Genomic DNA, 72,089 nt, shown 5'->3' on the forward strand with positions numbered 1-72,089 from the left:
TGTCTGTAGGAAACACAGAAATTGCAGGCGCCCGTGTTCTGTTTCAGTATCTTCTGTTGCTCCTATAGGACAGGGAGAAAGGGCTGGTTACAGCAAACAGCTGCAGAATAAAAGGACCAAGTGTGGCATCTACCATTTGTTTCATGGCATATGACATTTATTTCATTATTCCACTCTTTGGCTCAAGAAGTCTGTTGTAAAAACAAACATTAGGGCTTTGAGAAAGCTTACCCCCAGCTGCAACAGGGTGCTTGGTGGCACCCTCTTGACACACTGCACTGGATCCAGGAAAGAAATGACCACTGTGGGAAGTCTTATCTCAGGGTATCGTTTCTTAGCACGACTATAAAGAGGAACTTGTGCTCACCGGAAGTCTCGGGCTCTCTCTCCATCACTCTGCTACTTGCTGCAGAGGCTCTGTGAAAGTAATCTTTATCTGCAACCTGGCAACTCTGTGTAGGCCTTTGTAAAACCCCACAGCCTGCTGGCTTCTCAATATCATCGGAGTCCTTTACTCCGAGTAAGAAATTTACCAGTCCTGGAAGAGTGGTTTCCCTAATGCATCTTTGAATCAATTTTATTGCTGGGCAACATTAAGGAGAAACTAATATGTTTGCCTAAAGACATACATTTTTCGAGAATGGAACAATATTTCAGAAAGATTGTCCATTAGCAGTGCTCTTTCTTTCTGGTCCATACTCTGTCTTAATACTGTCCTTAAAACTGGTAAGAAATTATGAGGGGAGAGGTCACTGGTGGACAAGTAATACCAAAGCCTGCTCTTGGCTAGCTTACCTACCCTGAAATGTATCCTGTAGCTACAGAAAAATATTATACAATAAATAAGTTTTTAGTAACCAAAACAGACCCCTCCGTGTCAAATTTCTCTGGAAGAAAAGCAGAAATAGTTGCAAGCTACTCCACCAAAAAGCTAATCACTCCCTAGAGAATCATGCAGTTATGCACAAACACGTATCTATTTACATCTTCTGCATAATGCATATAACTTAACTAATGAATTTTTTTCTTGCACAGGAGATCTGTATATCTGAATTAATGTTATTTTAGCTGCACTTCCAGAAGTTGCAGAAGAAAGAAACAAATGAATGTTCATTACATGGATGCACAGAATTCAATCATCGATTCAGACATACAAAAAATTTTCATCCCTTCTCTATATGGCAGTCACATATATTTTTCTGTCTTTTAATAACTTTGAGGTTCTCGTGGGACTGTAATGTAAGTCCAACATGGGCTCACTACTAACTCAGAAAACAGGCAGAATGGATGATGAAGTGAAGAGATGCTCATCTTTCACTCCTCGCTAAAGGTAATTTGAGGGAATGGGAGTTTCTGTGTAGGAGAATATGTGATGCAAGAACAATCTAAAAATATTCCTTTTTGCTTCCATAGCAACTCCCATGCCAGCATCTCTTTGAATTCATTAATACATTCTTTCAGCCCCCTTTGTGGTGTTTGTCCAGTTTTCAGAGGTGTAAAGTGATATTTATCATTTCTGTTTACGGATGTGCAAGCCCACAGGCTATTTGGATAGCAGAGTACTTCCTCTTCTCTGCTGGCCACAGCACTTTCCAGGGGAAAGGACAGAGGCTTCATCCCCACATAGCTGGAGCCAAAGGACAGCAATTACCCTCTGGAAGCTGCTCTTTCCCTGCAGTCTGGCTTAATGATCTGGTTGACCCAGAAGTATCAGAAAGCAGGCCCTGGCAGCCTTCAGCTCACACTATAGTGTTTTAAAGGCGGGCTCTCTCTTCGTTTCTTCAGTGACATAATGGTGCAATGTTGAAATTTATACTTGCAAACATTCATTTCAGTAAAATGCCATCTCTTGGCTTCATGAGGGAAGGAGACAGGAAAGGGGTGCAAGGCTGTCTGAACTGATCTTTTTTCAATCCTAAAGAGAAATTGTTCGAGCTGTTCACACTGCTTTGTTGGTCACTACCAGGTAGGCTGCATTTGATGGAGAGATGGAAATGAAATGCATACCACTGCAGAAATCTGCCTTCTGCCTTGTGGCTCTAAAGAATACAGTTTGGAGTGTGATCTGCAATGCGATGACTGAGGAGTAAGGTCCAGTGGGTAGGGCAGGGATCTAGGAGACTCTGTACTTAGTCATGTCGCTCTTTCCTTGTGGTTGTGTATGATTTAATGTTTTTCTGCCTTATGTGTGATGACACCAAGGATACCATACATCTCCGTCTTTGTAAGTCATTTAGAGAGCCTTGAATGAAGAGTGATGTATCAAGAAAAGTTTCATTGCTTTTCAAAATACGTTTATTTTCCTGAAAAATGGTATTATTTTAGAACATGGGTTCCCGTAAAATTCTGTGAGGGTTAATATTGATCTCATCCCTATGCAGCTCCCTGTAAGACCTCTACATTTACAGGCGAGCAGACAGAACTTTAAGCAATGCTATATACAGAATTAGTCATGTTAGCAAATATCCTGCTTCTCTGGGATATGAAGAGTTGAAAATGGACACAGCTGCCCATCCTAAAAGCAGTACAGCACTTATCTCAAGGCAAGCAAACCTCTCTTGCTTCTCCTTGCAGCCCCTCTCTAGCAGGTCACAGTGGAAGAATGCCTCCGGCTCGACACGGTGCTGTTGGAGGAGCAATTGTTTTGCAGGACGATAACTCTTAGCCGAAAACCAGCCTGTTGGCAGTGACAACGGCAAGAGGGTGCTGTCAGCAAAAGCTCCACAGATGTTGACGCAAGTAGCTCAGAGATGACACACTGCCAGCCTTGCTGAGTTGCCATCGCTGGCACAGCTGCCGCACCTTCCCCGGCTGGCACCCGTGCGCGGCACACAGCCCTGTCCCAGCTCTGGGAAAAGAGGGAACCTCTCTCCCTCTGGCCTGAAGTCAAAACCCAGCACAGTTCTTCATTTTTCTAATCCTGAACTTCTTACATACTTCTGTAGTGCTTTGAACTTTCTTTCAGAGTCGTGTTCAAAATCTTCCATTTCCCCAGTTCAACATCTTCTCTTAGACCTAAGCCTTTTGTCAAAGGAAGAGGGATTGAACTGATATGGCCAAATGGCTGCTGGACAGTCTTTTCAGTTCCCCTTTTTTAATCTTCTGTCACCTTTGGACTAGATTAAGAAATTCAGCTTGATCCTCTTACACTTTTGACTGCAGTCTTTTTAAAAGAGCCAAGAAATTCATTAAAATCAAAGGCCGGCATAGAAGTGTTGGTCCATACCATTTCAAACTGTAATATCATAAAATAAAAGAACTGCAAACCACTGCAGATGATGCCATTTTAACTAATTCAAAACAGCTGCTCTGCCATCTAGTGTCATTGAATAATGTATGCTGAAACATAACAGTAACTGCTGAAACACACTTACAACATATTTTTCTTTCTATCGGGTCTTTGAGATCTAGTGTGTATACGTCAGTGGGCGACAGACGGAGGGATATAAGTCAGGGGTAGATTCCTTTCGGAAGTGCTTCTGAGCTCTCCGATGGCACTAAAGTGAATATAAGCTGCCTCTTACATAAAAGGACTGTTCCTTATCTGTAAATGTGAGCTGCAAAGCCAGGCACATCTGAAGAACCACAAAGCTTCTCCCAGTGATTCATTAGCTCTATGGAAGCCATATAACAAATTCTTTATTTTACACAGGAATGCAATAATCCTGTGAGACAAGCTCAATCTTTTAAAACCTACCAGATGCTTATTTTGCCCTAGGTATTTTCTACTTCAGAATATGAGGTCAGCTACAGAGAAGAAAGATTGCCCGTGGTGAATGAATGAATGAATCTGATCCACCAGACGAAGGCAACAGACTGGATTATTTTTTTAAAAAACTCTTCCTTTGTATATTTGATATTCCCCCAAAATGAACTTACAGGCATCAGGCTCAGGGAACTGTTTCTTTAAGAGTCACAAAGAATATTAAATATCTTTGACAATTTTAATGCCACATGTAAGTACTTAGAAAGAATTTGGATATTTTGGGGGGGTAAAACACCATTTCTTTCTAGGGGTGTCCCCTTTTGAAATAGGGATGATACATGCTTGAATCAAATACATGGAAATAAGGAGTTATCCACATATTCCACCTATATATTTCCAAAACAAATTTCCTTAGTTAAAAGTTGTCCTGATAAACCTTTAGAAATTGCCTTATTTTCCAGAATACCTCCAAATTTGGATTAGTGCTCACAACTTCAATTGCTAAAAGATGTTGGCTCCTACTAAAGGATTTAAATCTTACTATTCTTTTGCACATCTCCTTCTGAAATGTCACAGCTCTTTGTTCTCATATCTAGAAGTGATGCCGGAGCAAACCAGTACTGGCAGTAACAGAGCTGAAAGAAAGCACACAAGGCACAAAACGCTTCATGCCAGAAATAGTACAAAAGCGGTTTGGAAAAGCTCAAACTTGAGGCTACTAACACCATAATATAAATACTGCAGTGCACCAATTGTTGGTTTAATTTAGGAGCTGATGAAAAATACTGCCTTAAAGCTTCTCCTCTTTCAAGCAAACCGCTTTATGGAGATTTAAGTGCAATGAGGCAGAGCTCAGCTGCTCTTGCTGAAAGTTCTCCTTGAGTTTTTGAATTGAACTCCTTGCCCAAATAGACATTCATCCTCAGATAAGGAGAAAGGCAAATGTCCTGACTTAATTGTTTAAGACTTACTATAGACACTGATTTTATGTCACCATAACATCTTTAAGAGGGGCATTCTTTCTTATGGCCTGTCTTGGTCGGCAGGCCCTCTAAATCCACTGTGCTTTAGTTCCCAAATTACCCTAGTCTGAAGCGCTGCAGAGGACACTGGAGTCTCCTGAGGTGGCTCTCCCGGGCATGCAGAGCCTTGTTATGCTGTAGGTGACTTGAAGAGCTCAGGATTTTCCCTTGGCCATCAACTGACCCAAAGACAACTGGGTCCTCAGGCATCAAATATCTGCCAATGACCAGCAAGCTCGGTGCAAGGGTGTAGCTCACTCTCACGTGCTCTAGTTCTCAAAATAAACAAATGATCCCCCCCCCCACACACACACACACCAAAACTGAGTTAAGTTTTGTTTTTATCACAACAGTCTCAGCTGTTACAAAGAACTGGCACTAGTAATCTGTGGTTTAGACTGATTAGCATCCTATATCCCTTCATTTCTAAAATGGAATTTTAATCAGATTGTAATTCCTTGAAACCTCCACGTCAGTGAATACTTCCCTGGCCATTAATCAATTTAATTTTGCCCTCTATTAAGCTGCTTAAATCCACTTCACATTACTGATTGATAACTTCCATTGCCTCCAGCACGTCGCTGACATACTGTTTTTTTTAACATCAGGGCCATGACACTATTATAAGAGTCAGAAAAAAAGCAGACATTTGCATTGCTGCTGTTGTGGCTTTTCAGCTTTCCCATTTTAAATCTCTGTTTTCTTCAGGGATTTGAAAGTGGGTCATAAATTCCTTCCAAAGTGAAATCACTTTCATTGGCCTAATCATGCAAGTACTCAGTGTCTCTTCTGGGAGTCCAGATTCTTAGCGCAGAGGTAGCTGAGCCCCTTTTTCTCAAAACCACGTGCTTCCATTTTCTCTGGCCACTATGCTCTTTTCGGTCATTTTATTCAGTTGGTTGATTGGGTGCTACTGTGTTGAAGCACAAATTGTAATAAGGAAGCTTGTAAGTTGTGGATCTCCAGTGCAGGAGGATAATAACAGTTGTTTTGGCTAAGAAGAAAAATGAAGTTATTTGACTTGAGATCAAATGATGACTGTATGAATATATTATGAACTGTTTTATTGCAAATGCGAAGAAGCTGCATTAGCACCTCTGGTCATAAACAACTATTATGATTTTTCAGGTCAAAAAAATGCAACCTGAGGGAACAATTCTGCAATCCGTGCCCAAGCCAAGAGAATTCAAGTCTCTGGAACTGGGCCATATATCAACTGGCAATAAATAAAGAAACACAGAACATGCTTCTCAGGGCAGAGTTTCTTTGGATTAATTAAGATTTCATAATTGTGGGCCTGATTCAGGCATGTCCTGTTTCTTACATATTCATTTTCCTTGAAGCAAAGTGGGTGCTTTGCATGCTAATTTACTGCACTGCATGCACAATTTTAACCTGGTAACATTTTACAGCTATGATGTACTCGTGCATTTAAGCAATTGGCAGAGCCAATTTAAGTAAAAGGCAGAGCCATGGACAGTAACACCTGCAGTCCTGAATTTTACCACCAGGAGTGACCAAAGGAGGATAAATCCTCAAAGCCCCAAGCTAGGACTGAGGGAAATCACCTTGAAAAAGTAAACTGAGTTCTCCTCAGGTCTTGCTACTGAGGTTAAAAAAAAAAACAAAAAAACACACCACCAACCAAGCATTTCCATTATGATTACTGCTGCTAAACCTAATTAACTCTCAGTATGTGCCAGACATAGCAGACCTGATTAAAGTCTCCTATTCTGGTGTTAAAAGATAATCCAAGGCCTTTAAGCTTTTATTCAGATGTTTATGATTTCACTAGAGTACCTGCTGTACAGCATATGCTAATTAGAATTTTTGAATTAAAATGGTCTACATCGCCTGTGTATGGAAGGAAGGAAGGAAGGAAGGACATTTTACCACTAGCTGGCTGCCAATGGCAGTTCCTGAAGGAGTGGAATTAGTCTGCTGTTTGTATAGAGCTAAGCTATTTCTTTCTTAATCATGACTATTGAAGATTAACTGCTATCAAATAGATGTTTTTCACCTTTTTTCACTTCTACGTTATTGAAATTATGTTCATTACCTTGTTATGTGTTAGGGTTCTGGAAGACTGCTCTTTGTGGCTAAAGTTCCAATACTTTGGTTCCAATTTAGAGCAGGTTTTGTTGACACAAGCGAGTTCTTCCAAGTTCAAAGCAAATTTTCTTTAAGTCATTCATGTTTTGTGAAACATTCCACTTTGTACCAGAGCCAGCTCAGAGCAACTGTGATGACCTTGCTGGTACCACAGATTGTGGTTTTGACAGGAGAACTAGTGGTGCAAAGTGTTGTGTGCTAGGAAGTGACTGTATCTTGAATTCATCAAAGTATGTCATGTACCACATAAACTAGATTTGATTTTAGTTCATTATCTCAGAAGCTTTGACTTTGGGAAGTAGATGGGGAGCTTGCTTGCTTTTATTTTGAGACATTACTATAATTTATATATAATATATATAATTTATACAATTGTTGGAGGTTCCTAGCTTATTTCTTAGAAAAAGGTACATAGTACTTTGGGTACTTTTTTGTCTGGTAAAACTGATGAAATCTCCCAGTTTTTGTCTATAAAAAATTACCTACTATAGTACTTTAATAACTAGAATGTATCCTCATTTGTTTCAGAGGAAGTCATTTCCACTTCTATGGACATTGCAGCCTTCTGTGAACCACTGAGTGAGGAGGTGGAGAATCAAGGGTACCATTTACAGCCTTCTAAGTCAATAGAAATAATCCCAGGGGAATTTTGAAAGAGATCCTTAACTAACTACTTAACACTGACCCTAGAAAATAATCTCATGTCAAAGCTAGCTGTTCAGTGGGGCAGCTAGTCACCCGATGGTTTGTTATGTTTTTCAAAGGAGCAACAAAACAAATAGATGCATTTGCTATTGTCAATAATATTTTTTTCAGACACTGGTTTAGGCTCTGACTTCCAAGTTTGCTGGGACAATTCAGGTGGCCAATTTCAATAACGGAAAATACCTTCATCTCTGGGTGGGAGTACCTTAAGAAGAAGAAACATAATTTTTCTTTAGGCACTGTTAATATTTCAGTTTGACACCGTGTTAGAAAAAAACCCAAACTCATTTTTCTTGTTTGTTGGGTTATACTGTCTGAAATGTATTCCAATGGCTACTAGAAGTGTTGGTGCAAGCTTCAAAATCATGTTGTACTAAATCTTGACCATAACCCAGTCTTCTTGAGCTGAGAGAATACTTCAAAAGAGTGAGAGTTTTCCTACTTCTTTTACTTCAAATCAATTAGCTAGTAATGTATAAGCATCTGGATCTGTGAAAAGCTGATACAGACCATAAAAAGCAAGGTTATAGTATTCTCACTGTTGCCAAGCTCCAAGGTTCATAAATAATGTTACATTAAAAAAATTATAAGATTCAATTAAAAAATTATACCTTATATTATCCTGTTTTTTCACTTGCGTCATAGGTTTTGACCTTTTGTCATTCTAATCTTCACATTTTTTCTGCAACTCTGAAAGAAAACTATGCAAAAAGAGAAGTCTATGATTTACGCTTACAAATTTTGTATAGCTATTCACTAAAAGCAGTAGGTTTTAATTTCCATTTTGGCTTGATGTGGTAAAATCATTGCTATAACTGAATCCCTTCTTCAGAGGTTCCAAAAAAACTCCAGAAAGATTTATGGGATAACCTTTCTTTTAATCACTACTTTTTGTATATGTATTTACCTTTTGCTCTGTCCATTACTTGTTCTGTGCATATTTGCCTTTATCTCTGCTGCTTCCTTTTCTGTGTTTGCCATTCTCTGTCCTTCCTATTTTCTCAGTGTTTGCATTTCTCATGCATACTTTTAATGTACCTTTGCTTTTCGTAAAGCTTTCCATGTGTTCATATTCTCTGAAGGTGCAGGGTTATGTTTGGCAATCAGTAACTCAGTGACTGAGTCACTGATCACACTGAATTAATGCTACATCTCTGGTATCCTCCCATCACCTTTTGCAGTCTGCTTCCTTCTGACACTCCAAGGATTTGTTGTACTCCCGTGTTGGAGCTGGAAAATAGCATAAGCTTGCCCTGAGATAGTTTCTTTTCCTACTGTGATCTAGTTTGCTCTCTCTTGGCCTTGCATAGCTCATTGCCTTGCCAGAAGCTTTAATATACTCCCTGCTTTATCTGCAAATGAGCCCATACATATTTGTTGAAGCACTGTCCTTTTACTTTGCTATAATGGACCGAAGTGAATGCACTGACCATGACTGTGCTTCAGGATGTTGCTACTGGGCTAATGCCATAGGACTGGCACAGACTATTCCTTTAATTTTGAAAGGCTACGATGTACTTTTACTCTGACACAGCATCTCAGCCTTATTATTATTATTTTCCTCACCATTCTATAAAGCTCAGTACTTCATGCAGGACCAGGAGTGTATTTAGATGAGTCTTATTAACAAGCTAAGCTTTTTCCCCACTCATTTATTGATTCTGTATGAATTCTTCTCAGGATAAAACTTTAGCTGAGATTAGTAGGGAAGGTATGAAGTTGTGATATCACATCTTGTAGGCTAAGTGGCATATGGTAAAATGAGCTGAACACCCTAGTCCAATTCCCATTGGTATGTCGCTCGCAGATACTGCCACTATCACCTGCAGGAAGTGAATGGACCTGTTACTGAGCTGTCGGCTTGAATTGGGGAATAAAAATAGAAGTGTTATAAGTGTACACCTTCACACTTTGAATAAATACGTTGTGTGATCTCCCCTTGAAAAGTGTGTTAATTTCTGCTTACCCCACTTCCAAAGCAAAACTTCAAGTCTAAAGAGGAACAACACAAAATATTTATGGCTCTGGAAATCCTTTCATGTAAGGAAGATTCCATATAAGGTTTCTCCATATACAAAACAGAATCATTTTAGCAAGGTAATGGATATATGGTGATGGAATAAAAATTGAAGGTCATTGACTGAATTGAGTCAGTTAGCATTCCTGTCCACAAGACTACAAGAACAGTAACATTAAAAGATAACAAATTTAACACTGGTATAAAGATACAGCAAAAAAATAAAATAAAAAATTAATCTATGAAACCTCTCTCCACTGGAGATTTTAAACAACAATATGCTAAAAATGGCCAGTATAATCCTAGCTAACCTAGTTTAGAAAAAAACAAACCCTCCAGGGAACACAGTCAATTAAATTTATAGATAAATGAAAACCATGCTCCTTATGTTAGAAATATTACAGACATGCCTAAATGCTTGTTATTGTATATTTGTTGATTTTGTACTCACCTCCGAGACATTCAGTACTGACTGCTCTTGGATAGGCTACCAGACTTCACGTGCGGCTATCTAATGTAATCAGGTAATTGCTGTGCTGGTGGGAGAGTGTGTACAAGCTTGGGCTTAGCTGGGCCACATCAGATGCAGCTGCAATGTGGGACGGGGGTGGAGTAGGGGAAATGCAGAGCGAGACAACCATTAGAGACTTTTGCTAAAGAACACTTGAAGCACCAAACAGTGCTTAGAGGGCAGGAGAAGGGTGGGATGTAGTGTCCCATTAGGCCCTTATTCCCAGTAGATCTGCATCTGTCTGTGGATGAATATGGGGTTCACTGGGGAACTGCCAGGTTGACTTCTTTCACAAATGTTAATTCCATCCCACATCATTAACTTCTTTCTTTTAAAATCCTGTTCTTTGTGCTGACATTAAAACTCTCATCAGTTGGTGGAACATAAAAGGCTCTTTTTGAAAGTAGCTCATTTGAAAATATTCTCTAATAAAGAAGAACGTGTCTAGACTTAGTGCTGTAGATAATTTTGATAGGATAAAAGTCATTTCTATGTTAAACGAAAAAAACCTATTTTTAATATAACTGCCTTTTAAAAAAGGAACATTTTCTTCAGTCATGTTTCATGATGGTTGAGCTTTGCTCGCTTCTTCTTGCATCCCCAGATAAAAAATGTCACTCTCATCTAGATTCCTATTAATCTGCTGTACTGACAAGAATCCTTATTGTTACTACCACATATTTTTCTAAATAAATGCCAAGGGGAGAAGAGTACATAGACTATGACAAGTCAGCACAAGCTCCATTCTGTAAGAGCTGAGGTCTTTTACATGCAAACAGACAATAACAGGATTTGAAAGGATGTTGAGTGTGAGACTTTGGCACTAGGATGCAATGCATCATCATTTCCAATCTTGCAAATCTTACTGGTTGTGAAAATTAAGAACGGCTGTTAGCAGCTAATTGTTCCCACACATGAAGTTCCTGCTTTTGTTTCAGGCCTGAAGAGGGTCCTGTGAGCTTGGAAGGTTATTCATTTTTCTCAGTTCTGTCAGTTGCTCTAATAAAAGACATCATTACCTCTCCCTGCAAACCTTTCCTCTTTAGTGGTGGCCAAGGAAGCCTTACTGTAGGCAGCGCTGCTGGTGCAGACGCCTGCCTAGAGTGACTCATTAGGCGCTGGTTCAGTGTAGGAGCACCCATGAGCCCACCCTTGGTGCCGCACATGTCCCTTTTCAAATTGCCTCTCAGTCTCTTTCAGAAAATATTCCTGGGCACTGCCAGGATCTAGGAGATCCCAGGGATCCAGGATAACAGCAGGGAGGGAACTCCTTGGAAACCTGTTGGACTCACAAAGCTGCTGAACTGACTTTGTCTCCTGTCACCGCAGAACTGATGATACCAAAAAACCCCAGCCTTACTCATTTTTGCTAGTTAATCTTTAACAGAGTGGCAAAGCGATTTCAGGTTCCAGCTCCTCCTCCCATATTGAAGACATGAGTAAATGCTTCCAAAGGGGATTAGTAGGCAAATTAGACTGCTTTTTGCTGCAAGCAATTTATCAAAAAGCCAGGACTGATTTTTTTCTCTGTAGCAATTGGTTCTATACTACTCTAGTCACTCTTTCAACAGTACATCTTAATTCCTCCCTCTCTAGCCAGTCCTCCAGGTTCCTGGAAGTCTTGGACAACCAGCCAGTGTTTGCACTGGAAATCCAGTATTCCAGGTTTCTGGTGCTTGGCCAGGTCATTTGTGAAGTTCACATGCAATGGATCCTGCAAATTTCCAATATATCAGGTACTACGCAGTTCATAATCAGTTCATAATCATACAACACCAAGAACTGAGGTACTGGGAAGGATTCTTAAGAGAGAATATGAGAATATGATGGCCTTCCACACAGTCCAGCAAGCAGTGGATTGTGTTGTAGAAGCTTGCATTAGCTGAGATATTGCTACCCAGGAACTACCTGAGATGCATAGGCAAGCAAGAGAGTGGGAAATGCAGAGTCTGGCACAGTGGAGAAGAAAAAAAGACCCTGCGTTTGAATGAGGCAGGTCTGCTGTGAAAGACAGGAAACACAAAAGTCCTGTAAAGGAAAAAGAGAATAAGTTTCTCTTCAGGGAAGGGTGGTTAGTGAAGGTTTTCACCTAGCATATGAAAAATTTTAATGCATATTTAATTGAAAAATCTGTCTACTTCAAATTCTGATAATCCCCATTTAAGACTTAGAATGTATAAGCAATTAAGAAGGAAGTAGCTTCCAGGTATGAAATAATTTTATTTGTATTTACAAATACATGCTCACACTCTCACCCACATATTTCTGTACACACAAACCCACATGTATATTTATATTTATATTACTGTGCTTTACAGGGTGGAAATCGGGATTGCCTGGCTGAGTACCATCGCCCTGACCTGCCAACGCTGGATGGAGAACGTTTAAATCAGGCCAGGAGGTTGGAGACTTTCCATCTGCAGGCTGGAGTGTATGGCTGGCTACACACCAGAAGGCTGGGATGGGAGCAAAGCGGTGGGCACTTGTAGGGGTGGGGTAATAACTTTTAAACCCATCCATGTTGTCACATGCAATACTTTAAGACCGTTCCTCCAATACCTTGTTACCTCCAAAATATCACCAAGGACAGTTTCCGCCTAATGAGACAGACAGTTGCAGTAAGTCTCTCTGCTCACAGAAGGGGCTCGGTGATTCAGACAGACTGCAATGATCAATGAGCAAAGCAGCGTCTAACATGTCACGAACAGAACAAAAAGGTTAGGGCCAGCTGAATGAGGCAGCTCAGCCATCACAGTCATTCTTGCCTCCAGCTCTGATTCTGAAAATCATAGGGAAGCTCTAGTCTTCTTCCCTTGAGATTTACGTAGGACACTCACTGCATAAAGAATTCCTTTTGACATTTCTATTGGAAACAGGGAGAAGAAAGAAAGAAATCAGATAGCAGAGTGTCTCTGTGAGCTGTGCTGTTACCAAGCAGATTATGTGCTGTAATCTGTAAACTCTGAACTGTGTTTGAATTATGAGGAACCTCTCTCTTGCTTTTGTTTTAGCCCTCCGGGAGATACAATGTTTCCGGACTGCTAATGTCACAGCATGACCTGTTAATAACCTGCGAGAGACCTCCTCCAGTCCGCGGCCTCCCTCTTCCCCGAGGACCGAGCAGCTGCAGTCACATGGATCGAACGCCTTCCTAGTATGCGGTTCATTGAGAAAAATTCAAGCATGTGGCCTGAGGTTCCCCTGATGACTGTCTGGGGATGATGATTTCTACCATCTGTTCTGGCTGCCTGCAGCTCCCGGAAACACTGAGGTGTAGGTTGCTTCTGGCCATACATGGGATTCTTAATGAAACCTCAGCTGCTGCCCAACTGTCTGTGAATATCAGATGTGTTTGAATTATCTTTCCGCCAAGAGGGGAGGGAGAAACACTTTGTTTAACTCTTTAATCTGAACCACTACACAGCACGTGCATAATCACAGGGTACGAAGCCACAGAATTATTAGCATCTGCATCACGATGGCAGCTGTAGCATTTGCATGTGTGTCTGTTCTGTCCTGTTTGAAATGCCCGAGCTGGTTGTTTCCAGGCTAAATATACAGCCTTGAGTCAAATTCATCTTATTGAAACTCACTTGGAAGCACTGTAATTATACCAGAGATTTATTTGATCCCTTCACTTCTGATTTGTGTTAGGACAAATTTCAGCCATATAAATTGTGTACTGGAATTTGACAAAAGGCTGCATATCAAACGCAGTCAAGGAATTGCAGCAGTTTCAAAGCTATTTATTGAGACAGAGGAAGTCACATCAAATTGATATAAATCTTTGTATATGAAAGAGACTTCCATGCAAAGAAAAACTTTATATCAAATGGATAGAAATCACTTGTCTTTCAAGATTTGACTTCTTGTCTGCTAATTTCCCTGTAATTTATCATTTAGAACCTTTTCTTATGATTTTCTGAATATCAGATTTCAATGGAAGTTGAGGGGCACCAACTAACTTAAAGGACCAGGTCTCAGTAGAAGGATTGTTAGAATTACCTACACTTTACCCATTGAGATTCACACTATTTTCTCTCTTGATATTCATACTACTTTCTTTGAATGAGTAGATGCTCTCACTAACAAATCCACAGAGTTGTGTGTGGTTGGAAAAATTATTTACAGTGCTGAGGCAGAGAAGTCATTTCAGAGTTGCTGAAAGTATCAAGAGCAACTGCTCAGCTTTCTTGCAGCCATTGTGCAGTCAGGGCATTGCAGAATATAAGATTCTTAAGTGGCTTCAAAGCAAAAAAGAAAAGAAAGTGGAAGTAGCTACCCAATAGCAGCCAACTGGGATAGCCTTGGATTGTTAAATGGTAAGGGAATCATATCAGCACACGGTACTAGATGTTTCACATTTGCAGATTGAAGTTAAACATCGCTCTAGCGTGACCTCATCCACCTATTTTTAGAGACTGTTTTTCTACTGATATTGTTGATGCTAATCAAAAAAAGCAAAAACATTTCTTAGCAGAGGCTTGCTGAGGGGTGTTTGGTTGTTTTTGGTTTTTGAGCATATCTTGTTATGCTACGAGACTTAACAGCAATCTGCAAATACATTCACCAGTTAGTGCCTAGGAACGGGGGTGGGAGGCCGGGTTCCCACAGTTTCTAGCATTCCTTTCTCTTTGTCAGCCAGCTCATGCAGAAATGAGCACATACCTCTCACATGTACACACTGTCAGAAATCAGTATCAGGGTAGAAGGTTGGAAAGCTGGTATTACAAGAAAATTCAATAATGCTGGGAAAAATATTTTCATTTCTGAATTTCTATTTTATTGATTTTTTTTTTTAATAGACCCTCAAAGGCACATGAACTATTAACATTTCACACATTTATCTTCTCCAGCCTGGAATGACCCAGTAATCACCTCTGCCTTCATCTTTAAAGCAGTTTTTCTTTTAGCAACAACCCAAGACTACTGGCTGTTAACTCACATGAGCTAGTTAGGCAGGGAATGCAAATACAGAAGAAGTGGTTTGGTGATAATATAAAGCTCCTTTAGGACCATTTCTCTTTTTTGCGGTCTGGATGGAGGAAAATTTAATTGTATTATCCGTGACTGGCAAAAAAACCCAACAAACCCCACAAAAAAACCCCTTCATTTTTAAAATAGTCAGTTTTCTGCCTATAGCTTTGTAAGGAAAATATGGTGTTTGTTTCTTCTCTCTGCATAGATCTCTGCATCACTTAAGAAAGACCATAACTGATTTGACAGATGGAGACAGCTTGTAACAATGTACTTGAAGCTCTGAAAGACTAAAATGAGTAATCAAAACCATTCCAAAAATGGCTTTTTCATGAATCTGTCTAAAAATATATGTCACAGAGAATCTCATTCCCCTCCCTTTCACTCCTTTTTTTTTGTTCAAAGTAAGGTGGGTATTTATACTTAGTTAGTTGTATCTCATTATGCGTGATTTCCCTTTTCTGTTAGTCACATCATATCTTGGCTTGCAGTCACAAGTGAGGTAAGATGCTGCAAAATGTCACTAACAAATATGTTAAGTGACTGTGAACTAGAAATAAGATATAGAGAACCCAAAGTGAACTTCATTGTCAAATTTTTCTGCCATAGTCCACTTTTAATGAAATTTAGACCAGGAGGGAATACCTGAAATAATTATTCTGAAATGGAAGAATATACCCCACAATTTTCAGGACACAAAGGATGATCATAATCATCCTCCAATGCACAGAAAATGCATGCTTCCCTCCTTCTATCACTGGAAATATTTGCTCTAAGCTTACAGAGCTATTAGAGGGATTTCCACATACCTGTGGGAATATTTGGCCTAACAGGATTATTTCTTGGTTGCTATTGAGAGTTTACTCTTGCACTGAATTCCCAGTCATCTATTCCACAAAACCCTTGTGAGACTGGAGGGAATGCTGAGGAGAACATCACGAGTGATGGAGGAAGAAATGATTGTAGAGCAATTTTGTTGCTAGTACAACAGAAGAAAGTCTCCATTTCCAAAAATACCCATACATACACACATATTTGCTGCTTTGTTTAAGACCATCCAGCCTGAAGTGCTACAAGGGTCTGGCTTGCAGAAGTGCTGAGCATTTACCTTTTAAGTGGTAGTTTTGATAGTTTGCAGTTCTCAAAATGAAATCTATAACTTCCCAGCACAGATGTCCATTTATAGTCCCATTAAAAATCACTGGATGCCTAGGTTTCAGTATATCTGACCTGGACTGTATGCAAAGGAATGATAGCTATCTATAAATGAAGGAAATTTCAATGCTAAGGGGCTCTTTTGATAGAAGCCCCAGAAATCCTAAACTTCTGGAGACCTCCTAGGCAATCTTGTTAGGCACAGAGGAGATTAAATTGCACAAAGAGAAAATGAGCAAAGGTAGGTTCTTTAATAAAGATAGCATATCAGATGGCAGAATACTTTCCTACAGAAACTAGTGCTAGTCCATTACTCAAGGTGTTTATAACTACTGACTGAAACACTGGAAATACACAGTCAGGATTAATTCTGCACTGAAAGAAATTGCTGATATGATTCTCCACCTCTAACATCTACTGTGTCATTCCTTTGCAGTGGCAAACTCTGAGTGAGCAAAGAACAGTAAGCACTCAGTAAGAGAGTCATTTGCCAAATAAGTGTCCCGTCATCAATTACAGCAACCTTCTGACTGCTCTAACTTGTCCTGCTTGTCTGTTGTTTCAAGGAATTGATACAGCAGCTGGCAGCCAGCAAGGTTTCTTATAAAAGGCATAATAGCAACTGCATACACAAATAGCAAAAATCAGAAGCTGCTGGACTTCCTAGAAGCAAATTTTAAATAACCTTACAGGATCTTAGTTAAATCATTCTAACTGGCCAGAAAACAGATAAAGCCCAGGCATTTGCAAGTGCAAATATTATCAGCCTTACAGAGATAAAATTACTATATAAAATGGTATTCTTTGAAGAGGCCATTGTTACAGTGATAGAGAACTTGAAATTACAAATGCTAAAGAAAATCTCCAATACTTGCTTATGTCAGAAGAAGAGCTTTTTTGCATTTTGCTCTGGGCAGGCCATTGAATTTCAGCTACTGAAGATAAAAATATTTAAGTGTAATAGCTGCTATGAATGTATGTACACAAAATAATTGCCTAAACTGCTTAATACTCAAGCTAAATTTGGATTTAATTTTGCAGTAGTTACAATGAACTGAAAAAAAATGCATTTTGCTAATAGATTAGTAAGTACTTATTTGTTTTTTGACTGAGTTTTTACACAACACATCATTAAATAGAATGTACAAGTAACTGTTAACTATGTTTTGCTCTCCGAAGCAAGGAAGTAGCTGCCTAAAGGGCTAGTAGATAATGATGCACAGCTATCATTTCGTTAGTTCCTTAAAGTTAATTCACATCACTGATCATTATGACACGCTGTTTTGTAACACCTAAAACTTCTGTAAAAGACAGCAAAGACATGGTTCTGAAAAAAAAAAAAAGATTCCTTGGTAACCTTGATCTCTGATAGGCAACTGGGATTAGTCAATACATACCATTCTTTCACCATCTTATTTTAATCGAGAGATCAATTTAGGCCAAATGCTGATATGCTTAAGTCTTCAAATACCTACAAGGCCAATGGGACTACTGTAGGAATAAGAGACTTTTCATTAAGGTGACCAAGTGTGTGAGGCTCTGGCCCTTTGCTTGTATGCTGTTTTTCTTTTTTCATCCTCTTACTGCCCTTAGACTGTATGCTCTCAGGGACAGGTATTGTCTTCCTATGTGTTCATACATTGTGTTTTGCAGTGAAACTGCTTCACTAAGAAAATACTGTCAATGACAAGAAGGCTAATAATGATACATTATCAGAATTGACTTCAGGAATACACGTGGTATGAAAATCTTTGTGATGGAGACCTTGTCTGCCAGCAGCTAAGAACAAAGTGCGTTGCTTTCCATCTTACGTGCCTCTCTTTCTAGGAAGGCAGAAAATTTATTTCAGAAGGTGGTGCAGCTGAGGAGAAAAGAATGACATCCCCAGAAGCTGGCTCACTTTCTCCTACCAGGCTCTCCTCAGAGACATTTGCCCATTAAGGGAAAGCACACAGTTTCAATTTCAATGGATGCAGTTCTTATTTATTCTGGGTACAGTTGATAGGGTGACTCACTGCTCTGCTAATGAAAGCCTGGTGTTTTTCCTTTTTAAAAAATACATTTTGAATTCATTCAAGCAAAGAAGATTTTACTTACTGCCTTTGTTGTGCTATTTTAAGGGAAGGATTAGAGGACAATGCTAATAGGTAGAATTAAAGAGACATGTTTGTCCCTGCATACGCATAAAATGAAAAGCACACAATTAAAAACCCAGTGAACTAGAAAGAAGGGAGTACAGTGAGTAACAGCAGGTGTACAGGTCTGCTTGTCTTGAACAGGGCGTAATGTGATCACAATCTCAGCCTTCACGTGGACTGTGAATAAGAGCACTAAACAAGGTAAGAAAATGGGGCCACATCCTCCCTTAGTGTAAAATGTCATAGCTCTGGTGAAGTAAATGGGACTCTGCTTAATCACCTTAGGTAAGGGTTTCATCTTCTCAGAGCCGTCCTCAGCTGGATCCTTGCCAGGTTGCCATGTAGGTGGCACTCCACTGGACCTATGTGATCTTAAGCTTTCCCTCCCTTAAGGAGAGAGCAGCATTGTTCCTTCCTGTTACCTGGATCTGGATGATACTCCTTAATGGAAGGAAAGACCCACTGCTTTGTAGCCCCACAGGCAGTGACATTTCCGCTGGGGCTTAGGTGTACCTTGCCCAGAGCTACTACTCTGTGGGTGCTCAGCATCTGGGGTCTCACTTTTCAAGGGCAGGCACATATGCACAGACGCAAACACGCATATTTTACATGAGACTAAAAAATATGTTGGTTTTTATTTTACTAACATGGAAATTATGCAGATCAAGCAGGGGAAAAAAACAAACAAACATGCTAAATCCCAGATGAATTTTTACCTGTTTTCTGTTTTTATCACAGAATTTTGCATGGGTTTTGGGTCTCTGTGTCCAAGTTCCTTATCTTTCCACCAAGTCATGGAGCATCTCTCCCTCTGTGCCTTGCTGGCCTGTTTGTCCATTTCTGATAGCCAAATTGAACACAATCCTCCAGCTGCTATAAAAGTATGCTCCTTTCTTCTCTCCAGCTGCTTATTGACTAATTGACTTTTCTTGATCTGCCCAACCTCTGTGGTTTTAAATAACTTAATTACCTAGGATTTTCTATTTTCACTTCCAGCAGAAAAGAGAGGACTGTTCTTTCCAGCTGCAGCTAACCCAGTACTCAGTGCATTTTCACCTGAAAAGACAATCTTTTAGGTTTGACTACAGATTGCAATTCTTGGTCTGTCAGAGATGATTCAGCTTTTGTCAGTAAATGGGCCTATGTAAATTATATTCTATAATACTGTTACTTCCATATTAATAATTTCATAATTTCTGTATTTTCATAAGTTTTATGTAGATGGACACCCCAAACAATCACAGGCTGACTGTCTTTAAGTCCTGAGGGTGTTTTTACTGTTTAATGTGTTTAAAGATAATAGTTAAAGATAGGTGCAGATTATATTTTTCTGAAAATTATAAAGTAAAGGCCAACCTGAAGTTACAGCCAGAACTTGAAGTCCAATAACGGGAGAATTTCACAAATACTTTGGAGGACTTCTTTTCTCAAGTACTTTACATCTTCAGACTACAAGCAAAATGAAGCAGACAGTTCTTCTTATAATTTGTGCAAGCAGCAGGAATTAATGGACATCTTATTTTTAACTTCAGTACAATAAAATGAAGATGATAAGATAAATGCCTAAGCCAAACCCGTTAAAGAGAAATCCTGGCCAATTAATGGACAAATTCCTGATGCTCTGAATGCTGCTAACATATCACTCCATCAGTTCAACGGGCTAAGTGATGTAAAATAGTCCCTTTTTCATATACACCGGTTTGCTGGGTCAAGTGGCAAAATATAAAAGATTGGAACAGATGGCTTCAACATGTGATACAAAGCTTAGAAGGGCATTATCATTCGAGGTAGGGAAAGCATATCATGTGTCTGCGAGACCAGTGAGAGGAAAGTGAAAAGATAATCTGAAGTGCAGACTTAAGCCTGATGCAACTGGAATAGTACCTGAGAGTAATGATCTACCATGCTATAGTGACATTTTGCAAGTTGTAAAATAAAATATGGGCTGCAATGAAATAAAACAGTGTTCGAATATTAACTCCAGAAAGGTTAGAATTTAATTTTCTTGAGTATTCTAAGAGCATTTTTCTTGTCTGCATTAGCTGAAGGAGGGGGAAGAAAGTTTGTCTTGTTCTAAATGTTCAATACACTCTGCTGTCAGAGTGCACCGTAACATGTCTGGAGTGATCCCTCCACTTTCACCTGAGCTCTGGTTCTTATATATGAACATAAAAGAGCATTCTTCAGATTCTGAAACATGTGCTCTTATTGTTTCCAATATAAAATACAAAACAAAATCTACAGCAAAGTTTGCTGTTAGCTGGTTAGTCCCTATGGGCAAATATGCTTCTTGTATCCACAGACAGTTCACTTGAGATGGAAGTAGAGACCAGACTTGCTTGCTCCACACAAAAGCTCCTACTCAGTTCTGCAACTGCACTTTACAAAGTCATTTCCTGTGAGTCAGAAAAAGCTCTCAAAAGAAGGAATATTTTTGCTAAACAAGTAATACCTGCTTTTAAGATTTCCAGTCTTAGGAGAGGCATTTTTCTCTATTCAGATTTCCATGTATCCTAAAAAACAGACAGTGGAGATTCTGCTCCTATTCTTTCTACCTTTCTACAGCCCTTCTTATTAAACAGAGTTTTTAAGGAAATTTTTGTATGCCTCTTTCCCTGCCTACACCATTCCAGTGTCAGGCAGGTAAACTTCAGGTTCAGCTCCATCCCCTTGTTCACACTGCCTGCTAGTGTGCAAGTGTAACACAGAGAAGCAGGCACTGGAGAAAAAGCACAAAAAGAGCAACAATATATTAAAAAATGCAACTACGAAAAAATAATGTTGATGGGTTTTCAGTTAAATTTCATTAAAATGTTCATCAGTAATTGTGTACTCTTTCAAGGGTCCAGTTTACAGCCCTGGAGTTTGAAATCACCTACTTAATGTGTGAGGATGTACCACGCAAGAAATACCTGTTCAAGCTGCCCAACAGCACCAGCCAATGCGCTACACTCAGATCCATTTTCAGGGATGAGGAAGCAGGTTGTTTGCTCTATTCATTCTGTGCCAGGGTTGCCAGGATGTTGAACAAGGCTGTATTTACCCAAGGAGTTCTTTACTGATACGAGAATACTGGTATACTGTACCGGCAAAAGACTTCTCGTGCAAACACAGGCTACAATAGCAGAACTGTGGAAAGCCACCTCTCTCAAGTGAAACAGCAGTAGCAGTAAAAGAACAGCTTTTTTTCTTTCTGGCATAACCCTGTTTGAATTAGAGAATTCTGACGGTGCAGCTATGTTGGGGCAGAGGTATAAGGTTGACTGAAACATTAACATAAGCACAAAACCAAATGGGTATAAATTGGACATGCATACATTTAGTCTGGAAACTAAAAGAAAGTTCCAAAACATCTGAGGAATAACATTCTGTAATGGCTTCCCAGTAGAGGAATAGTAGGGGCAAGAAATGCAACTAGTTTAGAGACTGACAGTAGGAGACTGGTCACCAATGCATTTGATGACCCAGGAGGTCCCTTTCAGCCTTATGTTCCAAATAAATATTTAAGAAGTTGTAACAGAGGATAGTATAAATTTAGGGAGACAACAGTGTCTTTTCGCAGATGCCAAATTGGGAAGGAGCTGCCACTCAAAAAATGTCTGGGTGGACAATGCCATTCCACATCATTATGCCTGGCTATAGCTGTTGAGACCTTGAAGAGCTCGATACCAATGCAGGAGAAGATCAGCTTGAAATAAAGTTGACGAGGAGTTAATTTTTAAGGGGAAGCCTGTGGTAGTTTGCAGAAGGCTGAAGAGCTCTGTCCACATCAGGCCCGGTTGTGCAGTACATCCAGTGACAGACTTTGCAGGCAGAAGAAAGGTATGATACTTTAGGTACATAGATATAGAGATTCTTCCTTGTCCCCACTGCTGAGCTGTAGCTCTTGTCCATGCATCCCAAGGGACAGTTCTTCCTGGGCTGCATGTAAACTCCAATTACAAATGAAGAAAATGTGAGATTAGGGACATGACCCAGATGTCATCTGGTAACCCAGAAGAAATAACACTCCTCTCTGTCGCCCATTCCAAGTTCTCAGAGCCAGTTGTCTCTAATTCCCAACTGCTGCCTTTCTGGTATTGCTAGCTAGAAAGTGAGTGAATAGTTTGAGCCTGTCCTGAAAACCTGTTGCCTTTTTTTTTATATTTATAGAGCTTTTTAAAACACCACTGCGTTTTAGAGAGAAAATTACACACATATTACCAGTGGCGTGAATCATGTTAATTACATGCCAACTCAGAATGAGGTAATAGTACCTTATCTAGTGGAAATGCCACCATCTGCTGGTTGCATCATTGCTGAAAGCAATACTAGCGGGGGTGGTATTTCAGATTGAGCTGGGTTGCTCAGTGAGGAAATCCTAGTTTAGATTTAGAGATTAAAGCTCCCTGGAAATCATTTCTCCTGGACAGTGTTCCACATTACAGGCGTACCCAATCGACTCAGTAATGCACAATAGTAGCCTCTGGAATGAATGTCATTTTTTATGATGTGATATTGTTACTGGGAAGCTTGTGATGTTCAGATATGTCTAATGCAAGCTTTGTTTTCTGTTGCCTTTTTTTTTGGTTTTATAGAACAGAATCGCAAGAAATGCATACAGAAAACTTCTGCTCATTTCTTGAACATGCCGACTCTCCCTTCTCCCATTTTATATGCTTTTTATGGACTTGCAGAAGAGAAGGTCTGACACAGGCAGAAGCTTATTTTCTCTCTACTAGACATTCTCTAGAATGCTTACAGTCTCTCTTTTTTTTTTCTTGCTGTCAATGTTGCTTTGCTCCAGAAAGCTTTTTCTTAGTGTGCAATCGTATATACACCCTTCTGAGGTTGCTCACTGAGTTTTGTTATAAGTCACCATGTTCTAGGCTGACTGAAAATATTCTTAATAAAAAACCCCCAGACAATTCTGCTTCTGCATATGAGGAGGGCAGCAAAGCAGCAGCGATGATCTCAGTGAAGTCACTTTAGATTTGCCCTAGGAGCAAGGGAGAAGGGAGCACAATGGGTGTTTATGTATAGCTGGAGAAGGAAATCAATGAAATAACTGGAGTAGGCCAGAGGCTCTGGTGCCTATTGACTCAGGAATTTTGAATGTATCTTATTTGGGAAAAACGGGTTTCGGATTAGGCTGCTAAAATGTTTTGAGCTGTATTTAGGGCCCTAAGTTTACTGCAAAATGGATTCATGCTCTAGAGCAAAGCCCAGCTCTGTGTAGCACAGCAAAACTGCAGAGCAGGATATTCTCAAGTATTTAAATTTAAAATGAATTTAAATTTTAAATTTAAAATGAAGTTTTGATGCAATAGAGCAGTATGTTATGAGGAGCACCCTGTCTAAGCCTTGTTCTGTCACCTTCAAAAAGTCAGGCTCAACCTTGATTATAATTTTTTGCATCCTCCAAAATATTTCTTTATTATTTTTAATTAGATGTATAACTCTTGAATGTAGGGGCTGCTGCTCTTCACAGACTTGTATGGTGCCTAGTCCAAGAAGGCCTCAGTCTCTGATGGGACCCCTTGGCAGTATAATCATATAAAACAGGCGCTTTTACCATACACAAATTGCTTTAACAGCAACAGTGGCCTGTTCTGGGCTCTCATCTTTCCTGAGTACTTCTCTGATGCAGACAGGGAGCAGAACATGAGTAGGAAATACACCCATGTGCATTAAATCCAGCACTTCTGTTATGCAAAACACCAAACGGACATGGATGGCAGGCTCTGGTTCTCTGGGGGAGCACTGGAACCACCACGGGGCACCACAGGAAGTGCAGCCTTGTTGTATGATAAAACAGCACCCTTCCCTCCCTCTCGAAGCAGTTTGTCTATATACCCAGCTAAAACAGCTGGATAGGTCAGGTGTAAATAAGCATTAAAAATAGTGCAAATAAAAAGGGAGAGCAATTTGTATGTGTTACAGAACTCTCCCTGACTTTACACTGCCTATGTGAAACACACTAATGCAGGTCAGATTTTTCAGCTGACCACTCTCAGCTGCTTTCTGTACTTCAGATCTCTCTGTTCCCCAGTCAGCTGTATATGCTATAGCCAGTGAGAAAGGATAGGGGTATGTGACTGAAATATTGCAAACAACTTTGCAATTCATTTTTCCTCTCCATTGTTAGGAAACATCAGATTGCTTAAAAGATCACACTGAGAGTTGTAACCGTCTCTCCCACTGGGTCTTTGTAAATCGCTGATTAAATTACTTTTGCAACAGCTTAAAACAAGGAGTGACATGAAAATATTTTGTCAAAGGATAACTTTCTCATTCCAGGCATTTTTAACCTCATACCGGAATTGATTTCAGCTGCAACAGGTTCTCTGAGTCACTGAACTTCCTGTTCGCTGTATTCATTACCCACGGATGCAAATGGCAAGCCTGCACTCTGCCCCACGGTGTCTGGTTCCTTACAGCAAAGCCAGTATGCTGTGACAGCTAGCAAACAAATGGAGAATAAACCCCCAGTGACTACAGAAGACAAGTATCTTCCCTTGCTACATGTAATGCCATCAGTCACCTACCTGGCAGTTAAATGTTTATTGACTAGCAGGTGTGCCTTGTTTAAGACTAAATTATCTATGATTATTATTAGTTACTAGTTACTGAGTGCCAACAATCTGTTCACTGCCATACAGTAGGAAATACAGCTTTCACCTCCTCAAGCAGCTCACATGAAACCATGATGAGAGAAGAAAAGTCATAAACAATCATAAACTACTTGCTTAGGCTTAATTCTTTCAGAAGCAGATTCGTTCCCCTGCTTTTGCAGTAGGGTTTTGCCTTTTTTAAAAATGCACCAAAAAAACATGAAAAATGGGTTTATGCAAGTGTTTATGATGTGCCATCCTGTTTAATTTGCTTCTAAGCAGTGACTGGGATTACTGTATTGTCTAAATATGCACAAGGAGGGATTTCAAGCCACGGGTGTTTCAAGCACTTATTCTCTCTGGGTACCTAATCCTCCTCTCAGACAGCTACATCATCCAATTAATGCTGGTTCTGACAAGACTTTCGGACTCCTTTGAGAACGAAATATTGCTCAGGGGCCACGGGGACATACTCAGGAGCAAGGCAATCTACATGCTCTAAACAGAGCAGGTAAACTCCCCTGCTTCCTCCTCATACCTGAAGCTTTTAGGAAAAAAACAACCAAAATAAAGAATTTCTGAAGCAATTTTAAATGCATGACATGCTTGATGTTACTTTTAAGTGTCAGGTTAGTCTTAATATAACATGCTATTAAATATTCAATAATCACATGACTTTCAGATTCTGTTTGACTGAAGACTATATGAAAGAGAATATACAGAGTATATACAGCTAGGAAAAACACTTTTCTAAAGATTAGCTAATTTAATAACTTCTTCTGCAAAGTAAGTTTGTGCCTGAGACCACTTAACTACAGCAGTCAACAAACAGTAAATTCAAAAACTAGATACTGGAAATCTTTGCTCACCTGCTAGCTGAATCTCTAGGGTCTGTATGCTTATAACAATTAAGTTCATACCTGAGTGAGATGATAAAAATAGGTAAGCTGAATGTGAAAAGTGATACTTAGGCCCTTCAAGCAATCTTGAAAATGACAATCCGTTTTGAATAGTCTGAGGGTTAGTGGCATGAAGTGAAACATTAAACGAATACTGCTGTCAGGTCTCTCCAACAGCTACTGTTTCAGTCTTTAATTTCCCTTCACGCTGAACCTGAACACCTCACTGATATGGAGTACAGTGCATCACACAGGGTACTCCCTGCTTTGCTTGGTGGTGCCAGACAACCTGTGCGTGTACCTGCCATTGTGCTCTTGCACAAAGAACCAGGGGAAGAGGCAACAGTACAGCAATAGTTGGCATGTGTCTTTGTAGTACCTAGCACCAACTTCATAAAATAGTGGTGCAGGAAATGAAAACAAGTGATATTTTATGCTCTTTGTGCAAAAATCATATTAAATAATCAAAATTCAGATGAAGCAGATCAGATAATTTCACTAGCAATTCATCTTCAGAGATGCTTATGTATACTTGTCCATATCATTGTCTCTTCAGAAGTTTCAAAATCTCTGATAAGTGTCTGTCTGCTCAAGAATTGCTTTGCATAAAAATAAATGGTAGAAATGATTATAGTACTTGTTCTTACAGACTTCTTTGCTCTAATTTCTGTAAGGGAACTTCCTGTCAATTTAGTTCAATTGTATAGATTTTACCCAAGCCGTATATGTTCATCACATCTTTGATTTTCAAAAGGATATGCTCTTACTGAACAGCATACTTTTTAATCTCTCACATTCCACTCACATATGTAATGCACGTTGTAAAAGAAAATTTGACAATATATCTATGTATATAAAATATATGGGCCACATTTCTTCAAATCCTCCTTGGGGCCAGAAGAAACAGACATAGCCTGAACCACTGTTTTGGAGATTTAACTCATGCAGAAATTCAGGAAATACGGTTGTTGTGCCTAATTCCTACACCATCTTCTCACACCATGGAGGAAGTCGTATGAACAGCATGGCAAAAGAGAGCTCAGATGGCAGGCAGCCCTAGGGTCCTATTTGCAGGTTATAATGAGAACTAGAGAAAGAAAAAGTCCATGGACCTAGACAATGTCCTAGGTTTTGAGCATGAGCATTGGGCAAACAAGACCTCTACATCCTTTCCCCATGACTGTGCACAGCCCTGGATCACATTACCTCCTTTGCTGTGCAAACTGTGGTTGAAAAATGGGGCAGTACTGAAGTTCAGCAATTGCTGTCTTCATCGACTTGGAGAATATACAGAACAACAGATGTCTCCGTCCCAAGACTGTTTGTCAGCTTGACATGAGTTTGCAGAATAGCTCTTACTGTGGAAAACCATTCTAGAAGATTCACAAAACAGCTGGAGAAGAGAGGGCTTCAAGGGGATCAAACAGCAACCTTCCAAAATGTATGAGCAAGTTATCGAGCAGATGTAGCCAGGCTCTTCACAGTGCTGCATGGCAGGGACTGAAAATGCCCTAACCATTAAACTGTCAAGGTTATGATCCAAGCTATCCAACAGCCAGCGTTAGAGGCCGAATGGGTAGACAAAATCCATGAGATTGAGGCATGTAATATATTTTATCAGTTTTCTGGATGCAGGGACTGAGTTAAGCTGTTCAACTGGGCATGTGACATTCTATGCAAAAAAGTGCTCACCTCTCTTAAGTGTCATAAACACTGGGCTGTGAAGTACTTTTCACTCACATCTTTTCTGAGTCAATGAAAATTTAAGCATTCCAGACAAAGTGGAACACCTGTGATGAGAAATATTTAGAATATCAGCCATCAAATGTATATAGCCAGGTGACTATAGCTCTTTCCAGAGATGCTATGAGGGAGTTGAGTTCCCCTCGGTCAGAAGAGGGAAATGAATTTGGATTTACTACCTTCTGGCGACTACCCAGCAGTATAGCAAGTGAAGAGGAATCGCCACCAGCTCTCTGTAGCTTCTTGGAAACTTACTCTGTTTCTCTCACTACCCTGACCCCAGGTGTCTTGCTGTTTTCTTGGCCCTTTTCTGAAATGAAATTGCCTTCCTTTCAGCTGTTGCCATGCAGACCTAGTCCTCAGTATGTCACATCTTTGTGTTGCCTTTCCTCTCTTGTACCTCCAACAGGTACTGCGTGCTTACCTAGAAAGTATTCCTATCAGTATTCCTATCAATAAGCCTGGGACCATGGCATTGCTGTTCTATTGCATAAGATAGAGAGCAACCTGAGCTTGTTTTGTCATGTTTTTCCTTCATCCCAGAACCTATGTATTATTTCTCTCACTGCTTCTCACCTATCCACCAGAGATCGTAAAATTGAACTAGTGACTAAATCTATGGATGAATCTAACCAATATAGCTGGCCAGCAAACTATTTCCTCCTCAGTTTTGCATTTCTGGCATGCTTATGGCTGCCTACCCCATCAGTGTACTACCAGGTCAACCAGTCAAGCTCCCTCACTGCCCTGGAAACTTTCAAAGATTAACTGCACCTCAGCAAACTTGAGGAATCACCTGGTGGGAAGCTTGGATGTTCTCATTCTTGCCTTTCCCAGCTAGTTCACACTTCCTGAATCTCAGTTTGGAGATCCAACTAAATGGTACCAATGGGAAATACAAACTGGTCTGCTTCAGAGTTGAGCTGATAAAAAGATTAAATCATGAAAAATATCAACATTGTTTCCAGTTAGCAGAATTCACACCAGACCAACTTGCTTTTTGAAATTTGTTGCTGAACTTTTAAAATGCTGGTCATAGACTTTTATTATTCATAACAAAATGTTAAGCGCTCTTTTATTGAAAACGTTCTTGACACTATTACCAGGAAACAAAAAGTGACTCCAGTAAAGAGTCATTTTTATTATTTTATTATTTTATTTATTTATTAGTATTTGGAGATGGGTTTAATACCCAGTTTCAGTTTTTAAAACAACTGAAACCAAATCATGAGCATTAGGCTAGTACTTTGAACTGATCACGCTATGGTCACAATTTAATCTGTGAATCTGTCTAATCATGATGAGTCTTAAAATCTGAAAGTGAAAGGACATGCAACCTGTTTTTTTTTTCTTTTTAAAAAACAATTGTTTCCATTAATTTATCCCAAGTTATTTATTTGCTTTTTTGCAGATATGAAGAGGCATTTCATTAGGTAATTAACTGAAGAATTGCTTGTCTAAGTGAAATGAAAACAGCATTATTAAATTAGGCAGAAGTGGCAAGGTAAACATTTTATTGCTTTATTTTGTCATAAAATGTTAAAATCTTTATTTGACCATTTTTAAGTTCTACTCATGGCTTATCTAGACTGTCGCTGTCACTTTGGACATCAATACATAGCACAGAACAAACATACTGGAAGCATTATCACTGCATTAATGCAATGTTGCACCAGATTAATGTATGCTTTGCATAGGAATAATTAACTCAGTTAATGAATTACACTACTGCTTCAAACAGTGCTGTGTAGATATACCACTATGCTTAGGAGGAGCAATTAGTAGTGCCTTAGTTCATTTAATAGAAAATGCTAATTATAGGTATGACCATAATTTTATCTGAAAATCAGTGCTTGTGAATGTATGACTTATTGCTGTGTCCCAGCAAGACATTCTGCAGTTTTGTATTGGTTTTGCAAGCTTTTCTCCAGTACCGGTTATGACCTTTTCTCTGAAGACCCATTTTCTTAGGATACTTATTAATGGACTTCAGATTTTGCCTGTTTGTTCTCTGAAGTTACATGAAGTTATTTACAAGATGTTTTCACATACAGCTGCTAGTTCCAGTTAGGGCAGTGTAAATTCATAAAATCAAGATTTACCTGTGAGTCTCTCAGTTCATATAAGCTAGTTTGTGTGTTTCTGTTTCCTATGTGCAAAGCGGAGACACCACCTCCTGAACTTACAGACACCTTATGAAAATATACTAAATAATGATTTGGAAGGCTTCAGATGGATATGATAGGCACAAGTGAGGACCTATTTTCTGATGTGAGGAAATTAGTAACTCTATACTCAAAGTGAGGGTTTGGATAGCATTCAAAAAATGAGGCCTGGAGTGAGGACTTGAATTTCAGTCTGATTTTATAAACTACTGTCATATTTTGAAGGAATTTTAGCTGTATAGTGCCATGTTCAATTGCATTTTCTCCTCTGATATCAAATGAGGGGTACCTGGCTGCAACAAATTCCTCCTGAGGTGGGAGGGCCGCTATTCATGCTAAGCAATTCATTAACTTTGCCCAAGCAGGACAAGGGAGACTAACAACCAAAGACCCTTCATTTGCTAGTGAATCTTAGAAGTGCAGAGCACTCTATGCCACATAGGATTGGAAAATGGAAGAATTCCCAGTAGCAGAACAGCAAGAAATGAGCTGTTAAAATCAACGGATACAAACACTTACTATAAAAAGGAATAGGGCTTTTGTGTGATTTTGGAATCTCAGAATGATCCTAGTTGAATCCCAGAGAGCTTCCAGGAAGAGGGAGGAAACTGTGACAAAGTCTTGTGATGGTGCTTGTTATTCTTCCATAGCTCTGCATAACTTTTATACCTTGACTGTGAATCAGATTTGTATGGTTTAGAAACGCTTTTGCAAAGTGTCCCTTGCTGTAAGTGTCACAAAGTCCTTGGAATGCTAAAAGTAAACTGCGACCCCTTGACTGGTGGAAGTGGAGTGGTGGAATTAGGCATCTGGGATGTTTTGGAAGAGACACCGTGATTGCAGCAAGTTCTGAGCCTAGGGCAGTTGTAATTTGGGATCTCAAGCCCTAAGAACTGTCAGAATGCATGTCTGTACCTGAAAGAATTTCTGAAAGACAAGGCTTACTGAATATCATCTACACAACATCATGCAGAGATACCTAAGCTAATTTAGATGTCAGACAAAGATTAGGTTAGCATAGTGCCCAAGCTAACAGTAAATTAATCATCTCAGTACAACGGTGAATATCATAAATGAGGATACATAGATCCTTCCATGTTTTCTTGTAAAACAACTTCACAAGTTCTATTTATACTACACACAATAAACTATGTCAAAATAAAAATAAGATCCTAAAATTAGGACATGACAAGTTAATGGTTGCCTGTGTACCTTAATTCTTTCTCATTCTGCATTTTCATCATGTTACTGTCTTTAATCACAGGTTCAGATGTAATTATTATACAGCACTGATAGAGCTCAATGAAAGAAACTGCTCATGCAGCTGTTCAACGTTTGAATCCAGTTGTCAGAGCACTGGCTAAGTTCTCCCTCTTGGTTAGATGAAAGGATTATGAATTGGGTCTGGTGTGATTCTGAGATACAGAATCGTAAAATGTCTAAAATCATCATAATCATAAACATGTCCAAATATTAACTCAAAGGGTATGTTTGCTTGACACAGTTCAGCACCAAGCAAAGACATGTTGAACAAGCCACTCCAGGTACCAGTATCAGCACAGCCACATTTAATGCAATGCTTTGCCCAGACCAATTAACATTGCTAAGGAGCAAGGTTGCCTGTGTAACTGTGGATAAGTGATCCAGTTTGCTATAATTTATTTTGTATAAACTCCACTGGAAGACGGTAACAGTTACTGGAATTACATCACAGGGCAACAAATCTGTGTTTCTGGTTCTGTAGAATTCTTTCTGGAAGCATTCAGAGAGAGCTTGTATGTGCAAGTTCCTTAAAATACCTTAGAGTTATGTGGCTGCACTCAATGCCTTTGTAATGCATGGACTTAGTACTTTTAGGCCCTGGCCCTTACTGTAATAGCCAGCTGCTATAACATGACAGACAGTTGCCAGGGCATAGTGTTTCTGAGCATGAACAGCAAACCCAGCCTATCAAACTTGCTGTGCATGCATGTGAAGTATAATTTTCAACAGATATGTACTTGTGCTCATGGTCTGTGAAAACTGGTGCTTCCAGAAGCATAATTGCAGCCTCGGTTAGTGTTATATTTGTGCAATATAACAAAAAGCATTTAGGGTATAGCATTTGGATTTCTGCCTAGAGAAACATCCATGTTTCTCCTTGTGCAGCTCACTACAAAACTTTTGCAAAGAATTTACATTTCTTCTTATAAGGTCTGTGTTTCCCTATGTTTTCTTTGGGGAAGGGAGGGTGGAAGAGGAGTGGATTATTTCTTTTCAGTACTCAGAGACAGTGGGAATGGCAGAGATAATTGGTTCCTTTCCTAAGGGTGATATTGTTCTATTCATAGTTCTTTTACCAGAAATTATCTATCTTAAGACTCTAATAGATACACCAGTGGATTAAAACTGAATGATGAATTGGGTACTGTCTCCATCTCTGTGATCAAGGTTGTTTTCCTTGAAGAAGGGAAGACTTAACTGCTTCTGAAGCAGCTTCTGAACTGTTGAAATATTTCACCCCATAATAAAAAGATAAACTAATGCCAATTTCAGTTGACTGTAATATGCAGGCTGAAAACTACAGTAATTCAGGAGCAGCTAAGGAAGGACTTTCAGAGGGATGTTGAGGAGGAGACTAAATGGCAATACCTCCTTCAGTTGGACATATTTAATTTACTATCATATGTGAATCAGAGCCCTTAGATGCCTAACTTTATCCATTGAAATTTGTAATCCTATTATTTCTCTCCCTTTCTAATGGGTCATTTTTTCCTTGTTATATATCATTTAGTTTTGTTTTCCAGCTACCTGTAAAATGACTTTTTTCCCCCCCTTCTTGACTCGTGATTTTCTGTCCTGAATGTAACTTTGTATACTTTGTGATACCCTGAGGGAAATACTATAACCAGGAGAAACGGGTGATTAGGTGATGCTGCAGCTTGATTGTTATCAGCTTTTCTTTGACTTTGCTTAGGAATGCTATTGCTGTGCTGGAAGATGTTAATGGCTGCCATAAAGTTTGTCTTTGATCTTCAGAAAATACCAGGCCTCATTAATCCCCTGGTTATGGTGGGCACCCTCCATTCAGTCTAAACAAGAAGAAGCAACTAAGCTCCTGTATGAAGTAAAATTGCTAAAGCAGTAGAAGCCACCACCCAGGCAGCTATCCTGCAAAGGAAAGCTGAAGCAAGAACTAATTTGTGGAGCATAAAGAGCTTTCCTGGGAAATTATTATATATTCATTGGCTGAGACATCAACTGATAGAAGCTATGTGTGTAAAAGTAATCAGAAAGCTGGGAAAAAACAAATAGGCAATGTGGGTGGTCCAGGAAGAAAGCCAAGAGAAAAAGCTTCTGTTGAGCGGATACCAACTGAAAAAGCAGAATTGGATTTCTGAGCATGGAAATAACCTTCTGTTGTTTGTTCCAGCCATGTTCAGGGAAACAGGACTTTGTGTACATTTTTTGCAAATACACAGGAGTTCAGTAGAGAAACATCCGGCCAAAATCAACAGTTTCTTCTACTAAGAGAAGCAACGTGTCAAGATATGAAATGGTGGCTAGACATTTGGGATAAATGGGACAACAGCTGATTAAAATGGGAGGTACTTAATAAAGCTGTTTGCTGAGATTGTAGACTTTTTCAAACTTGAGGAGGTCAGTTCATAGATGTGACTAGACTAGTGAGGCTCAGGGAGTGGAGGCAGTCATGGTGCCAGCTAATGTGGAACTCAGATCGTTTTTCATTTTTCACCATAACCCACTGCAGCATAAATCTGGCAGCTGACCAAATGATCCTCTTGATTGCACAGGTGAATGACCCAAATTCTATTAGGCTGGCTGAATTTCTCCTTAGCTCTCATAATCCATGCAAAGATAGCTCCAGCTTTTATTGCCATATATGGTTAAATAAGATTAGAAAACTATGAATCTGGACTGAGTTGAGCCTAAGGCTAGATAAAGGAGTTTCAGGTTGCTGAGCTTGTTTGGTCACTGTCAGAGCCCTTCTCAATGCACGTCATTGTTTTAAAGAAGATTTTTGTGACATGCAATGGGAGGTGGGTCACCTGATGTTTCTGTTAGGCTCCAGTTTAAGCATATAGTCAAAGCTTTAAAAAATTTATTTCTACTCTGATGCCTCTGCCAATGTGAGGCTTTTTTCCTAAACTAGATGTTAATTTTTTGACCTATGGAATTTTTTAAGTTTAGAGATGTGTAGCCACTTTCCTAGAATTTATTTCTAGAGATGATTAAAATTTGTGACTCAAATTTAATAAATTATTTATATTTTTTTACTAAGAAACTAAAGCCAAATGGCTTTGGGACTGATTTTTTCTACAGGTGTTTTCATTATCTGTAGATTCTTGCATTTATTTTTTTCATTTATCAATCAGTTCAGCCTCAGATCAATTAGTTTATGAAAGAGTATCTGATGTCTTTGTTAGTTAATATCATGAGAGCTTCCTTTCCTTTGGGACTACCTACATGTACTCAACTTCCTAAGCCTGAAAAAAAAAGAAAATCAACAAAAGACTTTCAATCTGCTGTTGCCCCATGGTGCCAAAACTCATATTGGGCCTTGGCACGTTTCCATCGGAAAGAGAAATTGCTGATATAGGCCAGACACCTTGAGTTATACCTGGGTCCACCAACACAGTCAGACTTGCATCTTCTTGGACTTAAAATCAGGCATCTCAGAAACATATTTGTATTTATCAAACACTTATAAGACAACCTTTTGAAAATTTTGCTGCTACGAGATCAGAATGAGAGTTATATCTTTTGGTTATAGTATGAATCCCACATTCAGAAAAAGCCATGTCAGTTACCAGTTTTTATAGCTACTTGATCCTGGGCTCTTCTTTCACTCTTGATTTTGTGTTAGTGTACCTCATGTCTTTTGAATTCCTACTCAAAACATATAAAAAATAGAATCACATGGATTGTCTTTAATTCTCCCCCATTTTATAAACTGGCAGGAAAAGTAAGGCCTGAATGAAAACAGAAACTGTACTACATCTCTCCTCTCCTTTCCACCCTACTCTGGATCAGTAAACAGGTGTGCTATATAGTCTGTAAGGAGAGTTCGCTCTGCTATAGCCCTTTTGCTACGTATTCTGTAGAGAAATAACCTGCTTGTTTAGCACTGTGTGAACCTTTCAGAAGTGCAAACTCTGCTCTGAAAAATCATAACAGATTGCATTATATTCTGCCTAATTTTATTGCTAGAGCTTGAGATCACTTTTAAAACAGAAGATGGAAAAAAGGACATATACAGGATACCAATGCCTTGAGCAAAAACAGCCCAGCCATCTAAGCTGACCTGCTGTTTGAAAACCTCCTAAGTAACTCCAAACCCTCCCTTCATCATTCTCTCATTCCTGAAGTAATAAAAGTGGAGTTAGAACAGCAAACACCTGGCATGTTGGTCACGCAGCATGACTTTACATTATAATCATCTTGTCAAGGAGCTGAAAATAGCGTTGTGCTGCAGTGTTCAAGCAGTACTGCTTCAGGAAGGAAGACAATAACCAGCATTTGGCAGCAGCCTACACACTAACTATGAACGATACATAAGTATTCCACAAGTTGTATATCTCATCTAATCTTAAAAACATTCACCCTGCATCCCCTGGCAATGTATCACTGAGGCCCACACAGTTCTTGTCTCAGAGTAAAAGGTAGTGGGCATCCATCACAACGCACACAACAATAAAACAGTCTTCCATATAGCAACACTCACTCCAGGTTTCAACAAAATAGTGCATAAAAATAAATTAATTCTAGAGTGCTCAGCATGCCAGATAAATTGCAGGAAAGAATGGCACAAAAAGGCTTTGTTTGAATAAATTAAGGTGAATCATGAGACAAGTAAGAAAGAAAGAAATTAAGGGGCTTCAGGAAATGAAAGAAAATCTGCCCTAAGGACATGAAAAAGCCATGAGAACCAATGAGATGAAGTGGTGCAAATTAAAGAGAAATATGAGGTTGTGATAGGCAGGCACAGAGCAGAGACAGGTGATGGGGAAATAGCAGTAGCTGTTGGGAGCCACCATGTGAGTAGGCATGGAAGATGCTAAGGAATCTATTCGGATGGCCTGTTTTAGACACTGTTCTTAATATATTTGCCCCTGGCCTCAAGTAGGGTCTATCAGAGCACTAAAAGCATTTACCTCTGCTCGCTCTGCAATCCAGCAACCTAGACAAGTACTATGAACAGGTCATGCAGAAGAGGAGGAACATCAGTAAATCAGTAAAAATACAACAGTGTCTGTATTCTTTACTAGGACTTAAGTTCCTTTTCTATGTGGGTTTTGGAGAGCTGAGCTCTTTGCTGAGAGTAGGTGTCTGGCCACACAAATGTAATTGCCAGAAGAGCTGACAACGTTGGTGTCCCTGGCACTGTCACCTCTCCTGTCCTTGACACCAGGTTACACCAGGCCTGAGGTTTAGGAGGAACTCTGGATTCTGTGCTCTACATTTCATGATACATAATTATTAGACTAAGCAGCAAGCCAAGAATAAAATATTTAGGGCAGAAATTTGGACGAAGTATAGAAGAGGGTGGTGTGAAAGAGTGTCTCAGCTGATCTGGAACCTAGGTCATGCCATACACATGCCACGCTGTGGAAGTCATGATGGGCTGATTTATATCACACTGCACAGGATTTAATTACTGGCCTCACAAACAAGTCACTTTTGCATCCTGAGGGATCACAGGGATTAAAAGAGGGTAGGAAAGTGTGAGGGTGTGCTCCTTTCCCCCCCACAACGTGCTCTCTCCCCCTCAACCTGACCTCCTTGTAAACAGCATGTAGGCAGGGGCTAATTGAGCATGCACCAACCAAGACCCATCTAGCATGCAAATATGACTATGAGTCAATCATCTCCCCCCCATAAAGAGGGGGCAGCCCAGAGCCCCCTGAGCTCTCCTGTGCAGCAGCGGGCTGCACTGCAGAACCTCCTTTTGAGCAGGAGCACCTCTCAAGGTTACTCCTTGAGGTTGAGAGATTCCTTACCCGCGACAGATCCTCGGTAAGTGATTAATAGCATGCTGACACTTTGCAAACTTCGTGAAACTTTGCTAAGTTATATCTCTGATTAATTGTGCACATAATCCCTTAGACATAAACCGTTGACCAAGTCTGACACTAGGACTGGATCCAGCCGCACCTAGACTCCTCTCAGAAGGAGTTTAGAAAGCAAGGCAGTCCTATCTGAACCTCGTGGCTCAATGGGAGGGTCCCCTTCACACACACTCCTTTAGGCACAAACCGTTGACCAAGTCTGGGACTAGGACTGGATCCAGCTGCACCCAGGCTCCTCCAAGGAGGAGTTTGGAAAGCAAGGGGGTCCAATCTGAACCTTGTGACTCAATGGGAGGGCCTGCATTGCACATGCATCTGACCCTGTCCTTCATGCAGTAAATAACTGAGTGAACTTTGCCAATCAAACCTCATTAAATCTTTCTTATTTACAACTGAAGTTTGTTAAGTTGCTATCTTACTGTAATAAACATAGTGCTGCTTCTCTCTTACGAGTGAAGTGCATCACTCCTCCGTGACAGAAATAGGCATTATTTTTCAAAAGTGGTTGTCATAGTGACAATAAAACTTGCTATGAGTTTCTTGAAAAAAATGCACAAACTTTGAAACTAGTCAATCTGTGTTGAAAAAATAGTATTTTCATGTTCAATCATTCATTCCTATGCACAGCTAACAATTCATCTGTGGACTAAAAGTGCTTGTATATTTAGGGGCTTTGGGGAACTACATCATTCATTACGAGTATTTTATTTATTATCCCATTACATTAGTGCAATCCTCTGGGTTACATTCTGTACAATACATAGGAAATTAAGAGTCCCTGTCTGGAGGAGCATGATTCCAAGACTAACAAAGGGAGGAGAAAGGGGCACAGCAGCTTGGCATATTATTAGCAATGTTTATTCAAAGTTGATGGTAGGGTGACTATTTAAATGAATAGGCACAGACAGCTTGCATTCACTAGCCCTGAAGAAACTGGTGGAAACAACTGTTGATCTAAGTATGCTTTACTAAATTGTGGTATACTAGAAATAGTCATGAGTTCTGGGTGCTAACATTGTAACTGTTTTCCAAATGACAGATAGGGTGACCCAGATATCTGTGGAGAAGTAAGCATGTCCTTTTCCCAAGCAACATGACAAGAAAGCTAGTATTCCACTGATTAAAACAAATAATATAATCAGTACAACTCTATGTGGTTTTATGGAAAATATAACTTGCCAGACAAACCTGCTTTCATTCTTTGAGGAGATTACTACTATGCAAATTCCTTTATTTACCAAGTTTGTAGTCTACCTGGACATATTCTGGGCATTTGAGTTAGTGCTGCATGGACTTCTGATTAGAAAATTAATTCTATACAATACAATTCAAGCATTCTGTATTATGTGGATTTAGAACTGTCTAACTGGCAGAAACAGAAACAATCACGAAAGGGAACTGTCCTCAAATGGAGATGCTTCTACTGGAGTTTTGCAGGAGCTGGTGCTAAGCCATAACACTATGCAATGTTTTCTTCCACTGATAAAACTGCAGACAAGAAAAGATGGGCAGAGTGGTAATTAAGGAAGAGGGCAGGACAGTCATACAAAACAATCTGGACTCTGTAGTAAATAGGTTGCTGTTAAACAAAATATCTATTCGTACAGTTAAAGCAAAATTACCTACGTAGAAATAAGAAAAGCAAATGAAATAAAAACTTTTTTTCAGACATTTGGACACTGTTCAGAAACAGGCTTCTGTTCTCTGTAAAGGATGTTGGGATCATAGCAAATAATCAGTGAATTTTAGCTGTGATACTGTGGAGTCTAATGGTAGATGTAGAAACAGAAAAACAGTGAATAGGAGAAGGCAGATGTTTTTTATTTCTTTATTTGGTATGGGTGAGGCAGAACTGTGCAAAGCACAGAGAAGAGCCTTAGAAATAATTCAAGGATTGAAGAAAATGGAAAGGCTGTAAAGATTCAGAAAATTTAGCTTATTAAAAGCAAGATGACAGAGTATTTAATTACAGAGCATAAGTGCCATAAGTAAGAAGAAAATAGTGGTTACCGGAGGTTTTTTTTATTCTAGCAGACAAGAAACTAGGAACGAAAGCTAAAACCGTGTAATGTCAGATTAGAAATAATAGATTCTTTTTCCAACAATGAAAGTGGTCTTTTTCTGCAAAATACTTCGAAAGGAAAAATCAAGTTATATATATTTTTAATATCCTCAGATTAGCATTTGAATTGGGCCTGACACTGAAACAATTGGCTAAATGTTAAGATTTGTGAAATGAATAACTTCTTTTCTGGCCATCAGAAGTTTTGCATTCATTTCAGGTGATGCCTTCAAACACAGTTTGTACACAAACATTTATTATATGTATATTTTGTAACACAGTTTGCTTGTCTGAATTTTCAACAGTCTACTAGGTGGTAAGTGTAAGTATAGAGCCCAATCTGTACTTTTAATTCAACAGGTATAATTTAGTCTGATCTACAGTGTTTTCTTTCACTTAGACTGACAAGATTTATTTTCACTTGATTGTTGTGACAGGGAACTAACAGAAATTAAAAGATGGTGAGCATTTCTGTAAAATGAAAGATTAAGCAAAGCTTTGTTAATGAATTTTTTTTTCCCCAAGGGATTTCTCAAGGTGAAAAAGCAAAACCTGACTGTTATTTTGCTGTGAGATATTCTGGTGCGTCTCATACACTCTGATTTTTCAGTGTATTTTTCCTGGCAAAGAGGCAATATTAGATAGAGAAGGACATGGAAAATATATTAAATTAAAACATGTAGAAAGAGGTGAGGGAGAGAGCAACCTATAATGAAGTGGATTACAATTTGTCTGTTTGAATTCTGTGTGATGCTCAGCCTCATTATTTTTCCTGAGTGGAAGTCAGGAAGTTTTCAAATAATTATGTTTTAGCACATTGTATATGCTGAAACAAGAGAAAAAGAGAAACTGCCTGTAACTCATGTGTACATGACTGCTTATAATGTTGCGGATTCTAGCCTCTTTAGTTGCCTTTCTGACCAATCCATCATTTCTGCTGATTATATTTGCTAGAATAATATAAATTGACTAAAATCAGCTCTGGCATATTCTAGAATATTAAGATATAAACACCCTGGAGAGTAGCTACTTGAACTGGAGTAGTTAAACGGTCCTGGCTAAAACTAAAAGTCATTTAAGATTGATCATAGCTGTCTGTGCATCTGGAATACGAGATGAATATTCATTTACAGCTACTTGTTTTGGCTCCTTCTGGGGGCTAGAACTATAAATACATCAGTTTCTAAATGGCTGGTAGGGCAAGAACATGTGTAAACCAGGCTTCTGGTTTATTGTTCCTAGATTGCATAGTCCTTGGCTTCAGAACAACAGACAAATGGGACTTGATGCTCCTCTCTGTGGGATATTGCTCTATGATTTGATAATGAATAGAGGAAACTTCTACCTGATTGATTTTTAGTTTATTGCAGATTCTTTTCGGATGGTGTCACACACACACACAAAAAAATACTAGTAGAGAAAGACTGAAAAGTCATGCAAACTAATTTACCGTTTCATTCCTAAGAGCTGATGTCTTCTGCTTAGAGATGGAGCCAACTGGCAGTAAAAAAGCTCCTGTTGTCACTCTCTGTGCAGACAACCTAAGTCTGTCAACAATAATACTTAGCATTTGTATAATGCTGTACTGGCATTAGCTAATTAATTCCTACAATACCACTGGGAGATGAGTCACCAAACACCTTTAGAAAGACCTTCATTTTAATACCTCTGGCAATGTTATATGCTGAAATACACAAATAACTGGTATTCACCTCAAACAGAAGTTTGAAGTTGTTGCTGTTACTATATTAAGGTTTTTTTGAAAACAAAAATAAGAAACAAGGTAAAAAATTCTCAGGAGCTTAGTAATCAGAGAGAGAAGTTTATGCTATTCAAATCCAGCTCATATCAGTAGCAAATGAAAATTAATTCCTCCTGATAACTGCTTAATTTCAAATCAAGTCTCAAGAAATAGGCACTGGTGTCAAATGAAAACCCACCCATGCACATGCTGTAAACTAGCACCTCCTTTTAGAGACAAAAGCACTGAAAATTAAATGTTTTCTCACCCTGACAGCTGGTCCTTCCAGTCAAGACTGAAGGATGCCGTTATTCTGCCAGAGCAGAACAACACTGCTTGCCAGAACAAACTCTGCTGGAACAGTGAGTAGGAAGTTAATTTTTACCGCTTAGAAAGCACAATTTTTAGGGCAGGGATCAGTTTATGCCTGTGAGAATTCACACCTTTCTTCACCTGCAGTGGGCAAGGACACAGTACTATCCAGTGAGGTAAACGAGCCAAATTATTTTTCGGAGCACCCAGGCCACCTCATGGGAATCACTTGAACTGTGGATGTTACAGAACACCCCACCGAGGGTGACATATATCAGCATTAATTCAGTTGCCCTTTCATGGGCTCCTGACAGAAAGAACAGTGGGCCCAAATAAAGAGTGTATATTAAGAAAAGTATTATCCAAAACATATGCTAGAATATACTAGATGTGTTCACTCCCGTCTTAACAAAGGGCTTAGGTGATTTGTAGGGGCTTGCTTTTATATGCTGTACTAGGCAGCAACACCTTCCTTATACATACAAATTCACATCAGAGAAAACTAACAGTGATGGTGACCAACTGGGAAAATGTGTCCATATTATCTATGAACACAATGTGTGAATGGGTTTCCTTGTCAAAATGTGTGTCACCACCAGCTGGAATGCAGTTAATGGTGTTTGTAAAGGAGTTATCAAAGAACTGAGAGGGACAGGGGAAGCACAGACACAAGCACATATAGGTTCACCAGCAGTGAGATACCTCTCTGTGGATTTTTGTCCGGGACAGAATTAAAGACTGTTTAAAGCTAAGCCTGAACTCAAAGCAGACCTAAAACCTCGAGAACCTTTATTGCCAGCCAGACTGATGAACTGAAGTAGGGTACGTCACTGGAAAAGATAAGGACCAGGATGGCTTTCCAAGAGACAGGACACGATACAAACAGTAAGGAACAACTCACAATGATAGAATAAACTGGACATCCCCGCAGCTGTAGGTAGAAATATTAAGGTTAGATGAGGAAATGTGTCTTTGGCACTCTTGTATTTTGTACCTTGATGCTGTATGTGCTCTATTTTTGAGTGGAAGAATAAATGAGAGAAGATGTCTCTGAGTCACTTTCTTTCCCTGCTGTCACTGACTCTCAGAAAGAAACCCTTGGCAGGTCCATCCTTAGCTGTCCTTGCTACAGTTGTTATGAACTGGTCTGAAAATGGGGACACCGCAAAATTTCAGACCAGCAAAGAAAAGGGTTTATTTTATGACCTGGGGATAACTTATCCCAAGAAGCACCAAAAATCTGGTAACTGTGAGAGTCAGGACCATCAGATCACTGACAGTAGCAGCAAATGATTATGCACTTTTATACTGAACTGCTTTACAGTTGCAATAGCTGTTAATATGGCAACTATAAGCATCAAGAACAGTGGCAGGTATGTATATATGATATCCTTTCACAAATCACCATAGAATGTGAACTGGAAATAAACTGAAATAAGAAGACATAGGAAAAACATATCCTCAGGAAAATGCATGAAGTATGGAGGAGGATTTACCTTTTTGCAAGAAAACACCTAAAGAAAACAAGCAAATAGAAATCCAACTAATTAAACGGTAATTCTTAAAAGGTGTCTTTGGGCTAACAGGATGAAAAATAAAATCCCGTAAGATTCCAAGAAGAGAAAACCCCTTATGGTAAGTGTGAGAAAAAAAGAAAAAAAAAGACAGCCCTTGGTCTCCAAAAGAGAGGATGGCAATGCTGCAGAAGGCTCTTTGGAGCAGCCCTTAATTGATTCTAAATTGCTCTCTCACTGGTAGCTATATGGTTTTCACAGCAGCCCTTTTCACTGATTAGGAAACCAGGAGATAATAATCACCGTCTGTTTAATACAGAATGATGGATATTTCTGTTAGTTTAACCCAGTAATATCTATGTATTATTTCACCAAGTATTCTATATATTGTCTACATATTGTTTTTTAGAGAGGGTGGGATATACCTCCGGCTCTTCTTGTGGAGGTTATTGAGAGTTAGTTCATCTGCCCACTTTTCCCTCTCTGTTGGTGAGGGCTGGTGTCAGGCTTGCAGTGTGGTGCTTCCTTTGCTGCCATCCCCCAGCCTCGCTCCTTATGGGGCGCAGAGCGGGCAGGCAGGTGGCTCCGGGGGCCTGAAGGGGCACCGCGAGCCCCAGCAGCGCAGCCTCCAAGTGCATCTTGCTGGCAGCCGGAGAGGGCACAGCACTTTGCCCAGTGCTATTTCAAGTGGAGTCAGGCATGTTATATAAAGTGAAAGGTTGGAAAAAAAAATGTGTCATTGAGCTACAAATGAATGAATTCTGTTTTTATGCTCACCCAGAGTGTCTCACTTCCCTGCTTGTATGTACCTTCTAGCTTGGTAATTACTGCCAACTGCTTCTACTTAAAAACAAAGAATCCTTTTGCTATCTTTCTGATCTATGTATGAAACGCATAAACCCATAACTTCTCCTGTGATTACTGTGATTACAAATGAAGGAAAAGAAGGATCTTTTAGAAGAGAATGAGCCATCATTTTTGTGTCAGTTAAACAGGGCGCTACTTCTACTACATGTTGTACTTGTATTTCTACTGTAGGACACTGATTTTTACAGCAAGAACTTATTTGTAAATAAATTATTCAAAAAAATCATTGCTCATGTTCCTGAATAATTCACCTTAAATTCAATGCATTGCATTGGTAATCACATATCGACAAAAAATTTTGTTGAATTACTTTTATTTGCTGCAGTGACTATTGAATGCAAAATACATCACAAGTACCTACCCTAAAAAATCCCAAAGTTTTACAATAAATAGAAATAGTCTTTTAAAATACAGAGTGTACATACTGTAACATCCTTAAATTTCACAGATAACAATACCAACATGTATTTGCACTTCCTAAAAGATTGACATCTAGTATATATATATTTATATATATGTAACATCTGTTTAGAAGTTCTTTTAATATGTGTTGCTATTTCTATATTTTGAATAATCATAGGTATGCACATAGTAATGACACGTATGTTGCAATTAATATTTTTCTGGACTGTCACAGGTACATTTTGGTCTGCATAAAGTGAGAGTACACATAAGAGATGCTTGTCAATTTAACACATGTAATAGAATAATAAAATACAGTATGCAAGTAATTTATATCTATTCTTTTCACCACAGAGCTCTAACCTATTTGCAAACATCTTTAGAGTGTTGACTCACACAATGTCATTCTGTGGCAGAGATTTAATGTATGTGATTATGTGTTTAATGCATGCAATTTCTGAAAAATATTTTTTTTTAACCTTAGTCTGCAAAAAAGTCTGCAAAAATCCAATAATCTGCTTTAGCTGAATTCAGGGCTTAATTGTTCTCTATACTAGCATTAAAATACACTCAGGAAATTCTTTAGCAAGTGTACCTTTATAAACTGTTTTTCAGCCAAACACCTCAGATTTCACCTGCATAGCTACAGAGGCAGCCAGCAAGTCTACACACTCATGGTAAGCATGTGATTTTACTACCAGGCCTGGTTTAAATCTGAAGTTCTTAATAGATTGTAAAAAAAGCAGGTGAAAAATTATTCTGGAGAACAATTCCACAACTGCAGAATTCCACAGTTGTTCCAGTCTCTACAGACCTACTTCAAATTTTTTGAGACAATAACTTCTTACTGCTGGCAAGCAAAGGATGCCCAGGGGAGAGACTATCAGCAAGTATTATTTGGTACTTCTTTGATTGCAATAGTGTACAATTACTGTGTGTGTTTTGACAAATGGGTCTCCATTATTTATTTATACATATTTTTTTGAAGTCTCAAAGATAATCCTACTGCCTTAATATTTTCCTTCTTCAGTTGCAAACAGCAAATGATTTATGCCGCATCACTTTTCTTCAGTGAAAAATGTCAACTTCTCTCCTGTGGAGCCAGCAGTGTCTTCCAACTCACTGCTCAGCACAGGAGGAAGCCAGCGAGCTGGGATGGGTGCACCATTAATGCAATGCGTGGACTGTTTGTTCAGTGAGCTCAAACAAAACCAGAAAGTATGATCAAGAGAAAGGTTTTAACGATGTTTGCTTTATTATAGCTACGAAGCCTGTCTGTTGTGTCTTCCCCATCATTTATTCAAATTGCTAAGTCATTTTCAATCGCTTCATGTAATTAGCATGAATGAAACTGGCTGGAAATCTTTGTTGCTTAGTGTTCATTCATTAAAAGCTATCATGAACTGCGGTCAGCCATAAATGAGATGCTTAAAATTTATACCATATGTACAAAATAAAGGATAAATTAAATGCCCTAGAAAAGACTCATTTATGTCAGCTGTCCAATTTAGTAGGGGCTGCACCTGACACTCTACCTTGTCACAACAGAACAGAGTTTTAGTGTAATTTAACCAATCAAATGAAGCAAAGAATCATTTTACTGTGTCTCACTGAGGTCCTGACACAAACTGTTCTAAAAATTGCTGCGGTCCCATTGGCTTCAACAGAGCTATTCCTAGAGAGCAGTTGAGTGCACATATAACTAGTCTTTCTCAAAATTTGAAGGCATTTGAAATTATTTGCTGACAGCCTTCCTTAACCATGCTTTAAAGAAGAAAACATGCCATATAAGAATGTTTGTGCAAAAGTGGTGTCAATGTACCACAGAATCATAAAATAACTGTTTAGTTCTTTGCTCCATTCCTCTGCCTACACACCTACATGTTCAGGACTATGTAGTACCTAATTCTTTTGCTTCACTGTAATTGCTTCTAATATCTCCTGTGATAAACTGTTATATTATTTATCTCATTTGTATACATGCACATACAAAACTTTTGCAGCATGAATTGGGCTGTTAATATTTGACAGTATTTCCTTGGATGATGCAGGATAAACAAGTCAAAACCTCTGAAATTTAACAGTAGGTGGGAAATGAAGTTCCCAGGGTTTTCAAAAGCTCTTCCAGACACTGAAGCAAACAAAATATTCTCATCTACTTCTTTTCTTGCCTTGTCATTTTACCATGCTGATGCTCTCCAGAATATTTCCTTCTCCTCCTCTCCCTCTGCTCCTTACATTTCCTGACAAGTAACTGGGCAAAGAAACCTAAGTGATGTTGACAATGGCTGTAAAGGTCAGAATAGGTAGAGTAGTGTGGATGCCAGAACAAAGTCTGTTGCCTTTGCCAAATGTCTTGCATGGCATGTACTGTTGCTGGGATCTGGGTGAGATGGCCCAGCTATCACTCATGCTGATGAGCCTTATCCAGGAGAGCTTCTGTGCCACCCCTCACTGGGACCATGCAGTATGTCTGGCTAGATATCCCTTCTTCACAGGAAAATTCAGTGTGTTGCATCTAAACTCCTTTCTCTATCTTCTTCGTTTTATAATACCCACTTCCTCAACCTTGAAAGGACTGCAGAATCCAACAGTGCTATCAGTTTCTCTGCTAAACCTCCATGTCTCTGAATTACTCATTGGTAAGTAGAGATCCAGATGAAACCAAAAGAGTCCAAGTAAATAGTCTTTTCTGGTGTTGCTTTCCTTAGGGGAGAAAGAGGGCAGCATAGTCAAGGAAACCATAGACAGGTGCCCCGAGCGGAATCCTCAAAATTTCCCTCCAACTATTTCCACGAGGAAGAAATTCAGCAGACAAAGCACGGGCATGAAAGGATGAGTGATGGACCAGCTTGTTGAGGAGAAAATAATCATTAAAAGGGAAAGCTAACCTACTGTTGGAAGCAGTAGAGGAGAAAACAAAGGGAAAGGTGGATAATTTAAAATTGTAGAGCCTTAATCTAGACTTAGATAAGTCATAAAGTTATATATGTATTTATACTATATATGTATTTATATGTCTTAAACCAAAGGTATATAGCTATATATAAACTAGACTAATATATGGACTTTCTTTTAGAGGGGGGAATCCCCCTTGAGAATTCCCATCTTTATTTTGATAATGATTTAGATTATCTTCCCCTCTGTTATCTGTTTCTCCTTGGCCATGGTATTACCAAATAAGATGTTCAGAACAATAAAAGCAAATATAAGTTTCTTAACAGAATGTAATTAATTGACCTGTTGCAGGTAAGTGCGACAGCTGTGTAGTTAAGTGGAGTGTTTTTGTCTTGATATATAATCATTTTCTAAGCGAGCAGGCACACACGGCTGGGGGGGGCACAAGAGATGCTTGCAGTCAGGAGCACAGAAGAAGTGAATACATTATTGCCATTCACAACTCTGAAAAATGTTAATTGGTACTGAAAGGGAGTAAAGATCCATTTTTGGAAGGAGGCTCAGTGCAACATAGTCTGAAAAGTTCTGCAGTTGCTGTAGGGGTAGGGACTAGATTTACATTCAACACTGGGATACTTAATCATCCTTTTAGATTTCTAGGTTCAAAAAATACATACTGAATGACCTCATTCAGCTGTTATCTACTCCTAGTGGCTTGAAGGAACTTACTTTTCAGTGAAATTCCTCTGATGCTTGCAGGTGTTCTGCTTCTGGGCATGTTATGCAGTGCATGACATCCAGACTGTGTTCAGTGGCCAGATACTCACCAGAAAGAGAAAAGATTGGGATTCCAGTTCCTTTATCAGTGGAACAGGTAATCCTCATAGGAAATGCAGAAGGAAATGAAATGCTTATGTTTTTGTACCCTTCATATTCAGTCAGGTAAGCACTGGCACTCAGATCTTTTGTTGTGGGTGAGTGCCCAAGCCAAAGACTACAGTGTCAGGCTGACCCTTGCTCATACTGTATGATCCATGGAATAATTTGTTTTTCCACGCAATCCAAAACAATTTCAGCAGAAGGAACTGTGATTACTCAAATACACACACACACACACACACACACACAGAGTTCACAACGTATTCTGATTTAAACAGCTTAAACATGTGGGAGATGTGAGTTCAAATTACATTAGGCAGAAGAGGGAAATGAACACAGAACTCCCACAACAGCAATATGAGAACTCTAACAAATGAGCTCTGTGATAAAAATCCTCTGACCTCCAAAAAAATATATATATATATATCCTACTCAGTATATGAAAGTAAGGACTTCAATATCTAACTCAGGAAGGACTGAGTCTGTGAAACAAGAAGTGATGCCTTCCAGTCCAGAATGAAGGCATATTTGGTCTCAGAGCACAAGGTGTGACTTAAGCTTTCTGTGCTCAGTGTTTCCTACTGGATAGTAAGTGGTTTCACAGTCAGAGTGCTGATTACTGCAGAGCCCATTCTTAAGCACATTCTGCATGGAGAATGTCATGAACTTATATCTGACTAGTGTAATTCTGCTGTAATTCTAACTAAATGTAAAAGGTGAGCTTGAAACAGAAAAGGATTAAGTCTTCAATAGATCTCAGAGCAGTTTGGATAATTGTCATACAATTAGACTATTACTGAAACATAAGATATCCTACTGTCTGTGGTTATGAACACACATAATAATAATGAGTAGCACCATGGACTATTTGACAATTGCATAGCCCAGCTTCTTGGACCAAAAGTTAGGTTTTGCAAAGTACTGTTTCTAAATGCAAATCTAGATGGTAACACCATGCTCAGTGTGGCTATGGACCTGCACTTCAACACAGATATAACGTTCATTTAACATTGACAGTTTTTTTGGTGTGAACAGAATGCCAAATTCAGAGTAAAACTTAATTTGGACGACTTTGTTCCTACGTAAGCTCTTCAAAAGAGATTAGGAAAGTCCCCAAAGGTGGGGCTGTGTTTGATCATTTTGTTTTACGCATTTGACTGATCAGTTAGTGCATTTGACTCTTTAATTAATGCATTTTGGTGTGATTATTGCACTTAGTGGTAGATTAAATTCCTCAAGCCATGGGTCTGCTCCTGCATAATTTCAACTTTAGAACATCTGAGGGGTATTACTTATTTCTGACTCTTCTTTCTTCCTGCTTAAGTAACAAGCTCACAATATAAGATTCTCCTTACTGTGCTCTGAGGACCTTTCACATTTTCCTCCCACTACCCTTTAGAAATTTCCTCTGAGGACCTATGCCATGACTGCCAATTAGAATATTGTAGGGGTTGTAATATCTTTTATTAGACCAGCTGATACAGTGGAAAAAAATTGTCAAACTTTCAGCTCAGTGACTCTTCCAGCCAAAAGCTGGTCTGTTTTTCCTAACTCAGTTTGTCTAAGAAAAGATATAACTTCTTTCTACAAATTGCTCTGCAGATTTCCTTTAGCCAGCATAGCCAAGACAACATTACCACTGTTATTAAAACTGCTCAGCAGAGTCTCCCAAAGCTGACTGAGATTAAAGTACTTTATCTCAGGGGTCTAGTGCATTTCTGAACAGTCAAACAAGTTTCTGAATAGTCTGGAACTCAAATTCACACTTTTCTTACGTGTCATCAGATCCATCTCACCAGGGATGGTCAGTCTGTGTATAAAGCAAAACAGATCCCTTTCCCTGTCTTGAAATCAGGATACAATTAATTTGTCCACAACAATTTTCCCTAGTGCCAATCCAAACACTAGATTCAAAACATAACCAGTGGTATATACTGAACCACAAGACATGTTAATTAATCCCACGATGGTTATAATAACCATGAGATCCTGAACGGATTCACTGCCTATCTCACTACTAGTCACCAAGGTATCTCAGCTTTCAGCTGTTCAGTGCTGCAGCAGGGCAAAATACAACTAGTCCATGCAATGAATTTGTCTGCAGTGCAGTCTGTGCACCTTGTAACTAGTCATGACACTTCATCCCTGGGATCACACACTAGGCAGACCTGGTGTACAAGGTCTAGTTTTGAAAACTGCAGTACGACACCATTCAGACAATCCCCATTCCGTTCATGCTGCGCTGAGTAGTGCCTTGGGAAACTAAAATTGGTGGTTATGATGGAGCACACACATCACATCATTCCTAAACCATGATTAGTTGAACCTAATCATAAGCCTGGAGAAGTCATTTGGCCATATCAAAGAAAGAGAAATCTAGGGCTCCACAGCAGGTGTTAGAACTAGGGCATTTCAGAAATACACCAGTAACTATTTTTGTAGGCAATAAAAGCCATATCCTTTCAAAAGTAAGCTTATGAAAAGATGGCTTTATGTTAGCCACAATAAAACATGCTATTCTTTTCATTCATTTTCACAAGAATATGTAATCTTATCTGCATCATGTGCCTTCAGAGCCTACTTCACACTGGTTTGTCAGAACTCTGACTGGAGAACTTTTCCCCTGTGGACAGGTTTGACAGGTTTCTCACATTTAAAAATGAGCACTTTGTATTGCATTAAAACATGTGTAATTTGATAATTTGGGTAACATAAGGACTTTGGTCAATACTTGTTATTACATTCCATTTTGTTTAAAAAAACCCACAGAACTATACAAAATCAGTATGGCATACACTTGTTGGCTTAAACTGGATACTTGACAATCTCCAAGTATAACTACATACAAGAAGTTTAGCTCTCTTCTATTTAATATTTTTCTTATTGACTTGGAAAACATAAAATCATCCCTAACACATTTTCAGCCATACAGAGACTGCTGAAATGGTATATAACGGAGATGGCTAACTAGTGGGTACCAAGCAGTTTGAATTTCTTGTTAACCTGGCAACAGTCAAACAGTAGGTGTCCTGAGGCCAACAAGATGTCACGCCTTTCAGAACACAGACCACTGCTTAGGTCTTCATCTAATAAGCACTGATAAGCCCAGTTTTCTCACTGTAGTTAAGCAATGGAAACATTTTTAGACTTTAGAGCAGATTTTCATTTCCCACATTTTAAAATCTGAATTGGATCTATTTATAAAATGTATTTCTCTATTTTAACTATAGCTATTGAAATCAGTTACTGAAATGGGAGTTTTCCTAAATCCTGTGTTTTGTTGGAGGCCTGATCCCCAAAATCCCTTATAATCTTAACATTTGTGTATTTTCCGCTGTCACTTCCAGAGTTACTGACTCAAGAAAACTGCAACTGTGTATGTTCCTAATTGCAAGGGATGTTTGCACTGACAGCTTCTTTGTTAGGGTGCTTGCATGGACATGAGTTGAATCCTCTCTGCTGAACTGTTTACACTATGCAGCTAATCTAATTGTCTGTACTTATATGAAATAAAAAAACTTTAAGTGAGGATACATGCACTTTAAAAGTTAACATTCATTTTTTGGAAGTTTTTCTGTGCATGAATGTTAGTGAGACACATGTGTAGAAAGAAAGAGCAGAGAACACATGGCAGCAATGCTGACAGGAATTAATATTCCCACACCTCTGGTACAGCAATCATCTCAGCCGGTATCCTGGAAAACCAGACGTTGCTTGTTTGCCTTCTAGTGGCTTGAGTTTAGAATAGCTTCAGCCAGGAAAAGGGCTGAGCAAAACTGAGAAGATATTAGCTCACAGACACTTACTATTATTATAGCAAGTTCTGACATGTCAAGATGCCTTTGGTGGGAAGCATCTGTGAAATGCCACATACTGTCTTAAGAACGTGTAAGGACTAGATCAGTGGTACAAGTGCACAAAGCGTATCTAAAAAACATGGTTTCAAAAGAAAAAGTGTTTTCAAAGTGGATGTGGCTTCTTTGGTACCTCTGCCTTTTCACTGAAGCAACTACATTAATATTTTTGGAAATGCTAATAGTTTGGTGAGGCTGTGTCACTAAAACAGTGGTCTCCCTGGAACTGTTCCACTTAGTGTGGGATGGGTCCCCCTCGGCACAACTGGGCCTACTGAGTATAGCAAAGAAGACTGAGTATGCTTTACATGTCTTAACGCAATTCCAAAAGACCTTCACAGATTCCTCTCACTTCCTACTGAACCATTTGAAACTAAGGGTATAGGCAAGGACCAGCACCTAAGTTGCTGTAAGACACTGCAATACAGACAATCCTGCTACTACTGCTACTGAGGATGTAAGCTTGTGTGTGTGTCTTTCCTTTAATGAAGCTACATTGATTTACATTACTGCTCAGGGCTAGATTACAGTCTAGCTCTGAGTGGCAATCTATGAATTTATTCACCTGAAACTTTTATATTGTGATACCTCAATGGATACTAAACTGTTCCCCTTAGCAGTGAATGAAAACTTCTGCATGAGTGTGAATGTATCTTTCCAAAACACATTGTTGGTTTATAGCATATTTTTTATCCCTTTACAGTCTAAACTGCATTTAGATTTTACAGGATGTTGTTTTATGTCAATAATAGACTGCCTCTTGCTAAGAGGTATAAACTCCTTATGAGAAGATTCTCTGCTTTTTGGGGTATCAGTGCTGCTCTCAAATCATGCCAGTCTTTCTCCTCTCTACTCTGGAGCGCTAGTGACTTTGTGCTAGCTGGACTAAATTAGTCTGCACTCCTCTGATCCATTCTGCTGAACACTGAAGGCTTACCAGAAATCTCTTGCTTATATGCTGTTCCGTTAAATTTAAATGGGTCAGAAACTCTCTCCATGCTGTCATAAAGCTATTTTTAACATAATACAGCTCAGCGCTGGATTAATGAGTGCAAATCCCTCTAACTGTGCATGAGCTTAGAATGGTCCAGCAGGAAATTGTGCCCTTGGCAAGTGCACGAGGAGCATCTTTCTGTGTCAGTGCTCATGGCCACCTGTTCAGATGACCTAGTGTCCTCTCACAACTTGGTCAGACAGCTGACTTTGGGCACTCAAAAAAGGACAGGTTTAGAGTCATACATGGAATAACACTGTGAATGTCATCTCTTCATCAGTCCTGTGTGTGACAGCATCGATAGCACATGCCCATTTCTTCTCATCATTTGCATGTTTCTAAAAGTGTATCAGAACTGTCAAGAATATAGGATTTCTGGCATGCATTTCTGGCTGCCAAAATTTACATACATTCTGCACTGGGAAAAGACATGAGAACAATATGGAGAACTGGATTCTTCCTATTAATAATTAGCTATTCAAATTCAAAAGAATTCTTGTTTTTGTTTTTTTTTTTACAGAATGACAAACTTTCTGTATAGATATGATGGATTATAATTTCCATGGGATACACATCCAAGAACTAGTAACCAGTAACTAGTAAGCTTTACTTTTCATTTTTTACATGCAAACCTCACATAGCTTCACAGAGATGATTGCTTCACAAGTGACCTGCAGATACGTCGTTTGAGATATGGCAGCAACACCATATACAAAAAAGAATTTTTCCCTAGATGAAGTAATAGTATGTAAGAATGCTTAATTACTCAAGCTATTTACTAATTTCATTTTAGGTATGAGTCTTTATTCCAATTTACAACAATATCAGAATATTCAAATGTCATCCCTTGTATGGTTCAGTGTGCTCTTGAAAAACACCCCTATTATTACAAGAAACACAGAACAACTTTACTTCCATGCGATTTACACCTCAGATAACTTTGAAAAAGAAAGACTTTTCAATATATCCAGAAACTGAATGGGTTTGGACAGTAAAGGTCAAAAAAAAAAGTAAATTCCAAAGGAGGGAGATAGACTCTTTAAATATGTCTCCAAACAAATACGTATTATTTACTTATTCTCTAAAGAGTCTTTATCACCCAGCTATATTGCTGGGCTGTATTGCTTGGCTTCTGGCTGGATATCAGCCTGAGGAAGATCAAGTATCTTAGAAATGCATGGCATCTTAATGCACCAAAACCAAGATTCTTTCAAGCAGGCAAAATCAACTAATAGGAAAAGATTTATAAGACAAGATGCTATAAGCCATCTTAAAACTGTCAGGAAACTGAAAATAATAGAGTTTGACTCATCTGCCTGAATGATCTGATTGTACTTTTGTAAGATTTTATGTGTCAAGTTCAAGTAGCAGCATTAGTATATCATCATTTTTTCATTATTTCTTTGTGGAAGTGTCCTGTTCAAAAACCAAGCTACTTGTTCATAGTTAGCTAGCGAGATTAACAAAACAAAAGCTTCACTCGGTGTAATTACAAGTTATATTATTTTACTTACACAGATTTGTCAAATCAAACTCACTAACAAAAACATTTATGGCTGAATGGAATCTCTTTACTCATATGTGAACAATTATGAAGAGAAAAAGCTCATCTGTACAATAGTCTGAGTTCTTCAGGATGTTTTCTGCAAATCCTATTCTTGGTTTGCATATCTCTCATGCTTTGCAATCAGAGCGTCTTGGTCTGCTGTGTGCTCACTGAAGCAGTACATGTGTCCACAGATGTTCTCATGGGTAGAGCAAGGTCATAAAGGTCACTCAGCTCATTCATCACTAAAGCAGCCAGATGGTACAGAATACCATGACAGCAATGAAACAGTAAACTGGTGATTATATACACATGAACAGCATACCCTGAGGAAGTTCAGCTACTACACGATTAAGTTCTTTTTTCTTATTTTGAAAATGTAGTGCCTCACACACACACGCATATGCCCAATCTTGGTTAGCCACAAGTAAAAGTGACAAAAATTTGGAGTTAAGCAGAGATTGTCACACACCATTACCAAAAGACCTCTATCTCCTAAAATAGTAGTGTTTCCTAAAATGTGAATTTAATTTTATGGGGCTGTTCTATGAATGCTGGAAAAATAAATGGGACATGAAAACCCTGTAGAAACTCTCTGGGCCTCATTAATACAGGCCTTACATTGATCTGAGTGATGTAAGTTCAGTGCATTGTAATAAGCCTAAACTAAATCTAACACTCACCTAAGTCTTAGGCTTCGAGGAAAGACTGTGATGGGGTATGAGTGACATTTTGTTTGAATATACCCAGCATCAAGGCTTGTGTCTCCCCAGCCTTCCTGTCTCATATAACCACTACTGAGGAGACTTTTGGAGTTAAACCTAACAAGAAAGGGGCTGTCATGTCTTCATATTATTGTTCCAGTCAAAAAATAATTGCGGTAAGGCTTTAGGGGAAGGAAAGTTTTCTTGCTGATAGAAAGATGCTGGTAAGACCCATCAATAAAGTGGGGTTGCAAAACAGTGCACAGTCCTGGTGTGATATGCAGAAAGTACTGTTGAATATATGCTAACACAATTCATTGGTAATCATCATCTTTCAGAGAGAGCAAGTAGGCCAGTAGTTAGGCAGCTGGGTATCAATAAATACCCACTGTCTGTTTGCACCAGCTGGTAAATCTCTCAATTCAGAAAGCTGGCCAGCCTGGGTCCTTTCTAGCGTGCATTAAGACAACCTGTATTTCTGGGAATCATGATCCTTTTCAGCTTGGTTCCCAGCCAGAAACCAAGCCATAACATGGAAAAAGGTTGCATTTGGGCTCACAACAGACATTTTGTATCAAGTTATGGGATTTTGGCTGGAAAGGAAGATTCTTTGGAGAATAAACTAAAGACAAGGCTAACTCTGAATACTGGAACTAAAAAAAAAAAAAAATCACAACCCTAACAAATTTTGTCTGATCTCCTTGTATCCAGGGGATCAGGAAGGCTAGAAAATAAATATGTGTAAAATGTTACTGACCCAAACGTGAGAAAAAAAAAGGCTGGAATGGATATCAGATGGCTCCTTTCCTGGATCAAAAGGCAAAGCATTTCCTATTCTTGATTTTTACAGTCCTCTCTATCACTGGCTGATAGCATCTTTGGGACATACTGTGAATCATTGAATCCTTGAACTCCCACTCATGGCCTGACAGGAAAAGTCTGCTCAGCCCATACACTGGGTTTTGAAAATTCAGCAGAAACGGCACAAAGTCAGTCCTCACACCAATGCTTGTTTGTAAAGTTGAACACAGTCCCAGGCCCTCTTGTACACAAACAGGGATGAGGAGTGTCTTTGAAACAAGAACAAGGTTCCATGAACATAATTTTTTCAGAGATTTTTAAGGTCTGCCACTAGTTTTCCCAAAGTCAGTATTAGTTTTCCTAAAAGGTACTGAACAGTCATAACGGAGTGCTAAGCTGAAGCCTTAGAGTTGTTCCTAAGAACTGTTGCTGTTAAGAACTCCCAAGGAAAGGCCAGAACTGGAAAGAAATCTAGGAGAAAGCTTGTATACAGATATGATACCAGTCTTCTGATGGCTTAGCAAAAATTAACAAATACTTTTATAAATAAGTCTCCTTGTCTTTGAAAGAAGTTTCCGAGAAGTGGAGCAAGAGATAGACAGGGTATTCACGGAGACTGTGCAGCTTTGGGAGTCCCAACCCCCCACAGCAGTGGAGTTGCCAGTGGGCTCTGTGCCGTGTGAAACGGTACATCATAACACCGTAGAAGAAGGCTGGAAACTGGTCACTGCTCGTGGGAGGAGAAAGGCTCCTACTCCTCCCGAAGACTTGCAGCTGAAGAACAGGTTTAGTGCCCTCCAGGATGAGGAGGAGATGGGCATGGCTGCAAGGGAAGTACCTGGGACAACACACCCTTTGCCCTGCTGGAACGCCCGGATGAAGCGGCGGGTGATTGTTGTGGGGGACTCCCTGCTGCAGGGGACGGAGGCATCTATCTGCCGACCTGACCTCATGTCTAGAGAGGTTTGTGGCCTGCCAGGGGCTCGTGTGAGAGATGTCATGGAAAGACTGCCCAGGCTCGTCCATGCTTTGGACTATTACCCACTGCTGCTCTTCCATGTGGGTGCCAATGACACCAAGGGCAAACTGGAGACCATCAAGCAGGATTTCAGAGCTCTGGGGATGGTGGTCAAGGGTCTGGGAGCCCAGGTCATCTTCTCCTCAATCCTGCCAGTGAGGGGGATGGATGAGAGGAGGGGCAGACGGACTTTCCAAGTTAACGACTGGCTGCACTGCTGGTGTTGGCAACAGGGTTTTGGTTCCTATGACCATGGGACCCTGTTTGAAGATTGACAACTGATGGCGAGGGATGGGATCCACCTCACTAAGTGGGGCACGCATGTCTTTGCCAACAGGTTGGCCAACCTGGTAAGGAGGGCTTTAAACTAGGAAAGATGGGGGAAGGGGAGAGTTATAGTGCCAGGGTAGCTGGCAAAAGACTGCTCAAGTCGGGATGCCTCCAGCAGGTGAATGCAGCCAGGGAAGTGCGCATGGGATGTGCCTATGGAGGATCCTCTTTTACCCCTCCTGGGAAACCTGCATGCTCAATCACCTCTCTGAAATGCCTGTACATCAATGCACGCAGCATGGGGAACAAACAGGAAGAACTAGAGATCTGTGTGTGGTCGCAGGGCCATGATCTCATTGCCATTACAGAGACATGGTGGGATAGCTCGCATGACTGGGGTGCTGTCATGGATGGCTATGTGCTTTTTAGGAAAGACAGGGCAGGCAAGCGAGGTGGTGGAGTTGCTCTTGATGTGAGAGAGCAACTGGAATGTATTGAGCTGTGCCTAGGGGTGGATGAAGAGCGAGTCGAGAGCTTATGGGTAAGGATCAAAGGGCAGGCTAGCATGGGTGACACTGTTGTGGGTGTTTACTACAGGTCACCTGATCAGGAAGAGGAAGTCGATGAGGCCTTCTACAGACAGCTGGAAGTAGCCTCACGATCCCAGGCCCTGGTTCTCATGGGGGACTTCAACAGCCCTGATATCTGCTGGAAAGACAACACAGCTAGGCACAAACAGTCCTGGAGGTTCCTGCAGAGCACTGATGATAACTTCTTGACACAGGTGGTGGAGGAGCCAACAAGGAGAGGTGTGCTGCTGGACCTCATACTAACAAACAAAGAAGGACTGGTGGAAGATGTGAAGGTCAGGGGCTGCCTTGGCTGCAGTGACCATGAGATGGTGGAGTTCAGGATCCTGCGAGGAGGAGGCAGGGCACCGAGTAGGATCGCAACCCTGGACTTGAGGAGAGCAAACTTTGGCCTCTTCAGGGACCTACTTGGAGGAATCCCATGGGTTAGGGCCCTAGAAGGAAGGGGGGTTCAAGAGATCTGGTTAATATTCAAACATCACTTCCTCCAGGCTCAAGAGCGGTGCATCCCTATGAGTAGGAAGTCAAGCAAAGGAGGTAGGAGACCTGCATGGATGAGCAAGGGGCTCCTGGCAAAACTCAACCAGAAGAAGGAAGTATACAGAAAGTGGAAAGGGGGACAGGCTGCTTGGGAGGAATATAGGAACGTTGTTAGAGTATGCAGGGATGTGATGAGGAAGGCTAAGGCCCGTTTGGAATTAAATCTGGCAAGAGATGTCAAGGACAACAAGAAGGGCTTCTTCAAATACATCAGCAGCAAGAGGAAGACTAGGGAAAATGTGGGCCCTTTGCTGAATGGGGTGGGTGCCCTGGTGACGAAGGATGCAGAGAAGGCAGAGTTACTGAATGCCTTCTTTACTGCTCAGGCCAGCCCTCAGGAACCCCAGACCCTGGAGGCAAGAGAGAAAGTCTGGAGAAAGGAAGACTTTCCCTTGGTGGAGGAAGATCGGGTTAGAGATCATTTAAGCAAACCTGACACCCACAAATCCATGGGCCCTGATGGGATGCACCCACGAGTGCTGAGGGAGTTGGCGGATGTTATTACTAAGCCACTCTCCATCATCTTTGAAAGGTCATGGAGAACAGGAGAGGTGCCTGAGGACTGGAAGAAAGCCAATGTCACCCCAGTCTTCAAAAAGGGCAAGAAGGAGGACCCAGGGAACTACAGGCCAGTCAGCCTCACCTCCATCCCTGGAAAGGTGATGGAGCAGCTCATCCTGGAGGCCATCTCCAAGCATGTGGAGGACAAGAAAGTGATCAGGAGTAGTCAGCATGGCTTCACCAAGGGGAAATCATGCTTAACCAACCTGATAGCCTTCTATGATGGAGTGACTGGCTGGGTAGATGAGGGGAGAGCAGTGGATGTTGTCTACCTTGACTTCAGCAAGGCTTTTGACACTGTCTCCCATAACATCCTCATAGACAAGCTCAGGAAGTGTGGGCTAGATGAGTGGACAGTGAGGTGGATTGAGAACTGGCTGAATGGCAGAGCTCAGAGAGTTGTGATCAGTGGCACAGAGTCTAGTTGGAGGCCTGTAGCTAGCGGTGTCCCCCAGGGGTCAGTCCTGGGTCCAGTCTTGTTCAACTTCTTCATCAATGACCTGGATGAAGGGACAGAGTGCACCCTCAGCAAGTTTGCCGACGATACAAAACTGGGAGGAGTGGCCGATGCACCAGAGGGCTGGGCTGCCATTCAGAGAGACCTGGAGAGGCTGGAGAGGTGGGCGGAGAGGAACCTCCTGAAGTTCAACAAAGGCAAGTGCAGGGTCCTGCACCTGGGGAGGAATAACCCCATGCACCAGTAGAGGTTGGGGGTTGACCTGCTGGAAAGCAGCTCTGCAGAGAAGGACCTGGGAGTGCTGGTGGACACCAAGTTAAGCATGAGGCAGCAATGTGCCCTTGTGGCCAAGAAGGCCAATGGTATCCTGGGCTGCATCAGGAAGAGTGTTGCCACCAGGTCGAGGGAGGTGATCCTCCCCCTCTACTCAGCCCTGCTGAGGCCACATCTGGAGTACTGCGTCCAGTTGTGGGCTCCCCAGTACAAGAGGGATGTGGCACTACTGGAGCAAGTGCAGCGAAGGGCTACAAAGATGATTAGGGGATTGGAGCATCTCTCTTATGAGGAAAGACTGAGAGAGCTGGGCCTGTTTGGCTTGGAGAAGAGAAGGCTGAGAGGGGATCTTATCAGTGTGTACAAGTATCTGAAGGGAGGGTGTCGAGTGGATGGGACCAGACTCTTTTCGGTGGTGCCCAGCAACAGGACGCGAGGCAACGGGCACAAACTGAAACACAGACAATTCCATCTGAACATGAGGGAATACTTTTTCACTGTGAGGGTGACAGAGCACTGGAACAGGTTGCCCAGAGAGGTTGTGGAGTCTCCTTCTCTGGAGATATTCAAAACCTGCCTGGATGCAATCCTGTGCAACGTGCTCTAGGTGACCCTGCTTGAGCAGGGGGGTTGGACTAGATGATCTCCAGAGGTCCCTTCCAACCTCAGCGATTCTGTGATTCTGTGATTCTGTGATTCCAAAGAACAGGAAAAATGATCGCTCAAATTACTCACCAGCAGACAACACTGATGCTTTTCTGTACAGGTATAGCACAAAATTGTCAGTCTTCTGTAAGCATGTAACTGATTTCTCTACTCCAACCCATTTTTTTGTTTTTATTCAAATAGGTTTCTATTAACAGACCAAATGGGATTTTTAACTTCTAACCATATTATCAGAATTATCAGGTCAGACAATTCGGACCTTTGGTAAACCTGGAGGTAAAGGCCATTCACTCTTGAGACATGTTCACACAGTCAGAATGAGTCTGCAATTCAAGTTTGGAAGATGAAGCAAAAGAGGATTTCACTGGCTAACAAAGATTGCAAAAAGTATATAACCAGGGAGCAATTTTAGAGAAAGAATGGGAACAAGTTGCTATCCATATGACTCCAATTACTCACTGTGAATATATTTTGTACTTGACTATGGACTGCCATCTGATGGTGGTAGTTAATATTGCCAAAGGACATAAAAATCTAGCTCAAAAGGACAAACACATGTGGGGCCTCATATAATACCACTTTACAGATTTCAACTGACTGGCAATTTATAGTTGCAGTTAAATTTTTGACATATTATTTCAGATTTACAATAGCATCACTCTGAAAGGTTTTATAGCTAGTCAAGCATGTCCAGAAAATTCCAGTGCAAAACAGTGTTAGTTTACAGAGGTGCTGTGTCTTCAAGCTTGATTTTCTAGGATTCATAAAGGTCACACATGCTTGTCTTTTCTAGATTTTCTTCTGAAAAAGGAGCATAGTTTCCTCTTGCTACCAGAGCTTAATGAAGAAATAGCTGACACTGTCAAAGAAGGTTTATCATACTGGGGACATCATGGGTCCCCAGCTAATAGCAGGAGAGACATCAGACCCTCATGCTGCTAGGACTTGTCCCATAGAAACCCAGTTGCAGGAACACATGGCCACTGCCGGTAGCTCTGCACTCCTCCTTCCCTGGATGCAAGGAGCTGTGGGCATCCCTGTTAATGGAGATTAGGACTCTGTGAAGCAGACAAGTGTCTTCTCCTTCCCAGTCTAAAACATGAAGTAGTCCAATATTGAGGAAACTGATATGAAATGCTGATGACCTTGTTAGTTATGGCTACTATCTAATGCCCTCTGTTTAACAAACTAATTGAGAAGTGAGCAACAAATTTCCACTGTCAATGGAGATGTCTCTTCCTAGTTCAGGGTGCAGTACAAAGACAGCAGACTGAGGATTAGGAGGAATATCTTTGTTCATACATCTGCATCTTCCAGCACGTGATAATGTTGATCCTTCAAAGGTGAACAGGCAAGCAGGATCAACCTGCAGGCTTGTATGACAACCTGTAGGCAAGTCACACAGTCTTCAGTATTACAAGATCTAAACCCACTTTCTATGTTTGTTGAGTTACAGTGGACCTGGTGACACAAAATTAACTGAAAAGTCAAAAATATAACAACTTTACATCATCTTTGCATCAGGTGGGAACAATGTTTTCCAGCTTTCTCATTGTATAAAAAGGCAAATCTATATAAATATATAAGAAAAAGGGTGAGGTACCTGATGGAATTTAATATACTACTTCGTCTATAGTAGCTCTGCTACTGATTGATAGTATTGGCTTACAAAAATTCAGTTAGTTCACAGTTTCAGAGATCCTGTTGAACTACACACCTATTGCGCCAAATACACATTTATGTCCAAAGGCATAGAGAAAGTCATAGAAAATTAAATCAGTGTAACACTTTTCAGGTTTCCCCACAGATTCATAATCTTCAGATTCAATAACTAACAATGCTCCTTAAGATTTTTATCTGTACAAAACAGTCTCTCACCTCAGTAACAATCACCTTTACTCTGCACTGTCTGCTGAATTCTCATATTTATTCTCACTGATGTCTCTCTCTGTATTCAAAGACCTTCATGAAAGGAGCTCAGCTAAGCTAAAAGATCTTCTCCGGCACTGCTACTGTGACTTCCCTTGGAGCAATACTCCACCAGAACTATGGCAAACAATAGGGAAAAAGGCTCAGGGGCCTACAGGCCATTTAACAACTGGACCAACTAAAGTAAGGATATCAGGCAGTCTCCAGATGTCAAGAACTAAATGCAAAATTCATTAATCCACTGTAATGTCCTTGCAATTAGTTCCACATGCACGTACACACATCCTACTTTCCCATTTCCGGTTCTTAAATTTCTACCCCGACTTGGAGGGGTAAGGAGAGAAAACTGATCTTTTAATTTGGCAAAAAAAGTCAGAGGGACTCATATAAATAAGGAACTAGGTAGATAAACATCGCACTCACAGAGCAACAAGATATAAACAAAGTCCCAATTTCTTAAGTTGTCTGTTCCTGTCATCCAGCCTGAACGCCAGCACTATCCGTGACTACTCATGTCACTCACACTGTTCATCTGACTAAACTGATCTTGGTCAGAGAGACATTGACCTACACAGGACAGGACAGTGTCTGCTAAAAGCTGATTATTTCTGTTGTTTGTCTCTGAGGTAAGTGACTAGTTATTATGTATTATCATTAGGAGCTTTTCTAAAACTATCCTGAGGAATTTATCACTTCAGATAATTACTGGCTGGTAAAATGTGGGTAGAAAAAATAAGGGACCACTGATCATAAGTTTAGTTCAGTGAAGACTCAGAAAATTAAGTTGGTTGCACCTAGACCTTTGCTGTGCTTTGACAGTTCATTACTTAGGAGGGAATTAAAATGGGATGGATCGGGATAGTTCTACACCTCCTTTCTAAAATCAGATCCGTACTGAAGTTGAAAATTGAAAAGTATGTAATCATGCTAAGGTGATATTTCAAACCTTGTGCAAGTATTTTAAACATTGAAGGTGAGGTTCAATTAGAAACTAAGACATGCAGATGTAGGTGTTTACACGTATGTATTTATACATGAGCTATATGTTTAACCTCCCATTACAGTCAGTGGAGATCTAGCCAATATAGTCTCGTCAATGAGGCCTAGAAAGTGGGTTTTTTTACTCTAAAATAGGCATCTATGACTTTGTTAAGTTGCTTAAGATCTATAGTCTTGACTAGTGCCAGCGAGACACGCTGGGGTATCCCACCTAGACTCCAGCTGCCACTCCAGTAGGGCACCGGTTTCCCATAGGCTCAGTGTTGTGTGTGCCAGCCCCATGAGGGTGCCTTGGATGCCCTGTATTGGGCACAAACCGCGGGGTTTCGGCAGCGGGGGCTGCAGGGCGCCCTGTATGGGGGAGGCCAGAACCGCTCCGAGCCGGCGGCGGCCGGTTCCAACCGGCTCCCTCACGGCTGGAACTGCCCCCGCGCACCAGCACTGCCGGGCCGGGGTGGCGCCCGGCGTTGCTGGTTAAATGTGCTTGGGAAGGAGCATGAGGTGAGGAGGGACAAAGAGGAGGCAGGTGAGAGGAGGCACGGGCGCAGCCACAAGAGGGGACACAGCAGGGACACCCCCCAGGGGACTGCAGCCGTGGGGGGTTGTTCTACAAAAGCTCTTTTCAATTTTGAAGCTGCAGTCACTGTGTTTGTACACACTCTTGTAACAGCCAAGTGCCCAAGGTATTAAGACTGACATTCAGCAGATAGTCTAAAACTAACATTTTATATATCTGTTTTTATTCTTGGTGGGCCTTCAGAAAGACTTAGAGCTGAAACACATGAACAAATCACAGCAGGAAGACCAGCTGATGGTAGTTAGCTGATCCATTAAAACAGACTGTGTACAGACTCTTAACCCACAGCAAATACAGGGAAACTGATTTTTTTTCAGTCTTAAGTGACTGAAGGTTAGGACTGCTTGACAGACTTTCCATTTATCACAGGCAGTTATTGTGGATAAGTTTTCATTACCACAATACCGCATATTAATACATTTGAGCTCTTAAGCACTCTGACTCAGTCCAAAATGCAGAATTATGAAAATCCCCAGCAGCTGGTCACTGGTGTAGAGGTGTCTAAAGTCCATCTATGCCTACCTTTTCAGTATTAGCTTGAAGTTCTGTTTCTGAACATGTTTCTCAGCCTCAGGGAGGTGTTTTGCTCTCCTTTTTTTGAGAGTCCTTAGGGAGCTGAAGGGAGAAGCTCATCCTTTCAAAAGCTGCTTCAGGGATGTGATGATCCTTGTGGCCTCCCTTTTAACGGGTTCCCACAGTGATCAGCATATTCATATTATATAATATAAATAATATAGTATAGACATACCATATATCATATAATAGAAACATACTGTAATAGAAACAATATATAATAGATAATTTATAATATTAAATAAATAATATAAAATATTAAGACAGTAAATATTCAGATAGGCAAGATGAAGGTACCATTTTCTTCTGAGGTGGAGGAAGCTTGTACCTTGATAACTCCCTTTCAGGAGAATGTCTTACTAATCAGGTCACAGGCCAGGCTGAGGCTGCCTGTTTGCTGTTTCAGCTCTTTCATATTGTATAGCATATTTTTGGAAGAGAAGGAGGGAGAGAGTCCGAAATGTTTATTATAGCATAATAGATAAGAATAGCGATAAGGGAGTGCAGACCTCTTCCTAACAAAATTTTTGAGTCCAGGGAAGTATGTGATAACGGCGAAGGGATGTTTGTGCAATGATTAGTGAAGTTCATTACAGAACAGCAACTGAGGATCTTTAGCCCTCCCATATCCCTTCCTTCTCAGTCTTTCTGTTACACCGCTGAAGACTTGGGCCTTTCCCTTCCTGCATGGACTACTACTGCTAAAATATTTGTAGAAAAAGTACTTGCTTATATAGTAATTCAGGAGTATTGAACTGGTAATATCTGTATTTTCTTTGCTTTGTTTGTTAGTTAAAACTAAGCGGAAAGGGTTGAACTGAAATGGTCAAAGAAAATTCTTCCCTGTTACGAGGAGAACATGCAGCTGATAGAGGATCATCCACTTGACTGACCTAATAAAAATGCTGCAGTCTTTTGGCCCAAAGAAGACATCATTCTATACTTCAATTCACCATATTATTTTTATTTATAGATATTTCTTCTTCAAGTGACTCTGGACCTCTTCTGTAAATATGAACTTAATATTTATTTGTATTATTCTAATAAATAAGGGCTTCAGAACAGATCCTCGCTGCTTGTTGGATACATCATCCATATCAACAAACTCAAAAACTTCCTCTCTGTATATATTCCAAGGAACTTGTTAGCTGGGAATATTTATTCTAACTAAAGCATTAGTACTGAGGAAATTCCTCATCATAATGTAACCTAAAAATTTAAGAAAAACATAAATATTTTAGGTTTAAATGTTTTGTCTGTTCGTGTACCAGAAGATACCTTCGTTTCAAATAAAATACAGAAAAATAGATCTCCTTCTGAGCATCTGATTTTACTACTCAAGAGGAAAATTTACCCTGATGGGGGGGAAAAAAAAAAGCTGCCTTAGGAAACATTAAATGTAACTGGGTTCAGATAATCAATATTTACAGTCAATTTGTTATTAATAATGATGCTAAGTTTGTTGCTAGGTATTTTTTTACAAGCCTTTTGATTTATAATTGATCAGTGATAAAATTCAAGTGATTGATATCAGCATATCATATTACTCACTCAAGAAGTGTTTTGACAATATTTTGCACGTTCAATCCTTAGTTCCTCTTACATTGACTTTAGAAGGATGAAATTTATGCAGTAGCACATCAAAAGGCCAGGGCATAATCACCACTTAAATCTTTAAAGCAGCCTTCTATACAGCTTGTGACTCTTAACTTCTGTGCATGTAAATTTGGGTAGTATTTTACATACATTTGGGTAAGAAATATCTCTGGAAGAAAAGTGATAAGAAAAGTTCTTTGTTTTGACCACCAGAAGGCCTCCTTACACTGTGAAAGCTGCTGTGACAAAATCATTATGCTTTTCCTCTGCTTAGTTTGCAACTTACTGATTAAAAAAATAAAAAAGCTGAAGTGACTGAATTTTTAAAATGTTCTTCTTTTGGACTGTACCCAATTATAATTTTAGATTTATAATGTTTCACTAAGGATTACATCTGTGAAATGCTTCTAGTAACACATTTCTTTCCTCATAATCCTGTTCTCTGCCCTCTGCACCTTTTTATTATTATTTTGTATTCTCAGTGCCAGAAGTTTTCTTCAGATGTCAGTCTCACACTGCTAGTGAACCCTACCAGGCACTGCTCAGTCACTCATACCGTGCTTAAAGCTAGACAAGGGCTTGAATCCTCTCATACTGTGGCCTGGAGTTCATAGGCATCTCTTTAATACCAGATACGAATGAAAAACATTGTGAAAGCAGCACATTAGAGATGGGACTTTGTCACATATTTTCCTCTCATGGAACAAATTTGGGGATCTGAATTTATACTGATGCATATTTTCCTTTGATTATTTTTCTGTGCAAGGGGACTTTTTAATTAAAAAGTTAGTAAAATTTAACATTTACATAAATAAGATACATTCACTTCCCTCTTAGAGTTATTGTTTCAGATGATTATAGTTAAAAAAGAGAAACTCTTGCAGTCTTCATGCATATAAGATTCTTGTAATTTCAAAATTAACATGCAATAAAGCCAGTCAAAAAGTAAGAAGAGAATGTGAGTATTTTCCCCTACCAACATTACTTACAAGGATCTTGAATTTATTAAACTCTGACATTCAGTGCAAGCTGGAGGACTGGGCCCCCTGATACTTTCTCATACCGTAATGCACTTGTGTTTTAAAATGAATGTATGTTTTGTAATGTTTCAAACATCTTTGTAAATCCATCTCAAACATATTTTACGCCTATTATTCTGTTGTTCTTAAAAATACCTTTTTACAGCATGTTAATTACTCAAACATACTGGTCCAAAAGGAACCATTTCTATGTTTTTACGAGCTAGTGAATTTGCAGTTCAAAGCTGTCTATACACAAATATCTTCAAATTTCAAAAATTTTAAAATGTGTGACATTAAAATGTGTCACATGTATGTGACTGACTGCTTTTCCACTGCACGTCTGCCTTAGTACTGGACATATTCATATTAAGTACTATCTGATTCTGTAGTTCTTTGTTATCCTGATTGTCTTAGAATCCTTAGTCCTCAGTCATCCTCAGACAAAAAATGTTGCAAGACTAGGTAACTGTTGCAAATCACATAGACCAAAATTTTGAAAAGTATACACTGATTTGGATTGCCTTCATTTTTAGATTTTATAACATATGACTCAGGTTTGATACTTTAAAATACAGTCATTTAAAATCAAGGGACTCTTCTAATATTGGAACTGTATTTGTACTTCTTGTAGCCCAGCTCTAATGTAAATGTAATTGATTTAAGATTCTCTGATGAGAGCAGGAATATATATATTCTTACTATTTTTAAAGGATCCTGCTGTCTTATTTACTACAGCTATTTCTTTCTTGCACTGGGAAGAATGACAGCTAGGCCGGAGTTTGTTGTATTCCATGGTATGTTGCTTCATTACAACATTCTGTTATGGTGTGAGATACAAGATATATAAATAATAGTTATGACATGCAATATTGTGGCAGTAAGTTCCAAAATGAGTTACATTTTTTTCCTGTTTATGGATTTTTCCTAAGGAAATATATATAAATGTTAGTTTGATTTTCAGTTTATTAGAATTGTTTAAAATAATATTTGGAAGATTTATTTGTTCATAGCACATATAGTTACATGCTTCTTCTCTTTCACCCAGGGATTTTAAGTGTACAAATGGTTTTTTTTACAAAAATTAACAGCCACTTGAGAATGTAGGCATGTGAACTTTAAGTAACTCTTTAATGCCCACTGAAGTTAAGCTAGATAATTATGTGAAAGTAATTTGCATGAGTTTGGTTTTGCCACTTAATTCTAAAGCCAGTGATAAAAGGACAACTGCCCAATTCTTTCTGATGTATATGAAAGCTAGCATCAATGATTCAATCAACTGAGTGAAACAGAAAATTAAAATGATTTTTTCCCACATAGAAATCTGCATAAACCACCTACTCCATTCATCACCTATTTTACAGTGTAAGCGCTCTTCAGATATCACACATCTAAAGGACAATATTTAAGCTCAGATATAGCAAAGGCTGTTACAGTAGATATTTTTCTCTTTTAGAACATTTTACCAAGTAATAAGAATGCTCTTTATTTATTCTTTCCTGAAAATATACAGATGATTTATAATGAATGAATTCTAGTTACTGGGGCTTTTTTGACTATCAAATGTGACCCAGTGCTTCCACAGCTGGGACCCCTTTTCATACTACTAATAGCACAGTTGGATACTTACAGTGTGGGCACAAGCACTTGAGTGGGTTTTACATACAGCAGGGCCAGAACAGGTCTGAGTCCTGGGAGCCAAGGCATGTAGAAATCAGTGTGTGTGTGAGGCATGTACTTCCAGATTTCCTGAATTTCAAAATCTCTGTAAGCTGCCTCTATTGCCTCACACGGCTGACTGGTCTAATCTTGCCTGTGTGAGCATCTTCATCTTCCAGCTCCTGCTGACTCTCAATTGTCATACTGAACCACTAGCTTGAGAATGAAAGGTATGGTCTGCCTCATCACTCTTGAAAGATTACCAGCCCCTCTCTGCAGTAATGAAGGCCTCCATATGCCGGGGAAGGCATCACAGTGAGCAAAATTCTCCCCTCCCATCGGCACCAGACATCTCTGTTCACCAGGGAAGAGTTTTGATGGCAAAGGATGTTCTAAAGTGCAGACGATGCAACAGATACCTGCACTGTATGGGAATAAGTGATCTCACGGGGTTGTTCTCAACTCAGTTGTAGGTTGTATTTGTGAACCTAAGTATCTCCTGTAATTTCTCATGGCCTCAGTTTCCTGAGGGTAGAAGGATTATTCATTAACATTTGAAAAGCATTTGGAGATCTTGAGATGGAAGGCAACGCATAAGTGCAGATCAAAGACAACTGTGCACCAATACTGATAAAAAGGAGAATACACTGCAGCTCATGCTACAGCCTTAAGTACACCATTAGCTTAACCTCAGTGAAATTTATCTGCATGAGTGAAGGTTACAAAGGGTGCCCAAGGACATGGGTAAGCTCTTGAGGATCTGATGGGTATCTTCTTCAAAGTCTCCTCAGGTATCCTCTCACTTTATTGGGAATTGTCAGTGTTTATGACCTGGCAGGACTGGTTTGTAAAAATATACTGTGTTTATAATTTTATTTAGCATCTGTTTAAACAAAGCATCAGCACAAAAAGATCCCTGATACAGAAGGAATGAACTAGAAGACCTTTTATCTGTAAGAAACCAGTTGAAAGGAAGAGTGGCTGATGAAACCACTTTTTTGAGGTAGTTGGTAATTTATGGAATGAGATACATACTAATATTGAGAACATCATGAACATGCCTAGACTAAATACAGGTATAATATAATCATCTCCTTCACAGTCTTATGCAAACATATGTAAAGAAGCATTCTTTAAAAAATTCAGCAGCTCAGTCCTACTCTTACATTACCACTTTCAAGAATATAGCCTATGATTTCATCCCTAGCCAGGGTGGGGAAGAGAGGAAGAAACCATCAGGATGATTAATAGAAGAAAGTCCTTCTCTGACCTGAGTCTTAGCAAACTGTTATTTTTAGCTTTCCCACAGCAAATGACAAATCCTTTGTCCTGTGACATAAACCATTGTTTAAAGGGAAACCTAAACTGACACCAGCTCTGTTCTTCTCAAGTGACAGTACCTGACTGAAAACCTCAGGCGTTTAAAGCTTCTTGTTATGTCATTCTTAAAGGTTGCAACAAAATTGCGACAACGTACTCTCACATGTTTCTATCCACAGATGGAAACATGTGACATATAACAGAGATCAAAGTAACCAATAATATAGACACTAATCAAGATTCTGATTTTGTTTGCATGTATCCATACTGATTTTAATCTCAGCTTTGCCATCAAACACCTTTATTTCTGCATGCAGCAGAATTAACCAAATTGTATGGGGTTTCTTTCTTTTTTTCTTTGGTTGGAATAAACATTAAAAAGCTGCTCCTGAGCACTAAGCACCTCAGCTATAAATCAACAAACAGAAATGCTGTAGACTAGCCCTCAGAACTCACAGATGTTCTTGCACACAAATCTACCCACAGCAAGCTTGGTTCCCCACCTACTCCCACTTTACATTTTACTTTTTGCAGCTCTCTATCTAAGATACATACCAGACAGCATGCCTTGAGAATTGACAAAACAAAGTTTAATCAAACAGAGCTTGCTGGAGAGCAGAAAGGCTATAAATGAGAATGCCATCATATTGCTGCAGCTCAAATCCTACAGAATCATTCATTAATACTTGTCACTGAGCAATGGAGAGGATATTGTTGTTGCAAAGTAACTCAGAGGTTTTCATTTGGATGTAATGGAGTTAATTTTGGGAGCAGTTTCCAGCAAGTGCTAAGGGAGGAGACAGATGCTCAGCTGACTTGAAAACACCCTGTGAGCACTTGGAATGCCTCTTCCCAGAGTGTCCTCTCTTTTGAAATCTCTATGGGGTTCAAGGAAGACAAAGGTGCCCCCACTCTTTGCAATCACTCTTCCATGCACTGTTATTTCCCTTTTCTGTTCACCAGAAATGTGGGTCTTCCTTTGTTTCCTCCTGCAACCAGTCACCTATATCTTCCCTGAGAGTACATGCCCTCCCTGTCCTAACTTCTGTTAATCTCTGCTTTCTCATCCTCCAATATCTTTTCATCAGCACTTACTTTTCTTCCATGCTCTGCCTGTGTTAATATTCATATTCTCTCCTGTTTGATATAACTCATCCTTTTTTTGTCTCTACCTAGAAATCATATCCTCCTTCCCATCACTAAAGAATTTCTGCTCCATGTCCCCAGGAAGAACATTTTTTCTCATGCCTGCTGGTGGATACTTCCTCCTCCCAGCTCTCCCATTGCACTCCTGCCTTGAAGCTAGGGCCTGGGGAGAGAAGGCTGAAGACTCTTCAACAGCAGTTTCCTCACTGCTCCTTGGAGTTGTTCCTTGTGGATGGGAAACTAAAAATCCCAAATATATATGTGAGCTCAGCCCCAGCAACAGGACTGAACTGTTAGATAGAATTATACATACCAGAAAGCATTTAGTTGAATTAAAGTGCCTATGTCCAAAATTGTATTGCTCCTCCTTAGGTGCCACATAATCTTGAGGACCTCTAAACTGATTACCCTTACCTTTGAGTACTGATTACTCTTACCTTCGAGTTTTCCAGTCTTGAAGCTCTGTGGATCGGTGCCTAATTAGTACTTAAACCCAACTGTGAGTTCTGAGCAATGCAATGCAGTTCTCAGCACATGCTTAGCAGTCCAGACTTCACAAAATAGTGAAGTATATGCCCCTTTCTTTTAAAATTCCTAAAGGGTTCTCAGAATTCACACAAAAAATAAGACCTTAGAAGACTAACCACAACATGGGAGGCCTGGGTTTAATTCTGTATTTTGAGGAATTCAAGCCAACAATTCTTAATTCTCAAGAAAGAGTCCTAAAATCAGATGATAGGCCATGCTGGCCTGAGCCCGTGGAAGGGGATAGTCTGTACCTCACAGCTAGTGTTAGGCTTAGGAAGGAAGAGTCAAAGACATGGACTCCCCATCCTTACATTTGCCCACCGACTAACTTCATTGCCACACAGCTTAGGTAGCAGTGAGGTTTCCCAGGGATGGGAATCCCAAGTAGTTTCCCCGGTTGCTGGTTCCTCTCTGCCATACTATATTAAAACTACACAATTCAGAATAGGTAATTCTCAATACTGGTGCCACCAAGTAGCTTTTGGGAGATGTCTTCCACTGTCTTTCCCCTCACATCCAGAAGTTGAGTAAAGCTTACAGACATACTGAAAAATTCATCGAGTGATGATTTTCATACAAAGGACCCCAATGCAGCCTTGTGCTCACAATCACATTTATACAATGTGTTGCAAAAGGTGTCTGTTTTGGCAGGATTTTTTAAAGAGTACAGCGAGCTGACTCTTTTTACTCTGCTTTCCCCCCTCGTCACTCCACCTTGGAAGATAATGCCAATAAACTGACACTATTCCCCAGAGTACCATTCATAGGGGCTAGGACATCTCAATCACAAATTGGTTAAGGAGAGGGATTCTATGCCCAAGTAAATAGGTTTTATAAGTAGTGGTGGGTAACTTTCATGTGCTTTTAAAAAATGTTGAATTTGACTTTTAGCCATACCACAAATCAGTTTAGGATAATCATGCAGTAGAGAGAAAAAATGGATAGTTGAAGAGAAAGGCTGGGATTTTTTTTAGATATCTG

The sequence above is a fragment of the Apteryx mantelli genome, chromosome 1 (assembly GCF_036417845.1).
Source record: "Apteryx mantelli isolate bAptMan1 chromosome 1, bAptMan1.hap1, whole genome shotgun sequence".
NCBI lineage: Eukaryota > Metazoa > Chordata > Aves > Apterygiformes > Apterygidae > Apteryx > Apteryx mantelli.